Source organism: Diospyros lotus, chromosome 3 (assembly GCF_014633365.1).
Source record: "Diospyros lotus cultivar Yz01 chromosome 3, ASM1463336v1, whole genome shotgun sequence".
Classification (NCBI taxonomy): Eukaryota; Viridiplantae; Streptophyta; class Magnoliopsida; order Ericales; family Ebenaceae; genus Diospyros; species Diospyros lotus.
In genome coordinates, this window is record NC_068340.1 from 31,298,042 (window position 1) to 31,359,782 (window position 61,741).

The window sequence follows — 61,741 nt, forward strand, 5'->3', positions numbered from 1 at the left end:
GAGGCATTTTAAATTTCCTTGGCAGAGGCTTATTCATAATAGCTGACGTGAATGGGATGCTTTTTCTATACCGATCATCAAGTGTGGGCAACAACTTTTTTTGTTTAAAGACCTTTTTGATCACCTTTTCCATGTTTAGTGTTTCACGATCACTAACTGTTGATGGTTCCTCAACTTCGTTAATCTTCTGTACTAGGCCTCTGGGAGGAGGTTGTTCTTCATTTGTTGACGCATTTTCGACATTTTCCAAGTACTTTCCCTTTCAAGAGTTTCTTTGAGCACTCTTTATCCTCCACGTAATTGGGAAAAAGAAGGATTTCGAGTATGAGTTGTTCTTCATCTGGTGTAGTCTTTGAACTTTTTTCTTGTTCTTCCATGGGGTGGCTCTGACTGACTGTAAACTTCTTGAGAGTTGATGGTAGAACTGTTTGTAGGGTTATATTTTTTAGTAGATTAGTGACTTCTCGTAATGCCTATATGCCTTCCTTGTGTTGGCATTGTAAAGCTTCATATTCTGCTTGTGGCACCATAGAGAAGGTACGCCCCGAGGGATTGAGGAATTCTACATGACGAGGATTTTATTGGTTCTGGAAGTAGAGTTATGGTTGACAATGGGAGTGAAATCCTAAATGATTTGGAGGAAGCATCCCATATTGGCCATAGGGATAAACCCCCAGTGGTGGTACTGGTGGGTAAAAACCATCCTGACTAGCCATTAGCAGAACTTTTAGCCAAGCCTGAGGATAAATACTTGGCTGATTTTGAAGAGGAGTCCTAAGCCGTTCCTAGGAAGGAATCGTCTGATGCTCTGGGGGAAGAGCCGTCTGATCCCCCGAGAAGGGAGCCATTTGGTGCTCCAGGGAAGGAGCTGTCTGACGCCCCTAGGGAGGAGTCGTTTGATGTCCTGTGGGAGGAGTCATTTAAGGCCTTGGGGAAGGAGTTGTCTGGTGTTCCGGGGAAGGAGCCGTCTGACACCCCAAGGAAGGAGCCATCTGGTGTCTCGGGGAAGGAGCCGTCTGATGCTTCAGGGGAGGAGCCATTTAACGTCTCTGAGGAAGAGCCATCTAGTGCTCCGAGGGAGTAGCCGTTTAGTGTCTCAGGGAAGGAGCTGTCTGTCGCCCATGAGGAGGAGCCGTTTGATGCCCCTGTGACTCTTGTGATTGCACTTCTATTCTGTCTTGTCTTTGTTGTTGATTGGTGGCACTTTTGGTTTGGGCCATCGTAGATAGATTGATTAGTTTTTTGTACGATTTCCCATAGACGGAACCAATTGTTATTGCCAAGATACAATAATGAATTTAGTTGCTAGGAAACGTTGTAGTCAAGCCATTTGAGTCTGCAAGGAAAAAAATAGTTAGAGAGTATGGGAGGGTCTTCACGCAAACACTTTGATGCGTAATTAAACACTGAGAGTGATAAAATCCTGAGACCAGTATTTGAACCAGTTTTAGAGACATACCTTTTTTGGAATGAGTGTTTGCTTATTTATAGAGGAATATGGAGTAATCTATAGTGTCCCATGATTAAGATTCTTGTACATAATACTTATCTTAATTATCCCTAATTCGGCTGGAACTAGAATTGTTGTGGATAATATCTATTTTTTATAGATAATGTTTATCTTGCCATTTTTGGGATGAAATTTCTTGTATATAATCTCTATTCTTTTCTTAAAAAGATTTTCAATGTCAGAGTTATCAAGTTTACACATTGTGTGAGACTCTGTATTCAAGGAAATACTTCGGTGGCCTCGGGTCGTGGTCTTGGCTGCAGTTCTTTGGGAGCCGTTTGGGCTGCAAGGATTTCGCGCGCCGTGTTCTCGTTCCATTCATTTGGGTTGATTTAATATTTCTGGATAATATATTTGTTTCCCTGTTAAACATTTCCAATTTCTTGTCAAGTTCTGCCTCTGTGTGCCTAAATGTGTTGCCAAATTGGCTTACACTAAGATTTTATGGGATTTGCGTTGGATTCTTTATGATTCAGAAGAATGAGCATGGCTGGCCTATTTGACATGGCATCTAGTGGCCATTAAGGTGGTGGAAAGTCAAAACCCACCATCTAAAAATTGACACCCCTTTAATGGCCAAGAGCAATACTTTTACAAAATCCAATATTCTAGTTGCTATCTTCTCACTAGCAAATATCATGCATAATCTATATGGCCTTAATGTGACAGGGTGATTTATACGGTGGCCATGGCTAGTTTCTGGATTTAAACCTTGTCCCTGATTCAATCATAATATTTTAAAGCACTTTTCTCACCAATCACCATTTGACATGCAGGCTCTAATAAACCTCAAATGCATGAGAATTGAATCCACAGTTCTTGTTGGAGTATTTGAATATGATTTTGGTCGCATTCCCATTTCTTATTGTGGCTGTCCTTTGGTGATAAATCAGTTCAGGCGCAGGCAACAGAGTACTTGAAAAAGAAAACAGTGGGATTGAGCACAGATTTTCTGGCATGTAAAGAAGCACCATGCTTAGCAAGCACTTTGTTTAGAGATGGAACTAAGAAGCGAAATACACGGAAGCTGCAAGAGTACCAAAACATCAAACCAATTTTAACCGAACCACGTGCCAAACAATATTGTTGAGTTCATAGCCTCTCTTCCTCTCTTTCTTGAGCTTTCCGTTACTTGCTAATGAAACTACTGTCAGTCTATTCAATGTGTTGTTATTCTGGATATTTCTCCTCATTCAGTGTGGGAAGGAGTTTCTTGAAGTTTCACGCAGTTCATCAATATTATGCATTTCGAAGTTCATGACTACCCCATGAATGAATTTTGGAGTGTGCTGTGATAATTTTTCTTTTTTGGTGGGTAAGGATTCCGTGTTAAGCAGGTGTTATCATGCACTTTAAATTAATTCATTTCATTTCATTTTTTTTTTTTTTTTTGGGGGGGGGGGGTGTGGGGTAAGAAATTCATTTCTTTTCATAGTGATTTTTTGGAAGAATTTTCTATAAATTATCAACTTGTACATTCAAATGCTCTTGGTTGACCGATCTAATTAATGAATATCTGAACTTACTCATAGATGTTTTCCTGGTAGGCAAAGAAAAGTTGTTATGCAGGGATTGCCATGGACCGGCTTAGGGCACTTTGTTTGGTTTTCACTTGCCTAGCCTGATTTCATATTTCCAGGTTAGTTTAACATCACTGTTCCATCGGGCATTGTCGGTCTACCTAGCTTGGCTTCAATACCTGGAATGCAGCTTTAACTTGAATCTTATCTTACAGGCTTAAATTATATATCCAAGCTTGCTTCTTGTTTACTACTGCAGATGCTCCAAGTACTGCATGCAACATGAGTCTTAGGGAATCTGTAATTAATTCTATAGGTTAAAAAACGAAGTTTGCAGCAAGAAAATCAGCCAGGTCTCTGTCCATGCAATCACGTGGCCATGGCATGTGCTGTTAAGGCCATGACTAACCTAATTTTCTTCTGGCGCGTGAATGCTACTGGAGACCTGCATTTCGGATAGAAACGCTGCATCGGAAATCCAACGCTGCTCTGTTCGAGCAACTGGACCGCAGGTAAGTTGTCCCTTCCAACTCCCTAGCTAGTGCAGAGCTTCTCATCGTCAAATATTGCTTCTTCTTCTTCTTCTTCTTCTTCTTCTTCTTCTTCTACTCCGCATTGTTTTTAGGAATTGAAAACCATGCATATCTCAAGAATCGAATCTTCCATATCACCAAGCTCATTTAATGTTCGCATTGGGGGTAGCGTGTTTTTAATTTCCCCAAGGCAGTGAAAGATGTCTGTTCTTCTCTTCCTTCGGTAGCTTACAAAAAAAAGCACACATTATACAAAGTTTTACAAGGTTCTTATCTTATTATAGTCTGCACTCCTTTTTCTTTTTTCCTAGATTTGGGTGTTGGAAACTAGAAATGAGGGGTCCCCTCATTAATATGAAGTACTGAGATAAAGGCTTATAGTTTACGGGACAAGACAAATGCACATAAAAATATATGTCCATTGTTGCCATGACAACTAGGGAAAGGGAGCTGTTTTCCTCGGAATAGAGGATTAGAAGCTTGGAATCATGTGGATAGCATTAAATGCAAAGGGAGTGAGAATCGGCCTTAGGGTTTCCAACTCTTATAATTATAAGCTGCTTGAGTGATTCAGAAACCTTTTGATACGTAAGAATGCAGGCTTCTTTTATATATATATATATATATATATATTTTATGATTATATAGATATATCCTATTAATTTTTATAATTATGATCTGTTCTGTTAGATAATTTCTTTTTAATATATCCTATTAATAAGGGTAAAGTTAATAATTATTTTTAAGATAATGGTTAAGTAATAATAAGACAAAGTTCATTATTTTATTTGTAATAATTAAATAATTTTATTAATTGATGATAAATATATAGTGTTTTGTATCTTATTTTTAACTAATAAAAGTGTTTGAATATTAAAAATAAGATGTAATAAATACATCTTATCTAAAAATAAAGAACTGTTTACTGTTATTTATCTATCGCCAATGCCAATGGTTAGCATTACTCTATTAATAATTATATTATTTTATATAAAATTTTTGTAGAAATTTCTGCTTACATTAATTATCTAAAAAATTATATCTGGTGGCAAACAAATACATTGGCGAATTGAATACTAATGACCCGGAGAACATTTAAATTTGTTGATATTTTTCACGCGTTTGCTTTTAGTGTTGTGTTTAATTTTTATTTTATTTTAAAATATCTTTGATGATATTATTTTTAAATTTTAAAAACAAAAATAAACATGCTTGACAAAATTTATTTATTTATTTTATACGATGACTAAGTATATGTAATATTGCACTTAATAGTTATGGAAATGAACTAATTAAAAAAAAAATTGACCTCATTATTTTCCTTTATTTTTTTTTTCCTTTCTGTCTTTTTATAGTTGGGTTGCCAAATCCAAAACTTTTGCTTCCATAATATTCAAATATGGACTTAGCAAAAAGAACCTTGAATTTGGGACCTCAAATTCTGAATTTGCTGTGTGCAAGTGCATCAACGGGCAAATTTTATGTTGGAAAAACTTGAACACATAATTTTGGTATGCTCAGTTTTATTTTAAAATTAATTAATTCTTATAGAAACAAAACAAACAAATAAATAAGATTTTCCACAATATATTAAGAACAAAAATATAAAGTTGAAAAACCAAAGTGAATCAACGGACCTTAAGTTAATTAAGCTCACAAGACAAGAAGCTTGATCAATAATTTATTTTTACTTTATATTTAGAATAAATTTTTTTATGAAAATAAAAAGAAAAAATGACACCATTTACATGTACTTATATATCTATATATGACAGAATATTTTTCCCCCCACATAGACTAGACTTTTTGAGGTGATTTTCAAAGTACCAAGTAGTATTAAAAGTCATACACGGGGGAACACATGAGTATATTTTTAAGTCAAGTTAATTTTGAATATAGATATATTATCTTTGGCAATACCTAAATAATTGAGAGAATATCAATGCCAAAAACTTCTCTTGACAAAATTGAACTTGTCTTACCTTTTGAACTGGCATTGATAAATGAAGATTCTAGATTTTACTCTTGAATTAATTAATTAATGAAGGACTTGGAAAAAGTTAAAATTAAAGAAGAGAAATTAATAAGAGACGGTTCTTTAAATTTAGGTGATATATATATATGTCAATATTGCATAATATTAGTTCATTAAATATTATTAATTATTAAATTTACTAAAACACTCTTAAAGTTCACTAAACCCCATAAAGTTTGAGAAACCATTGAGTTCTACCCGCCGTGTCCAAAACTTAATCCAAAATTATGTCTTGTTAAAAGTCTTCCTTCCTTGATTCCTAATCAAACCTTACATGGAAAAGTTTTTGGTATCAGCAACTTTTTGTTTGCTTGTGATTTCGAAAATATTTTTTTGTTCTTGGTTTTTCAAATTATGAATGTCATATATTCACAATAAAAATATTGACTACTGTATGATTCGAATTCAAGCAAAACCGGTTTATATAAAATTCTGTACGGAGAAGCTATATATCGTTTTCCTTTCCCTTCCCTTCCCTTCATGTATATGTAGTAATTTCTAGTTCAGTCAAGCCCGTTGATGGCCATTAATTGAAAGGGGCTATATTAAATCTTCCCGCAACATGGCAGGCGTTGAATAACTTAGGTATTATCTCGATAGTAGCCCTGCATTTTGGTTGTTTAGCTATATATATATATATATATATCAGGGTGTGACCATTGATGGCGGGACGAGAGAGATTAATGAATGTATGTATCAATTCATGTTTCCACGTGAATGTTTGTTCATGTTTGCCAACTAACTATGAACAAACATTCACGTCGAACCCACCCATCTCTCTCTCTCGGTCCGGGTTAGGGGTCACCTTTTCCACACATAGCAAATTACAAAGTCTTCAAATCAAAGCCCCCCCTACTTAATTACCTAGCTAGCTAGTTCCCCTCCCTGGCTTATGATTCTTCTCTTGCTTCATTTCTTTCTCTTGATATACTATATATTATTATTATATTCATTTGTGATAAATGTTATTGAATTTCGGTTCGCCACAGGCCAGGCCAGGCCAGCTCCTCGTCCCTTCTTGTCGTATTAATGTCAAAAATTATTCAAAATCTCAGTACCAGCGTCAAAAATCATACAAAAAGGAGAATACACATGGACACAGGAGTCAGAGATCGGAACGTGCAAGTCCTATTAAAAAATTCTAAAACAAACGACGCCGTGGCTGCTCCCACCCCACTCTCATTCTCGCCCGCCCAACCTCAACACTGCTGTCTATGCTTCGGCAAACGGAATGGCTTGATCGGCTTAGTGGATTTTTTTTTGAAAAAAAAAAAATTATTTGAACTTATTACCTGAAAATTAGAATTTAAAATTTAAAATTTGAAATTTGAAATTTGAAATCCAATATGTGAATACTAAAATAAATATTTGTTTTTAGGTCTAATTGGTATTGAGTTATACAAAGATATTTAATTGAATTTGGTTAAAATGTTAAATGATTAAAAATAACATATAACTAGTTAAAATTAAAATTTTGTATTATTTATTTTAAAAAAGGTAAAATTGGAATAATTAAGTTGGGAATTTTGATGAGGTTAAAAAGATTAAGAGTATTATCAATCACTCATCAGACTGTGTATTACGCATTCAACTCACCCAATGTGACTATATATGAACTTAATTTTTAATGTCAAATGGTGTTTAAATTCACTTTAGATTTAGCCTAAAAAATAAATAAAATTATTTCAAATCACTCCATCCAATCCAAGCACAAACTTAAAAATTTGGTGTGCGTTATTTTGAATATTGTATATCTTGATTCAAAAAGCATTTCCGTCTTTCGGTCACTCATATTAACAACACTACCTTAATAGCACTATTTTGGATTTATCTGTTTCAGAACCATTATAAATAGTCCTTCCATGATCATTGTCTTGCAAGCACTTCAGCATTTTGCCTCTTTAATTACTTCCAAGATCAGACCCAAGTTCCCCTCTCCCCACCAAAAATGGGCGGAACCTCGCCGTGCGCCTCCTGCAAGTTGCTGCGCCGCCGCTGCGCCAAGGACTGCATCTTTGCCCCTTTCTTCCCTCCCGACGATCCTCAGAAGTTCGCCATCGTTCACAAGGTATTCGGAGCCAGCAATGTCAGCAAGATGCTCCAGGTATACGCAATAATAATAGAAAAACATAAGAACCCCATATCTATATGCATTCTTTTCTTGTATGTATGTATGTGTGTGTGTGTGTGTGTGTGTATATATATGATAAAATACAGTTAAGTTGCATTAATGGAATGCTCCTTCTTATCTTCATACATGTTTATTGCCAAAAACTGAGTGCATTAGTGCTTCAAAGAATCTGGAAATTACTGTATTCCATTCTCTTGCCACAATTTCCTGATCTCTGTTGCTTAATAATACAAAGGCTTTAAGCTATATTTAGGATCACATATAAAGTTTGCAGCTTGTTATATAAATTGATATTGTATATTGTTACAGGAGCTGCCGGTTCATCAAAGAGCAGATGCAGTAAGCAGTCTGGTTTACGAGGCAAATTCCAGAATGAGAGACCCGGTATATGGATGCGTTGGGGCGATTTCGTACCTTCAGAATCAAGTGTCGGAGCTTCAAATGCAGCTGGCGGTGGCCCAGGCGGAGATATTATGCATCCAGATGCAGCAAGAGCCGCCAAGCTTGCCACCGCAGATAGGGGGCGGAGGCTGCCCAGATGGTCAGGGAACGCTTCTTCTTCCATCCAGTGATCATAACTTCATTAATAACATTAATCCACAGCAGCTGAGCTTCGCTTCTTCTAGCACTAGTGTAATCCAAGACCCTCTCAAGAGAGAATCTCTGTGGACGTGACTTGATTGCTAGCTGTAGAAAATCCCATTCCTATTCATCGTCAATGGTTTTATCAAGGGTCTTAATTCACTCTTTCACGATCTCATTGCAGACGTCTTTACTGTGTTTGTATCCATCTGTTTGAGGGAGATCAGTGCATGTTGGATGGATAAAAAAAATTGATGGTTTCGGCACACTTAATTAAATATTAATCTGGTTTGTAAGAAGATTAGTTAATCTCATGTCGGCTTGTAATTGAGTTCAGTTGATCCTTGTATATTTTACAGGGACTTTCTTTTTAGAAAAATCTAGGGAAGTATTTTAAAGGTGATCACATCAAATTGCTTGCTTACAACACTAACAAAATGGTACAAGCCCTTCAAATTTTTAACAAGTAGATTCTTAAAATTACTATGAGAGAGAGAGAGAGAGTTGAAGAATTAAGGGAAGAGTTAATGGGTGCGGTCAACCAGCCATGTGGGACGTGTAGAGTGAGAGTAAAGCAGGGTTAAGCTTAGCTTATCTTCATTCCATCTAGAGATGGAGCAGAGAGAGAGAGAGAGAGAAAGTTGAAGAATTAAGGGAAGAGTTAATTGATGAGGTCAACCTGCCATGTGGGACGTGTAGAGTGAGAGTAAAGCAGGGTTAAGCTTAGCTTATCTTCATTCCATCTAGAGATCATGGAGCAGCCGACATGTCTATCTTTGATGAGTACTATACTGTTAAAAGTGTTTTAAGAGCCCGTTTTGGCTTAGCCTAAATTTAAGAGTTTATTGCTAATAAATTGTTAAGCATTTAGATAAAGAATTTATTTTGGTAGATTATAAATTACTTCAAAATATGGCAGAGGATAATCGTTTATCAAATAGGTTGTTAGAAAAACTTGTAAGTTAAAAGCTTAAAGCAATGAGAACTTGTAGGTTCTTCATGATTTAGTAAACAGATTAATAAACCCTTAAGTTCCTGAAGAGCTTGAAAGCTCCCATTGCTTATATAAAGAGATTAAGTAATATATCCAATCTATATATATATTATAACAAAACAGCCGTCAAAATTTTTCCCGCCCATTTTCAGTTACTATTTTAATATTTTATTATATTTTTTAATTTTTTTTGTTTACCCGAAATAGAATTTTTATAGGTCATTAATTAAGTCTAGATTAGTGAAAAACATGTAGTTCTTGAAACACGTAAATGATTTTTTTATGGTTGAATAGAGTTTGAAAAATGTGTAAGCATGCTAATAGATGAAGAGACAAGATCTAATCTATATTATTAATTTTTAAATATTAATATAAAATATTAATTGAAATAAATTACAAAAAAATGAAACTTTTTTAAATCGGGAGAAATCTTGAGATATCAGGTAATACCGTCGAATACCAACTGTCAAGTAAATTTTTTATTTTATTTTTATTTTATATATAGTTTAATTAATTTAAAATTATTTTTTTATAATTTTAAATGTTATAATTTTATATATAACTTAAATGTTATAATTTTATTTTTTAACTTTATTTTTTTTATTACTTCCTTAAAAATGTGACATGTCTTAAATGTGATAATTAATTGCTAAAGGGAATATGTAAAATCATGTATGGATAATCAATTTTAAAATTTTGATTATTATTATTTATATAATTAATTGATTATTTAAATTATCTTTATTTTATATATAGTTTAACTATTTTAAATTTATTTTTTTATAATTTTAAATGTTATAATTTTATATATAACTTAAATGTTATAATTTTACTTTTAAATTTTATTTTTTTATAGTTTAATTTGTTCTTTTCTTAAAAATGTGACATGTCTTAAATGTGGTAATTGATTGCTAGGAAAAATATGTAAAGTCATGTATGTATAATTAATTTTGAAAATTTGATTATTATCATTTATATAATTAATTAATTATTTAAATTATATTTATTTTATGTAGTTTAATTAATTTAAATTTATTTTCTTATAATTTTAAATGTTATAATTTTATATATAACTTAAATATTATAATTTTATTTTTTAACTTTATTTTTTTGTTGCTTTCTTAAAAATTTGATTTATCTTAAATGTGATAATTGATTGTCAGGAGAAATATGTAAAGTCATATATGGATAATCAATTTTGAAAATTTGATTATTATCATTTATATAATTAATTGATTATTTAAATTATTCTTATTTTATATATAGTTTAATTATTTTAAATTTATTTTTTTATATTTTTAAATGTTATAATTTTATATATAACTTAAATGTTATAATTTTATTTTTTAACTTTATTTTTATTTGTTGTTTTCTTAAAAATGTGACATGTCTTAAATGTGGTAATTGATTGCTAGGAAAAATATGTAAAGTCATGTATGTATAATTAATTTTGAAAATTTGATTACTATCATTTATATAATTAATTATTTATTTAAATTATCTTTATTTTATGTAGTTTAATTAATTTAAATTTATTTTCTTATAATTTTAAATGTTATATTTTATATATAACTTAAATATTATAATTTTATTTTTTAACTTTATTTTTTTGTTGCTTTCTTAAAAATTTGATCTGTCTTAAATGTGATAATTGATTGTCAGGAAAAATATGTAAAGTCATATATGGATAATCAATTTTGAAAATTTGATTATTATTATTTTTATAATTAATTGATTATTTAAATTTATTTTTTATATTTTAAAATATTATAATTTTATATATAATTTAAATATTATAATTTTACTTTTTAACTTTTTTTTTATTATTTTCTTAAAATTTCACCTGTCTTAAATGTGGTAATTGATTGTTAAACATGTAAAATCATGGATAATCAATTTTGAAAATTTGATTATTACCATTTATATAATTAATTGATTATTTAAATTATCTTTATTTTATATATAATTTAATTAATTTAAATTTATTTTCATATAATTTTAAATATTATAATTTTAAATATAACTTAAAGGTTATAATCTTATTTTTTAACTTTTTTTTTACTTCTTTAATAATTTGACCTATCTTCAATGTGGTAATTAATTATTAGGAGAAATATATAAAGTTGAATAACCAATTTTAAAAATTTGATTATTATTATTTATATAATTAATTGATTATTTAAATTATCTTTATTTTACATACAATTTAATTAATTTAATTTTTTTTTATAATTTTAAATGTCATAATTTTATTTTTCAACTTAATTGATTATTGTCATTTATTTAATTCTCCTTTTTTCCATTGGTCTACTCCGAAGATGTTCTATATGTTGGACTTGGAGAAATTAAATACAAATTAAATTTGTGTTTTGAAAATTATGTTAAGTAAGATTCAGATTGTGTGGCAAAGCGTGGGAAAAAAAGAGAAACTTAATGGTGACATGTGATTTGATAAATTGAGAGAAATTGAAGAATTTGAAGAAAGAAAAATTAATAGAATAAAACAAATATCTCTCTCTCTTCTTCCTCTTCATTCCCGTTCAACACTTTCATTTCCTCTCTTCTCCTTTCTCAATTCTTCTTCTTAAATTTTCTCTTCTTCTTTACTTTTATTTAGTAAATTTTAACCATATTTTTTTATCCAGTTTAGTCTTCTGGTGTAACATAGCACCACTATTCTATGAAGTGAGTGATATGAATACAACTAGAAAAAATTAGGCATTAAAGGTTCGTGTGGCACGCACATATGAGACAAATACATGTGAAAATTAAAAAAAAAAATGTCTACAATTGAATGCATATTTTAGAATAAAGAGGTTAGTTATCTTTTATTTATTTTTTTTTCCTGTTATCGTGTAATTTTTGTATTTTTTTACGCATTGCTTATTGTATTACATGTTAATTTAGGTTTATTTTCTATATGGTTTCGGGATAGAGTTATGTACTTTTTATTATTTGTCTACCCTTGAATGTATATAAGGAAATCTTTCAAAATTTATAATCATTTTGTTGTATTCTCATGATTGTAACATGATTATTTTATTTATTTTTTACTTATTTATTGTGGTTTTCATTTATTGTAATTACTAAATTATACAACTTTCGCTTTAACGATTTGTTTTTTTTTTTTACGATATCTATGCATCGCATGGGTAATCCAGTAGTTAAGTAAATAATACGTATATCTATAAAAACTCTCCCGGATGGGATATATTGAAACATTAATTATCCAACTAGCTAGCAACTGCATGTGGGTTAGGGCAATATCTTAACATAAACCATTTCTTAATTTTTATGATATATGTAAAGATACTGGGGGAAAGGAGAAAAATTAATATCCAATCAGTATAGGTGGCTTGAATAGATATTATGTATGTAAACACATAAATGTGAGCCTATTGAACTTTTATTTCTTGGTAATTATTTATTGAGAAGAAGATACTATATATATATATATATATACATGACTGACACTCATAAAATCTTTTGTTTTTGTGAGGATAAATATATTCTATTTCTATCACCTGTATAATTAATTAATATACCATAATAACACATGAATCTAATTAGAAAAAAGGTTGGAAAATGTTATATATCTTTGATATAAATTATAAAAAATATAATTATATATATAGGTAAAGATGATTGATGAACAATAATTAAGGTTGCGTTGACTTTATTTTTTAATTTTTAATTTTAAAATTTGAATTTATTTTTAATTTTCTATTTTGATAGTCATTTTTTGAAATTTAAAAATGCGTTCTCTTTATCATTTTAAAAAACTATTTCTCAAAACAGAAAATTAGAAAACGCGTTCTCTTTAAAATTTTGAAAATAAATTTTTAATGATATTTTATTCAATAAATTTGATTATTTAGTAAATTAAAAATATTTAATGTTAATATATTATTAAAAAATATATACATTTTAAAATTAATAAATTTTATAATATTTTTTCCCATTACAATAATAAAATATAAATAAATAAATAAATAAATAAATGTGTTTTGAGTTTAAAATTTTTTTTGGATGAAAAGACTCAAAATAATTTTTTGTTGTTTTGAGTTTTCTTTATAATTTTTTTTTTTGTTTTCAAAAATTCAATTTTAAAAACAGCAAAAAAAACATATTTTTATTATTTTAAAAAATTTAAAATTAAAAATAACGTAAAAACAACAAATAGAACGCAACCTAAATGTTTAATAATATTATATGTTATGAATTTTTATTTTATTTATTGTTGTTAAAATTAGTATTACGAGAATCGGATTGAATTGACGGCCAGTCTGATTGGTTGAATTGGGAATTAAGCAAGAAATTAATTAGTCTAGTTCATGCAAAAACTTGTTCGTTAGAAAATTTGTCCGAATTTGTATTTAAAAATCGTGGTTCAACCGATGAACCGGTTATTTATTGATATATGGATATTGTTTGTTTAATTTTTTATTTATAATTTAAATATTCAATCATACATTTTATTTTATTTTCATTATAAATTTGTATTAATATTATTTCATACTTTTTAATGTTACTTAAAATACTTTTAAAATCTATTAATCTTTTTGTGAAAACTTTTATTTTTTTAAAATTTTCATATCATAATTTTAATTAACATATATTTATTTTATAAAAAATAAAGTCGAGTTCTATCTTGTGAATTTAGAATATATTTTAAATTTAATATCGCAATCCAATTATAAGAACACTGGATGAATAATTTTATCGTAATAATTTGATTTATAATTAAATTTATTATAATATTTTAATACTAAAATATCACAATTTTTTAAACTCAAATTTTTGAATGAGCGTCCAAAATTATGTCTTCTTCCTCATGCTCTTTTTATTCTTCATATCTCTCTCTTCTTTCATATCTCTTGTCTCATTCTTTCTCTCTACTCGTTCTCGCTGATGCAGCCACCATCCACAATTGTTGAAGTCGTCGCCATCAACACTTATAATCACCATTCCAATTGCCACCGACACTTCCATCTCCTTCTTTTTCTATTTTTTTATCTGAACCTTTATCTCCTTTGACGTCTCCATCGTTTGCCATCGACACCTTTATCCCCTTTTTCTTTGGGTCTTCTGTTAAACTAATATATATATATATATAAATATATAATATATTTGAATATAATTAAATATACATATTTTTTAAATAAAAATATAGATTAAACAAGAATAAAAATAAATAATATATTTTGAGTTAAAATATATTTTTATGTTATTATTTATTTTTTTATTTATATTACTTGTATAAATGTGAAATATAATATTATGATTTTGTTTAATTTCATATACAATTTTTGATCTTTTAATTAAAATAATATAAATAAATAATAAATAAATATATATATAATTATTTATACATAAGATAATTACAAAATACATAAAATTTTATGTTTTGTATAAATAATAAAGAAAAGAAATATAATTGTATTGTGATGGATATAAGAATATATTTTTTTATTAAAAAATATTATAATATTATGATTTATGGTTTGATTTGCATTTTATAACTTAAAAAATAAAATAAAATTACAAAATATTTTTTTAAAAATAACAAGCCAAACTATACTCTTAAAAATTTGAACATGTTATAAGCCAATTTTTTTAAAAGTAACAAAATAGGTGAGAGGACTAAGGGAGACCTTGGAAGATAAAGAAAAAGCTGCTCTCAAAGGAATACCATGAATTTTACTAAAAAAATAAAATCAAAATATAACTATTGAAAAAAAGCCAAATGTCTATCAGAGCTGCATCAAACAAATTTAGTTTTCCTTGTCCACTATTCTTCACTTATTCAAAATAATTGGCCTCTTTTAAAACTCTCCCATTTGCTCAAACAGATTTAAATAATTTATAATCTCAAATTTAAATAATAAATAATTAAAAAAAACACAATTTATAATCTCAAATTTAAGCCTTCAACTCTCAAAGGGATCGGACCAAAAAGGGAAAAAAAGAGAGCAGAAAATACAAAAGTCCATGTAAACCATTGTTGAGTTGTTTTTCAACTTGTTAGAATACTAAGAGGCTGTTTGGCTTAGCAGTTTGACCGCATATAAGCTATTATGTAGTTGATAAGCTGTATAGCATTTGATGGTTAGGTGTTTGGAATCAATAATAAGCGTAAAAACTACCTCACGTATACGCTGTTGTAATAGCGTTTAACAAAAGTTGATACCCCTTAGCTTTGCACCAACTTGCCAAAAAACGCTATTGGGTTTATTAAGAAAAATATCAAAATGCCCTCAAATATTTTTCATATTTACACGAGGATCCTTCTTCTCCCCAGAGTTCTCTTCTCCCATCATCTTCTTCGAAAGTCTGCTCTGCCATAACCGTTGCCGTAGCCATCGCCCTTCCATACTGCCGTTGTCGTCGCCTTTGTCTAGCTGGGCTGCCACAAGCAGCCTCGTTCCAGATCTGGGTCGCGCCATCACCTATCGCTTCCTTTTTCTTTAGATCCACCACCGCAAGACACCGGGCTTTCTCTCCAGATCCAACATCGCCGTTGTCATCGTTGGTGGGTCTCTTCCTTGTCGCGCCATCGCCGTCTTTGCTTCCGTTGCCGCCTCCTTCTGCTTCCAGTTCCTTGGATTCTAGTTTCAAGTTCAAGTATGGCTTTGAAGAAATGTTTGATGCCTTTGTAATTATTAATTTTATTTAATTTTATAATTTTATTTTTATGCACTAAACCTAAATTAATAAATATAAAGTATTGTATTATTATTTTTTTAATAATTATGTATAATTTATCAACTTGTAATTGTAAGTATTTTATTAATTAGAAATTAATTTATAATTTTTTGATCAAAAATAGTTTTTTTATGCTTTTTAATTATATTATTTAGCATTATGTATATTTTAGTCTTTTTGTCAAGTTCTGACAGTTTATCAGCTTTTATAACCAAATACATAACTATTAACAAATAGCTTAAAAGCACACTTATCCAAACTCGTTATCAACTTAAACACTATACAACTTTTATATTAACCACTACAAGAAAAATGACATTTAGCGACGGATAAATCCGTCGCTAAAACATCAAATTTCGTCGCTAAAAAATTTAGCGATGGATTTAGCGACAGGCATCTTCCCGTGGCTAAAAGTGGCATCGCTAAATTTTAGCGATGGACTTTGTGACAGGTCAAATTAGTGACGGAATCAGCGACAAAAATTTTCGTCGCTGATTAAAAAAATAAAAAAAATTTAAAATTATTAAAAAAACTTTAAATTAGCGACGGAAAAATTTCCGTCGCTAATCAACAATGGAAACAGTTCAGTCGCTAACCTTTATTTAAAAAAAAAAAAAATTTAATCTATGGGCGAACACATGTGCGCGCCTCGACATGCCAAGTGGCGCCGCCTTAAGCCACCACGTGTACACTGGAATTAATCCCCTAGCGCAACCTCTTTTTCCCCTTCCTTGGTTTTGATCCTAGGTCCCTCACGTGGGCGTGCGCGCTTGACCGTCCGAACTGCAAGCCATCTCATTATATAAACTGCACATATTAATTATATACTAAATTTAGCTGCAACCGTTTTAATTTTATTTTAAATCTTTTAAATTCATAAATTAATACTTTAAAAAATAAATATTATAAATTTTTAAGTCAACTAATGTACCACTTAAATGTTATAATTAATTAATCCCTTAAATATTTAAATTTTATTTGATTAAAAATCAGTTTAATACATTTTTGTTCTTATAAATTTTACAATATTATATCAATTTACATATTTTAGTTTGTAAATAAAATACATAAAATATGCATTTAATACTAATTTTTTTTTAATTTTTATTTAAATTTTATAATTATTTAGCAACGAGGTACTCCGGTTGCGAATAAAATTTAATTTTTAATTATATATTTAATTTAATTTTAATTTTTTACTAATTATTTAATTTTTTATTATTTAGCGATAGAATATTTCGTCACTAAATAATATTAATTTAATTAAATAATAAATTAAAATTTAGCGACGGGACAATCCTCGTCGTTAAAAAATGAAAAATAAAAAAAAGAAAATGCAAAATTTAGCGACGGGGCAACCCGTCGCTAAAAAATAAAAATAAAAAAATAAAAAATGCAAAATTTAGCGACGGGGCACACTCGTCGCTAAAAAATAAAAAATAAAAAAAATAAAATATAAAATTTAGTGACAGGGCAATCCCAGTTGCTAAAAAATAAAAATAAAAAATAAAAAAATACAAAAATTAAGCGATGGGGCAACACCTGTCGCTAAAAAGTTAAAAAATAATTTAAAAATGTTAAAATTTAGCGACAGGACAACCCTGTCGCTAAAAAATAAAAATTGCAAAAATTTAGGAACGGGGCAACGCCCATCGCTAAAAAATAGAATTAAAATAAATAAAAAATACAAAATTTAGCGATGGGGTCACACCGGTCGTTAAAAAATAAAAAATAAAAAAAATAAAAATACAAAATTTAGCGACAGGCAACCCCGTTGCTAAGAAAACAAAAATAAAAAAATAAAAAATCCAAAATTTGGTGACGGGGCAACTTCGGTCGCTAAAAAATAAAAAATAAATTAAATAAAAATTCAAAATTTAGCGACGGGTCACCCCATCGCTAAAAAATAAAAATAAAATAATTTTTTTAATTATTTAGCGATGGAATATTCCGTCGCTAAATTTAAAAAAAAATAAAAAATTTGGCGACGGAATATTCCGTTGCAAATCCGAATTTTCGTCTCTATTTAGCGACGGAATTTTTCCGTCGCTAAATCCGTAGCTAAATTATGGATTTTTTGTAGTGACCACCAACTAACTTAAAAGCTCTAATAAAAAATGCTAAGCCAGAGAGTCTCTAAATCTTCTTTGCTCCTTAGACCATCTCCAACCCAATCCCAAATTTGGGGTAAATCCCTCTCCAACCCACCCCCAAATCCTACCCCAAATTTGGGGTTATGAATAGTATTACCCCAAATTTAGGATTGCATTATTCCTTGACCCCAAATTTGGGGTAATATATTTATTCCTATTTTGTCCCCTCATTTTAATTATAACAAAATTTAATTTCTTTTGTATCACACATTTATATAATTTTACATTTTTATTTACTTATTATTAGTATTAATAATATTTAAATAATATTAATAAATTATAATCAATTAATGAATAATAATTAATAAATTTTTTCATGTTCAATATAATGTTTAATTAATTAAGATAGTAAATGTAATGTTTTTATTTTTTAATATTATTGATAATTAAATTTTTTTAGTTAATTATGTAATATTTAGGTAATAATTTAAATTGATATATAATAAATAAGTAAATAATTTACATTATAAAAAAATATTTAGAATAAGAAAACAAAGAAAAAAAATAAACTATTCCTTTACCCAAAAATTTGGGATTAAGAATTGGAGAGGAATTAGTTCTTACCCTAAATTTGGGGTGAAGGGTTAGAAATGCACTTAGTCAAATGTTCAAATAATAGTGAGAAAAGCATATATAAAATGCAAAAATGACCCAAAATAGAAAGAGAATCTTGTGGAGGACCGACAAATAGTCGGAGGTGGAGAAGATGCTTGTCGGAGGTGGATGCGACGCACCAAAGAGGTAAGGGCGACGCTCACTAGAGGTGGAAGCTTCACGCGATGAAGAGATAGAGAGGCTTTGCACACTAGAGGTGGAGGCTTCTCGTAGTGGAGAGAGAGGCTTCGCACGCTAAAGTGAAGGCTTCTTACAATGGAGAGAGAGAGAGAGATATTAGAGAGTAAGGAAGAAGGTGTGGGGCGAGCTTTGCTAATATTGCTAAGGGTAATTTTGTAATTGTGTTAGTGATATATGTGTAATTTTAAGTTAGGTTTTCAATGAAATTATCACCCAAATTAGCTGCGTAGCATTAGCCGGACATATTTATGGCATTGGTAGATATTTGGAGCCAGTGGATTTGGAATTTGGTTAGATATGCTTATCTATCTGTTGATACAACCTTTGTAATAGGGGTGTTCAAAAAAATCGGTACATCACGAAAACTGGCCAAACCAAACCAAACCAAACCAAACTGAACCGGTCGATTTTTTTTTTTTTTTGCTGTTCAAAACGGTTTGCTGGTTATACAAATCGCACGATTTGCGGTTTGTATGGTTGGCGGTTTGGTTTAACCCTAAACCCTAAAACCAAACCGCCCAAGAAAAATTCTATTATTATAAAAATCACCCCAACAACCCCTACAACCCTTATTATTATAAAAATTCTATAATAATATATAACAAGTTTATAATAATATATAATTATTCTTTTTAATATTTTTATACTATATAATATGTTGTTATTAGTTATTTTCAAACCGTGGTAAATCGCATCAAATCAGACCGCAAATGCGGTCTGGTTTGGTGCGGTTTGGCCGCACCAAAATCAGACCGCGGTCTGGTTTGATTAAAAAACCGCACTAGCGATTTGGCTTATTGAAAATAGTTCAGATCGGCTAAACCATACCATGAACACCCCTACTTTGTAACATAAGTCAGTTGTCGCCATTCCACTTGCAGCATAAATGCTTTTCAGGCACTCCATCTCCAACCTAACCCTGGAAGCTTCAAGCCTATGCCACTATGATACAACTTAATTAATTTATTATTTTAATTTTATATTATTTTTTTTACTTAAAAGTGTGTTATATAAATTTTACATAATTTAAATCTTTTTTTTAGGAATGGAGCGAAGTATATTAAATCAAATATTTAAAAAAATATATATTATAAAATAATAAAATAATTAATAATTAATTAAAAAAATTGACAATAGCAATTGAAGAGATGAGTCAGTCGCAATTGAAGAATTAGAATTGAAGGAGTTGTCTTTTCGAATAAGGCTCAAGGCGGTGATGATGTTTCGATCAGGTATAATCTTTATAGATTTCAGTATGTGATTGAAGCATTAACCCACATTATCATTTACTGACAGCCCAATTAAAAAGATAGGCCATAAGCCCATTTACCATCTCTTTAGAGGGGAAATGGGCCTAAGCCTCTTTGCTCAATGGAAAAAACCTAGCCTATTTGTTATGTGAGCTCATTACTTTGTGCAAGCCCATTTCTTCTAATGGCCCGTTTGTCTTGAGAGGCCCATTTGTAATGCTCTCTGTTGCTCTCATTTAAATACCTATCTTTCTTATTATTTGGAGACAAGACTCTCTCTCATCCCCAAAACATGGCTGAATGCTTTCCCTCTTTTGCTCTTTGCTGTCGGCCAACCCTTCGCCATTTTAGGCTTTATGCGTTATGTTGTTTTCCATTTGGTGTGGCTGTGTTTTTTCTTTCTCTATTAGGGATGACAATTGCAATCAAAATCGTGGGGAACCGAACCAAAATCGAATCGGTCAATGTGGTTAAAGACTGTTTGACTGGATAATGATTTGGTTTGGAAAAAAATCGAACAATGTTTCAATAGGTATGGTTTGGTTATGGTTTTTACTAAATTCAAACAAAAACCCGAATCAAAACAGAACCGAATGTGTGGGTAACCGAACCAAATTGAACTGAATATACATATATATATGATATTTATTTAATATATTATATATACACATAATATATATATATTGACTAATGTATTTTTTTATAAGTATTTTAACTAATGCATTACAAATATATAAAATATTTAACATTTATAAAGTAATTAACAAATAAAAATAAAACCTAATATTAAATTATTTTATTTTTATCAATCAAATAATTATATCTAAGAAGTTTAAAGTTAATTTATAATTTTATGTAAGAAAAAGGTAACTTTATTAGAGTTTGTCTTTGTTTGCTGTGGAGTTATCAAATTTTCTTATGAATGATATTTGTAAGAGTTTGTCTTTGTTTGTTGTTACTATAGATCAAACTAAAAAAATTATGATTAAAACTGAAACTGAACCAAAACTGAATGGTTTGATTATGGTTTTTTAATTTTTAAAATCAATGGGTAATGATTTGGTTTTAGTAGTTTAAGTTTGGTTTGATTATGGTTTTGACAAAAATCGAAACTAAACCGAATCATTGCCAACCCTATTCCTTATATATTTTCGACTTGGCCGAATCTATTGGGGGCAATGAAAACAAATCTCTCTCGGTTAGCTTTCTCCTACTCACCATATTTGTGATACTTTCTTGCTCCTTTTTGTGGACTCTACTTGGTGTAGAGCAGATCTGTTTTCTTGGTGAGAAATGGGAGTTTTGTTTGGCCAAAAGAGGGGCATTTTTTAGGTAGTTCGTGGTTGGTTTTTGTTGGGACTTTGGTGACCTTATTATTGGAGTTACCTAAGTGATGATTTGTTGCTCAAATATGAACTTTGAATACGATTATTGAGAATGTGAGGGAGTCTTCTTCGTGTACTTTGTGTATATATTATATTCTATTTTATTGAATTTTTACACTAACTCGATCATTATTTTTGTAGGTCATCCGCTCACAAAGTAATTGAAAAGGAAGTCAGGCTTGATTTATATATAAAATATTATAAGGGGATGAATTCAAGCATGGAAAGAAATCAAATTGATTTGGTGTATTAAAGGCATGCCATGCCAGGTAGACGCACAGCAGTAGCCGCATGGCAGATCTGTTCCAGAAATAGAAACAGATCTGCCGTGACCCAGATCTATTATAGATTTGGGCAGCGAGTTTCCTTCCTTCTTCTTTTGAGCCCTGTTTTTCATTAATTGTTTAGAATTTCAATTATGCAACAACTTTGCAATATTTTTAGAGATATATTATTTATTATAAGTGACTAATTAATTATTAGGGTTTCTAAAGGATTATATGAATTGAAACTTTATTAGTTTACTTAATTTTTGTCTGTGATTAATACTTCAATTATGTTTATTTTGTTCTAAACTTAATGTTTGTAATTGCTTGATTGCTAATTATATGATTTGAGATTTCTTAAAATATTAGACATAGATAAGTAAGGAATAAATTATTGAACAAAATAACATGTATTAATTAAAAAAGCATTCACTTGATTACATGTGCAATCTTTGATTATATTTTTGATAAATATTTTCATGTTATGAGTATTCTTTAGTTCCAACTCATATAGAAATATAATGAGTTAAGTTAGTTGAATAAATTTGTTAGACCTAGATATAGGCTAATAAATAAGTCAAAGTGCTTGATTGACATAGTTGATAATCTAATCAACCAAGAAGTAATTCGATAAAGTGAATTTGTTAGGTGAATTTAGAAAACCTTAGGTCTTAATCAATTGAATTTTAATTCTTAAGTGATTGTTAGTTGTTTAATTTATTTTCTTTCTAGTTGTACAATTTAAGGATTAATTTATTTGAATAATCAATTGTTCAAATATAGTTTGTTGTGACTAATTTTAGAAATTAAAAGGTTTAGTTATCAATTTTCGTGGGAACGATCTTTACTCGTCATTTTACTTGTTTTGATTGTGTATACTTGGGTGTTATTCATGGGTTACATAAAAATCACGAACAAGTTTTTAGCGTCATTGTTAGGGATTGTGCTTAGTATTTTTTTAATATTAATACCAATTACAATTAATTATAATTTGAACCTTATTTTTATTTTGTTTTATTACTTGTGTAAGGATGTAGGTTAGTGCATGCATATAAGATCCTAGGACATTGATCTGATTCTGCTTATTGGGAAATTGAGCAAAACTATTTCTTGATTAAGAAAAGTAAGTTGACGTGAGTCTAGCAATTTAAATCAAGCTAAATTATCAAGTGAAGACAAAAAGAAATTAATCGCTCGATGTGGGATGTTATAAGTGGTATCAAAGCCGATTCTTGGTGAGGAGGGTCCGATGAGGGCGGGGAGTGGCGTTGGGGCTTGAGGACTTGTACAAGGAGCGACTTCTAGGATGATAGCCCCAAAAAGAGAGAAGATCTGAAGCCAGTTGGAAGGTCGCATGATGAGGACGTCATATGCTCAAAGGGGAGAGAATATAATACCCTAAGAGTCTAGAGAATGATAGTATATATCAAGGATAAATAAGGAAGGAAACAATACCAGTTGGATACCTTTTGAGCTGAATGTAGGTAAAGAATTCTCGGGTTAACCGTGCTTAAGCTGGGAAAGCTCAAGGATGAGTGACTCCCTGGGAAATTTGCATAAGCCCATCAGGGTAAGTTGTTCCGATTTTTTCTATCGCTCGATGTGAGATGTTACACAAATAATGGTCATTTAGGATTCCATAACAATCCAATGCAAGACAGAGCTAAATTAGTTGATGAGTTTTTGAATAAATTCATGTAGTAGACTGCAAATCTTTTCTAGAATTAATTTGCACAAATTCAGATTGTAATTAAGAATAAGTTAAGGAATTGTAATTAAGAATATAGAGAACCAATTGGGGCAATTAGCAAATTTCATGAATTTTTGACCAGAAGGTGTCTCACCGAGCAATATTGAGCAAAATCCGAAACGAGAGGGTGAAGAGCAGTGCAAAACGATTTCAAGCCTCCAAGCTCATGAGTTGACCAGCTTATATGCTTAGCAGTTGGATCTTAAGGAAACAAGTTAACAACTCATGCAAGGCCAGTCAAATTTTAAACAATTTGTGGATATAGATGATGAATTGAATGAGCAAAGTGTGACTTCAGTTGATCAAAATAAGGTTAAGTCCAATGCATATGGAAAAAATTCAAGAAGGCAAAAAAAGAAGAAGGAGGGGAAATATTCAACCGAATATGATCCCAAATCTGGATACCCATATCTTCCATTTCCTCAATGCTTACAAAAACAAAAGCAACATTTTTCTAAATTTCTTGAGGTGTTTAAAACATTGAACATTAATATTCCTTTTGTAGATGCATTGGAGCAGATGCTAAATTACGCTAAGTTCATGAAGGACATATTCTCAAGGAAGAGGCGACTTAAAGACTATGAGATGGTTGCTTTAACTGAGGAATGCAGTGTTATTTTTCAAAAGAAACTTCCTCCAAAGCTCAAGGACCAGGGAGTTTTACGATCCCTTGTACTATTGATAATCAATATTTAGGTCGAGCTTTGTGTGACTTAGGAGCTAGTATTAATTTGATGTCTTTTTATATTTTTAAGAGATTAGGATTAGGAGAGGCTAAACCTACAACTATATTCTTACAACAAGCTTATAGGTCAATTAAGTATCCATACAGAGTCATTGAAGATGATTTGGTTAAAGTTGAAAAACTGATTTTGCTTGCTGATTTTGTTGTTCTAGATATGGAGAAGGACAAGTGTAACACCCCGCCTCACCGGGCGTGTCACTATAAGGGTATTTTTGAGAATCTTTTTTTTTTTTAATAACATCATCACGCGCGGTGTTTCATGAATAACTTTCACATGCACACACAGAATCCCGAAAACCCCAGTCTTGCCTGTTTAACTTAACAAGATCAATAATCTTAATCGATTAAACGAGACATATCATAACGCAGCGGATACATTAACATCAAACACCGTGATTCTTACATAGTATTTCCATAACAAAATTCGTAATACAGATAACCCAGATGATAACAACGTTATCGTACAACTATTCATACACAAGCTGAAATACATATTTAAAACACAAAAGGTTACAACGTCTATCAATCTAAGCACCATTGACCTTCAACCGGCCATGTCCTTGCCCTTGCAGCAGTCCCTGGCTGGAACATTGAACGTTCCAGGGGCATAACCCAAGTTAGATGACAAAACATCTAAGTGACGGCACGAATCAGTTTACAAAATGCATGAAAGACATACGAGCATGGCATACACAGACAAAACAACACACGCAAACACGTTTATCTTGAAAAATCTCTCTGACATACTCAATCTCCCGTGGAAAACACATTCCACACACTGTTGGGGTTGACCTTGCCACAACATACTTAATCTCTCGAGTGCCCTACTGTGTCACTCGTTCACCAGGATTAACCTTGTCCCATTCTCAAGAAGACCCTATCCCGTCCCATACGGACCCAATAATGACATGAAAATCAATACCCCGATGATATGAAAATCACATGCCATGCACCGACTCTTTTGCAAGTAAAAACAGTTGATGCAATATACCACATGATCAATATGCAAATGATGCCATATATATATGAATAAAACGCATAAGCATAGCATCCCGAGTTTTGGTCTTGAGTGCCCTACCGTGTCACTCGTTCACCTGAACTCACTACAATTACACCAAGACATATCCAAAACAAAGGTAAAACTAGAGTCAGACCACTGACCTGAATGTATTTGGATTGCCTCGATCCTCATGCAATGCCTCAATTTGCCTGCCAAATCACAATCACTTGAACTTACAGTCAATCTCAAGCCACAACATTTCCTAAGCACCATATTTAATTAAGGAAGCATTAAAATCCATTTTCCTTAATTTTTCCACAATTTCCTCTATTTTCTCTCAATTTTTACTTCGATCATTCCAAAATAATTATTTCCTCAACCATATTTCAAACTATTTCAATACAGAAAATTCTAAAATAATTAAATAAAAATTCTAGAATCAAAATTACCAAAAACCCCTTGCTCACGCGCCCTCACGCGCTTGGCGCATGGATGCAAGTAAAGGTTGGCGCGTGATTGCACGCGCCACCATCTTCTTCCTCGAACTAGTTGCCGGTGATTGCTCCGATGATCCCGAAACTGGTACCCCCTTAAAGCCCTTGAAGAATCGATCCTGATGGTGCAATTTTCAGGCCGAAACAACACTGAAAAATGCCTCGAAAGGCGAGTTGCAGGTCGGTGGTGGCGGACCACTTCCGACCCTCGACCGAGCTTCAAACGGCCTTCAAACCTACTCCAAAATGCTTCAAAATGAACCCAAAATGATCCTTGATTACTCGCGACCAAAAGCCCTCTATCAAAGCTCCAAAAATCATCCAGAAACTCAGTCGATTTGTAGCCAAAATTATCGAAACCCTCCGCCCCTTTTATACCCGAAATTCGACCGTCTTCCGGCCAATCACCGGCCATGGCTTGGTCCCCAAGCCTCCTAGCGCCGGACACCACCTCCCCTAGGTCACCCTTGGCCGTCCCATTGCAGGATTCGGCCTCCATGTGCAAGGATTTGCTGCGACTGAATTCTCCTTCACTGTGTTCACATTGCAGCTTTTAGTTTATTACACTTCCACCCTCTGATTTCACCAAATCTCATTTTGGCCCCTTCCTTGATACCCCTGATCTTTCCTACACTATCACTAAGGCCCACAAGTCTTGTACTCTTCATTTGATCATTGAAACTTTCAAAAAAATTACCATTTTAACCTCCCTCGGGCAAATTTAAAAAATTGCACTTAGGCCCGATTGATCGTTCTGACCTTAAGTCCATTCAATTCAACCCAAAATCACTTAAGGGTTGTTCTACATATAAAATACTAGTCCTTGACGTGCTCTGTTGACCTTCTGGACGTCTCCTATGTCGATTCGATTTTCTCAGCCCTGTTGACAGCTGTACCGAAAACTGTTCCCGATCCAATTTCTTTCATCACTAAAAATCATAATTCGAATCACTTGTCAATACTATACCATTTTCTTTGGCTATCTAGGGTCCGGGGTACTCCCTTTGACTAATTCGGTCGTCCAAAGCTGAGTTAGTGTACCCTAAAGTCTCATTTTTCTACAAATTCCAATTATACCCTTCATTAAATACCATTTATATCCTCATACCATTCTCGGGTATTACAACAAGAATATTTCCATATTTTTGGAAGACCCTTCTTAGCTACAAACAGAACTTTGATTGATGTTCAAAAAAATTAACTTATCATGAGAGTTCAAGACCAAGAAGTCACATTTAATGTCTTTAAAGCTATGAAATTTCCTAATGATGCTAATGATTGTTTTAAGTTGGATATTTTGGACACTTTGATGTTTGCTTCTCCTATTTCTAAAGAAGATGATCCATTCCAAATTGCCTTGACAAATTTTGAGGCTTTTGATGATGAAATTGAGAAGTGTTGAAGGTTCCTTGATGCTATACAAAAAATCCATGTCAAGAAGGCAAAAATTGATCATTTGCCATGTAAAAATTCAAAATTTTCTAATTTCTCCAATGAGAAATGTATGAATGTAATTGAAGCTATTCCTAATTTAGAATTGAAACTGTTGCCTTCTCATCTCAAGTATGTCTTTTTAGATGAATCTTTTGAAGGGATCACTAGTATGACAATATAGGAAAAAATACAATTTTTATCGTGTATCAGATACACGCAACAGAATATAATATACACGCCATACATAACTTAGATATTTAAACAACACATATATTTAATAATTGAATATATAAATAAATGCATACCTATTGTCTGATGTAAGCTTAGGGTATAAAAACAATTTGTATTGAGACCGTATCTACCTCACACTGTGGTGATCTTAATTTGCCCATACCTAGTATGCCGAATGATATCGTTCCAGTCACATTTTTCCATGCAAGATACAGAGGTTATGTGTATCACTAGTGCTCACGTCTCAAAATTATACGTGTGATTTTCACACGTATAATTTATGGCAGTAGAATATTTTCAGAGGAAGAAGAAAGAAAAAGAAGAAAAGAAGAAGTTGCGTAGGAAGAGCACAAAAGAAAGGCAAAGGCCCTGCAGGGCCTCTGTTAAATCAATTCCTCTTTTTTTTTTTTCCCCTCAATTTAAATTGAAATTAAAATCCATCGTCTCTTACTATGCATTTTTGACAGGGGGCCAAAGGCCAACTTTTGACCAACAACTTCTAGAGACATTTAGGCACACGGTGTCAATACTAAATGTAACACTATATGGTGTGTGACTTTCCAGGTTCACTACTCGCTAGTAATTAGATAACACCAAAATTCTTTTCGATATTGGTTAACCTTTTGATCTATCATCAAAACTTCTCCAAATCTCAACGATGTTTATAGAGTTCCTGAATAGCGCCTAATAGCGGTTTAGGACAATATAGGTGGCAGTGAAATCTCACTTCAAGTGAACCTATTATAGTTGACAATTACCGTGTGCTATAATAATTTCATCACTTAACGTTCTGATTAAGCGAAAGTCATTGAGTGACAAACTCAGTAACTATGTGTCAAATCTTATTAATGTGACTATATGACACCTCAAGAAACATTTTTCCTGACTTTCAATCTGTCCATGCTAGGAACTGTCTCGTTACAATAGTAGATCACACAGGATGTTCACCCCATCAAATAACGACGAGTGTGACTGATCATATTCCCAACACTTGTCTCCATATATCAGCAATACGAAACCATATATAGATAAATGTTCCCACCTTTCAATTGGATTGTTCGACTCATTAGGAAATTTCGTACACCAAGACACAAAACAACTATGCTAGTTCAAGTCTAAAGATCAACACACTATCACAACTTGATGACACGATTATTATCCACCAAGCCATGTAGCCAGTCATCAGCGTCACATTCGATTAATCGTTCCCCAGCAACCACTTATAGGTGTACTACTGACATCTCATGTCATATGACGCATGACACACCACCCTCCCATCAGTATGCTCATACCGAACAAGGTAGTAACTCTTATGCTAGTCTATACTTGATTAATTGAAGTCCCTATCCAAATAATCTAATGACTCAAAATAATTTAAGAAGTCCTATTACCAGAAAATCATGTCACACAGTTTTAACACCTTGAGAATAAAATTCTCACACAAAAGATCTAAGTACTCATTTATATAATTGATTGGAGAAAATATGAAAGAAAAAATTTTATTTTTTTATATTTATAAAAATATACAATGAATGTATAAAACAATCCCACTATATGTTATCCAAATTTAGTATAAGGACACATAATACTAACAATCTTTCACTTGCACTAATCCTAATTTATATCACTTGTACATCTAGTACTCTACCATCTAAGTGATTTTGGGTGGACTGACTCGATACTCTACATTTGGAGGATTATATGATGGGTAACCTAACGGTGAAATCAAATTTCGTCAATTGCTATATTTTGTCTAGTCTTTGTTTTTGTAGATAATATTTAAAAAAAATAATACTTATAAAATTTAATTTTATTCCACTCCCTATGATCAGATCAATGTAATCTAACAATTTGTGGGTTATATAAAATCACGAAGACAGTACACTTGCCAATGGCAAGTCAATTATAAGGTCACACCTCAACGTTAAAACACTTCTTCCTTTCATACCCACTACCGCTGGCGCTCTCTCTCTACACACACATAGTTCTCCCCGTAATAATAAATATTCATGTGTGTATAATACATACGCATGCATGCATATACATATATGAACATTAATTGAAAGAAATCTTGAAGACTGAGAAGAGATAGATAGAAGAAAGAGCATGCAAGGGAAAATAGTGGGATATGCTTCTTTGAACAAGGAAGAACAAGAGATGCCTGAATTCTCCTACCCCGGCAGCAGTACTGAATTTGGAGATGATTTGGAGGACTTTTGGAGCGTCCAGGGCGAAGAGAAATTAGCAGAGATGAGTTACGATAAGCCCATCATGAGTTGGAGTGGCCAAATCCACAGCTGGGAATTCACAGATTGGGAAGATGATCAGTTCTCAGTCGACGGAGAAGAAGAAGAAGGCTGAGAGCTCATCCGTACTGAGCACAAAGGTACTACAAACTGCAGAAGCGCGTTTTTGCAATAAGGTAGCGTCGACATAATTAAGATAGAGAGCCATGGGCTTTGGGTGGAAGATAAGGAGTGCGATGCATTATTAGAGATGGAGAAGAAGAAAGCGTGCTTGAATTTGAGTCTGAATTATCAAGAGGTTTTGAATGCTTGGTGCGACCGTGGCCCTCTCTGGGCAGATGATCATCAATTCTCTCTCTCACTCTCGCTCTCGCTCGTCCACCCAAATTATAATCCTGCCTCTGTTAGTGCTCCAAACTGCTAAGCTAGCTCTCTCTCTCTCTCGTTCACTTAATTTTGTTTATTCCATTCCCATTGATGTTTGATTAGTTCAACAGACTGTGTGTATGTGAGCACCCAATTGAAGTGAATATATATTTGATGGTCTCATCAATCGTACGTAATTAATATTATACATTACGGGGCTTCTTGCTTTTGGCTGAAATTAATTAAGGAATATTGTAAAATTATAATGCTGTGCAGATGGGGGCAATATTGGAGGAAGAGAGGAGAAGGAGGGAAGCAAGTGTGCAGAGATACAATGAGAAGAGACAGACTAGGTTGTTCTCGAAGAAGATACGATATCAAGTTCGCAAACTCAATGCAGATAACAGACCCAGGTTCAAGGTTTATCATTATCATTATCATTATTATACTCTGATATGATATGGTAAATTGGTAATGGAGTTGAATTGTTTCTTGGTATGTTGCAGGGTCGTTTTGTGAAGAGAAGTTATCCTCCTAAGAAGATACCAAAATGAATGAAGAGCAAAACTATCCATCTGTCCACCAAAATATCTTACTCTCAAATCTCTCCCCTCTTTTTTTTTCTTCTTTTCTTCCCAAAATATGTGCTCTTTTTTGTCTCTGTCTGTGAGGAGAGGAGGTCCTCTCCTGACATCTCTGTCTTCTCTTCCCTTTGCAACAACATTTATTGCTTTCATAAAAAAAATGCATGATATTTGTTTTAATTTTACATCCTTTATTATAATAAGTCTTTTTTATTTTTATCATTCACTAAAACTCACAATATATGTACCAAGCAAACTGTCGGCAATGGATATATATGAATAAACGTGATTCTAAGGACTCAAATAAGAAATAGTAAATTATTTTGAGTAGAGATATTTTAGGTGAGGGTTGGGGGCCCTTTAGATTGGGCCTTTTTGGTGCAGTGGTGGTCCTCTGAGAAGGGCATTAGAGCATTTGCTGCTATCGCTGCTGCCAATGCCAAGAATTATCAGATGGGACATGGGCTTGCAGCTTTTTTTGGTGGAGTGGAGCCCATTACCCGATCTTTTTTTCACCAGTTTTTTTATTTTTATTTTATTCTTATACAAATTACTTTGTGCTAAGGCTTTTAAAACTAAAACTATCATTATTCTCTACCATAAAATGATTAGTCCATCATCTACAATCAGGATAATACAAACCCAAACCCCCCATTGCCTTCCCTACATGACTGATTCGTTTTTTCTTCATGGTCTACAGCTGGCATTGGGGCTGGAAGCTTTGAGAACCAAGATGAGTTTGTCAATTCAACTTAGATTTGGGCTAAGATTGGCATAGGAGGGAGTAGAGGGGTCTTACAGAGAATTGTTGGCTGCTGGTTGAGTGGAAGGAGGGAGTAGTCGAGAGAGGCCTGGTTAGTGGTTACCGGGATGCAATTGCATATCTCTTTTACGATTAAAAATAAAATACACTAAACCTAAGGCTTTAAGAAGCAGAACATCAATCATATATTTATATTATATTGTAACATTAACATGAGATGAGATTGTTTCTCTTATAATTATTATTATTATTATTATTATTATTATTATTATTGGATGAAATGAAATTGATGTTCCTCTCAGTAGGTGGCCCATACAGAAGTCAGAAGTCAGAACCAGAAATTCCCTTAAGAAAAGCATCTATATTAGCGTCAACCGAGCCGCCGCTGGAAGTAGCTCGCCGGCAAATCTCGCCCACTTCTTTCGCTCTTCTCCTCATTTCTCTCCCTTCCTCGCTCTCCACATCCATAAACCTCTTCACTGTTCCGGCGATCTCTTCCCTTGTCACCAGCTCCGACTCAGCCCCCATTCCTCTCCTCCTCACCTTCCACCCAATCTTCCACTCTTCCACGATCATCTTGGAGTTCGGAACTTGATCCCAGAAAATGGGGTATGTCAGGAACGGAAGGCCCGCAAAAACGCCCTCCTTGGTGGAGTTCCAGCCGCAGTGCGACCAGAAGCCGCCGATCGAACTGTGGCATAAAACCTTTAGCTGGTCGCACCACCGGACCACCAGCCCCTGCCCTCCGCACCTATCTCGAATTCTGGAAGCATTGGCCTCCCCCGGCGCCACCCAGAAGAATCTGACGCCGCTGTCCGCCACCCCGGCGATGATTTCGTCCATCTGAACTTTGGGAACAGACATGAAGCTTCCCTGCGAAATGTAGAGGATAGAGGCTTTTGGCTGAGAGTTGAGCCACTGCACATTGGCAGGGTCGTTTTCGTTGTCTCGGAGGCTAAAGTAAGGAATTGCGGGGCCAATGGAGTGAAACGGGAAAGGAATTGCGGCCTTAAGAGCGTCGATGGTGTGGGATTCGATCTCGTAGATGGAAGCGAAGAGGAGAAACTGTGCTTTTCGCACCCGTGATATTCCTTCCACAGATAGATGGAGGCTTTTGAATCCGTCGCTCTTGAAGAATGTCGGAAGATCTGCGAGGCGGGTTGGCGGAAGTCCAGGTATGTAGTTTACCACCTCGTTTCCTCGCTCTGTAACATGCAAAAAATATTAATGAATTTGACAGACAGAAACAAAAAAAAAAAAAATCAAATTAACGAAATTTAAATGTTTTACATAATTTCTGTATATGAAATGTCACTTGATTAAGGTTACAATAATATTGTATTTATATTCGGATTAATCCAGCTTCTTCTTCTTCTTCTATTGGGTTGGACGGTAGTACGTAAAGCTTGGATTTTATTTTCTTGCGCAGTAATTAAGTGTTCGATAAAAAAAAAAAAAAAAATGCTCGGATCAAAGCAGTCCTAAAGATTCTTTCGAGCGTCTCACAGGAGACGCATAAAATTGAAAATTAAGGAGAATCATAAAGTATTTTGTCACGGTGGAACCTGATAAATCAGCGGGGAAATGCCCATTTTGCGCGAGGAGATCGAAGTGATAAAACACAGAAAAAACCAAGGCCGAGGTAGTAACAAACGAAGCCAGCGGAATGTTTCTCCGATTGCCGACGTCGACCACCCAACCCATGAAAGCGTCGTAGACGATGACGCTGGCCCTGGGTGGCCCAAGCCTGTCCAGTAGCCGCTCGAAGGGCTCTTCCAGCTTGGTCATAGCGGCAGCCACGAAACCGGGAAGGTCGGCGGCGCGATCCATCTCCGAGGGGATGACATTGGGTATGGTGGCAAACCGGAAATTAGGCGGCAATGGCTCTGAGGCGAGGAAGCCCAGCCACTCCTCCGTGACGACGAAGCTGATGGAGATTTGGTGTTGGTGGTTCCTGGAAGCTAACAACTTACAGAAGTTCATCATGGGGTTGATATGGCCTCTGCCGGGATAAGGCATGGCCACAACGTGGCATCCGGCGGTTTGCCGCCTCTGTGCCGCCGGCTCGGCCTCCATGAAACGGAGAAACCGGCAGAGTATGTTACAGGGAAGGAAGTTACTGGGTCACTAGCGTGCTATGATATATATATATATATATGTTGATGTTGTCGAAGTTGAAGAGCCCGATAGGAACGAAATTGGTGAATAGTGCAAATAATGGCAGACAGACGTACCAACCAAGGAAATAAACCCAAAATTTTAGGGACGCGTGACTGACGCTCGTGCCTCGTGCTTCTTTAATATTTGGGGTTGCGAAATTGAATTTGGCTCCCGATTAGAAGAGAAATGTTGGGCGTCATGCCTGATGACAGTCATGACGCCAGTGCGCCTCTCAATGTCACATCCAATGGTGTGACATGACGCCTAGCTAGCATTACTCCGATTAGAATTAGGGAAATTCTATCGCGAACCCGAAAAATTACTCTTCATAACCCACGTCTTATCAAAATTTCTAATAATTTTAAAATACCTATTTTATCCCCCCCCACAGCCCACAGCCAACCTTCTTCTCCGATCACCTCTCATCACCGACCATCATCTCGCATCTCTCTTTCCCTCCTACATCATATACACACACAAACACATACATATATATATATATATATATACAGAGCATGGCCGCAGCCATAACAGTCGTGGCCATGCAACTAGCAAGCTCACACACACACCCATATATATATATTCACACACAGCAACTCAGCACACACACACACACATATATATATACACATACTCACACACACAAAAGCATGGCCGCGGCCATGGTAGCCGCGGCCATAAAAACCTCCGCACCTCGCGGTGCGGAGGTTTTCAGCAACCCCGCACCGTGAGGTGCGGGGATTTCAGCAATCTCCGCACCTCGCGGTGCGGGAGTTTGCAACCCCCCCGCACCGCGAGGTGCGGGGATTTTAACAATTCCCACACCTCGCGGTGCGGGAGTTTCAGCAACCCCCGCACCGCGAGGTGTGGGGATTTCAACAATTCCCGCACCTCGCGGTGCGGGAGTTTCAGCAACCCCCGCACCGCGAGGTGCGGGGATTGTTGAAATCCCCGACTGCTAGCAGTTGGGAAAGTCAAGTTTCCCCGACTGCCAACAGTTGGGAAAGCTAGGTTTTCCCGACTGCCAGCAGTCGGGAAGACTTTTTATATTTTTTTATTTTTATTTTAATTAAAATTTTTATTATAATAAAATAAAATTAAAAAATAATACAAATAAATAATTTTTAAATTTCTACATTTTAAGTAATTATAATTTAACTAATTTTAAATTTTAAATCATAGTGTTGAATTTTTAATACTTAAAAGAATTTAAAATTAATTAATTTATCTTATTAAATTACTTGAAGATACACATATCTAAAAATTTTATCATCATTTAAAATATATTTTTTTTATAATTACATATATTTAAAAAGAATATATTTTAAATGATGATAGGATTTTTAAATTTATCTTATTGAATTAGGTAAAGATATATATATATTTAAATTTATCTTATTAAATTTTTTTAAGTATTAAAAATTCAACACTTAATTACAATGATTTAAAATTTAAAATTAGTTAATTTATAATTACTTAAAATACAGATATTTAGAATTTATTTATTTATATTATTTTTTATTTTATTTTATTATAATAAACAAATTTAATTTAAATAAAATAAAATAAATTTAATTAAAATAAAACAAATTTAATCAAGCCTTCCCAGCAGTCGGGGAAGGCTTGATTCCCCGCATCGCGAGGTGCGGAGATTTTATAAATCCCCGCACCTCACGGTGCGGGAGTTGCTGAAACCCCCGCACCGCGAGGTGCGGGGATTTCAAAAACTCCCGCACCTCGTGGTGCAGGGATTGCAGAAACCCCCGCACCGCGAGGTGCGAGGGTTTCCATGGTCGCAGCTGTCATGGCTGCGGCCATGGAACTTGTATATATATAAGTGTGTGTGAGTGTGTATAGATATATTTGTATAGGTGTGTGAGTGTATATGTGTGTGTGTGCTGGGTTGCATGGTCGCGGCTGCCATGGCCGCGGCTATGCTGTGTGTATATGTATATATATATAAGTGTGTGTGAGTGTGTATTTATATATTTAGGTGATGGCTGGGGATGAGAGGTGATCGGAGAAGAGAGTTTGCTATGGGTTGTGGGGGTAAAAGAGGTGTATTAAAATTATTGAAAATTTTGATGGGACGTGGGTTTTAAAGAGTAAATTTTCGGGTTGTGAATAGAATTTCCCTTAGAATTATAATGAGTTACAATCGTGTGGGTAAAGGTATTGTGTCCTTCTGTTCCGTATGACGTCATAAAGCTTGAAAATTCAAGTGCTCTTTCAGTCTTCAACAGCTTTGTTTAAATAAATAGCATGCATCAATTTTTCTTCATTGTTTAAATAATCCACCGTTAAGTATATATTAACTGTTACATAAAAGGAAATAAAAAATATCTATTGTAAAATAAATAATTGAGGGTTTTCTTTATAAATAATTCTATTGTAATTATAAAAAAATAATAAAAAAGAGAGGGGAAATCCATCGGCCTACCACTACCATGGCTTTGTTCTGTGAAAGAAAGAGTGACTTTGACTTGCCATGCTCTCCACCACTGCCCTTTTCCACAATGGGGCCATCTTTGTCTCTTTGAGGGATCAAGCACGACAAAATTGAATTAATGGGTTTAATTTTAGAGAGACATCAAACCCTTGGGATGAGCCCTCCCTTAGTCCCACACTTAGTGTTTTAATTTTTAAAGATATATATCTTATTAAATTAGTTGAATGAATAATTAATTTAAAGATATATGTATTTTTTTTAAAAAAATTTATTTATTTATATTTATATTTTATTTTATTATAATAAAAAAATTAATTAAAATTAAAAAAAAACTTCTCAAAAGCCAACTTTCAGGAAACAGTGGGTCCTCTGAAAGCTGAATTTATTTAAAGATATATCTATCTTTTTAAAAATAATTTATTAAATAAATTCAACTAATTTATTTTTAAAAAGAATTAACTAATTTAATTTATTTAAAGATGGATGTATCTTTTTAAAAGAATTAACTAATTTATTTATTAAATAAATCTAACTAATAAGATATATGTATCTTTTTAAAAAGAATTTATTTATTTGTATTATTTATTTTATTTTATTATAATAAAAAATAATTAAAATAAAAAAAAAACTTCCCCGAAAGTTGGCTTTCGAGAAACCTAGCATGCCCCAATCTCCAGCTTTCGGGGAACCCAGCGTTCCCTGACTCCCAGCTTTCGGGGAACGCTGGTTCCCTGAAAGTCAACTTTCAAGGAATGCTGGCGTTTTTGACCCCCAACTTTCGAGGAATACTGACATTCTCGACCCCCAGCTTTCGGGGAATGCTGGGTTCCCCGAAAGCTGGAGGTCGGGAAACGCTGGGTTCCTTGAAAGCTAGTTTTTTTTTTAATTATTTTTTATTATAATAAAATAAAATAAACAATATAAACAAATAAATTCTTTTTAAATGAATTTATTTAATAAATAAATTAGTTAATTCTTTGAAAAAGATACATCCATCTTTAAATAAATTAAATTAGTTAATTTTTTTAAAATAAATTAGTTAAATTTATTTAATAAATTATTTTTAAAAAGATACATATATCTTTAAATAAATTCAATTAATTTTTAAAAATATATATCTTATTAAATTAGTTGATTAAATAACTAATTTTAAATATATGTATTTTAAGTAATTTAATAAAATAAAATAACTAATTTTAAATATATGTATTTTTAAGTAATTTAATAAAATAAAATAACTAATTTTAAATTTTTTTTTACTATCAAATTGTTTCCCAAATCAAATTGTTTCCCAAAAGCCAGCTTTCGGGGAACCCAAATGTTCCCCGAAAGTTGACTTTTGAGGAATTTTTTTTAATTAATTTTTTATTATAATAAAATAAAATAAAAAAATATAAATAAATAAATTTTTTTTAAAAAGATACATATATCTTATTAGTTGAATTTATTTAATAAATTAATTAATTAATTCTTTAAAAAAATACATCTATCTTTAAATAAATTAAATTAGTTAATTCTTTTTAAAAATAAATTAGTTGAATTTATTTAATAAATTATTTTTAAAAAGATACATATATCTTTAAATAAATTCAACTAATTTTTAAAGATATATATCTTATTAAATTAGTTGATTGAATAACTAATTTTAAGTATATGTATCTTTAAGTATTTTAATAAGATAAATTAACTAATTTTAAATTTTTTTGAGTATCAAAAATTTAACTCACGATAATTTAAAATTTAAAATTAGTTAAAAAATTTATAATTATTTAAAATACAGATATTTAAAAATAATTTATTTATTTATATTTTTTAATTTTATTTTATTATAATAAATTATTTGTGTGTGTTTGTATATATATATATATGTGTGTGTGCTCGTTAGGAGAGAGAGATGGAGAGATGGGTGTGAGAGAGAGAAAAATAAGTATAATGAGAGAGAAAGAGAGATGGAGTGGCTGTGTAGAGTAAAAAGAGAAAGAAGATGATATGGTGGGGTGACAGAAGAGTAAAATAAGAATTTTGAAAAATAATAAAAAAATTTGGCGAGGAAAGGCTGCGAAGAGTAAAACGCGAAGAGTAAAACCATCACTATAAATGGGAAATTCTATTAGCACCGAGCTTTTTACTCTTCACAACCATAATTAAAATAAATTTAATAATTACTCTTCACACCCATAATTATTATTTGTTGCAACCACCTATATTCCAAAATTACCCTCATATATCCATACATTGCGCCGTCCCCTTCTCTATCGCAACTTGGCGCCGTCGCCTTTCCTACAGCTGCGTCTCTCTGTTGTGTGCTTGGTGAGGTAATTTTTACTTACATTTTTGGGTTAGAAGATTTTAACTTGGGAGATGTTGGATGGGCGAAGGTGATGGCCACCTGAGTTCGAATGTGGTGGCGGCGGCCTTCAAACCTTGGGTTCGGATCGGTCACCACCATCGAAGGGAGGCAATGGGAGGTAGCCTGCATCTTCGAACTGGGTTCAGAGGCGCCCAACGCCTTCGAAACCTGGGTTTCGGAGGCGCCCAGCACTTCCGAACTCTAGGTTTCGGAAGCGGCCCGTGCCTCCGAAACTTGGGTTTCGGAAGCGCCCAGCACCTCCGAACTCTAAGTTTCGGAAACGGCCCGTGCCTCCGAAACCTGGGTTTCGGAGGCACCCAACACCTCCGAACTCTAGGTTTCGGAAACGGCCCGTGCCTTCGAAACCTGGGTTTCGGAGGCACCCAACACCTCCGAACTCTAGGTTTCGGAAACAGCCCGTGCCTCCGAAACCTGGATTTCGGAGACACCCAGCACCTCCGAACTCTAGAGTTCGGAGGGTTGGGCCACTGGATTATATAAATCCATCCAAACACAATATTAAAATAATTCAACCAGCAACTTTAACCTCAACTTCAAAACTTCAAGTGGCAACAACCAATACACAAGTCCAGTTTCCGTCACTCTCATGGCTACCACCACATTCATTAATTTTAGTTTCACTGCATACAATCAATTACATATAAATTTTAGATTTTTAATTATTTTTATTTATAATTTTGTTTTCTTTCGAAGATAATCATATCTCATGTTAAGTTTTCTGTGGTCTTTTTATTTTTAGTTTTTATAAATTTTCTCCATTTCATCCATTTGTTTAGTAAGTATATTAGTTTTTTTTTATACCTCACTCTCTTAAGTAATGAAAGAAAATTAATATATTTACAAAAAGCTTATTCATAAAAATGATGATTGAGTGATGTCACACAGGCATGAACTTGAATAGCAAGAGACATTAATCAGATAAAAACTATATATAAAGTTTTAAATTTATATGATTTTTTATCATACTTAAATTATAATAAATAAATGCTATCAAAAGAGTCTTTACTTAAAAGAGATCTCGATCAATATTAATATATATGTAAATATATAAATATGTAGTTGAACTAATAAGATGGGTACACAAGATCAACTGCTTAATTGAGCTTACAATGTCCATACATTATTTGAATATTTGAGTCTAAGGTCAAGGAGTTTAGATTCATTCTTGACTAAGTAATTACTTGTGAAAAATTGTCAAGAATGGCATCACATAAGATAATGGTGGAAAAATATTTATTTTCCTTAAAGGTTATCAGGAATTCTAGTGGGAGAGTGCAATAGAAGTGATGTGGCAGTAGGAATGGTGTGTAGGAGAACCACTTGTAGAAGTTGTAAGTGATGATGTCTGTGTGTGTATTTGTATAATATATAAAATTAAAAAAAAAAAAAAATGATATCTGTGTGTAGGGTTCGGAGGCGGCTGCCCCCCTCCGAAAGCTGGCTTTCGGAGGGGACCTCGCCCCTCTGAAAGCTGGCTTTCGGAGGCGAGGGCCGCCTCCGAAAGCTAGCTTTCGCGGGGGGGGGGGGGGGCACGCGCCTCCGAAAGCCAGCTTTCGGAGGGGGGCAGCCGCCTCCGAACCCTAGCTTTCGGAGGCAGCTACCCGCCTCCGAAACCTAGGTTTCGGAGGGTTGGGCCGCTCCCGAAACCTAGTTTCGGGAGCAGCCCAACTTTCATTTTTTTAAATTTTTTTTATTTTATATATTATTTTTTATAAAAATATTTAAAAAAACTTAATTTTTTAATTAAATTGTCTTAATTAATATTTTTTTATACTTAATTTTTATTTTATTTTTTATACAAATATTTGAAAAAACTAATTTTTTTAATTAAATAGTGATAATTAAATAGCATTCGGGGAGGCCATAATTCCCCGAATGCCAGCATTCGGGGAAGGCTGCCTTCCTCGAAGGCTGAAATTCGGAGAAGGCTAGCCCTCCCGAATTCTAACTTTCGCAGAGGCAAGTAACATTCCTTACAACCTTCCCCTAAAGGCATTCTTCCTTACATTATCTCTATATTTATTTATAAATACTCTTACATTTCAATACAACTCATATTACATTTTTATAAACACAAACACATATTTTAAAACAAATATTTACAGATTACTTACCCGTGTCTGTGCGTTATATTCTTTTTCTAAATAGCTATCCTGTTCTTCCTCAAACTCATCCCAGTTCTCCGTCAATAGTTTAATGTAGTAATCCATAATCGATCATAAAATGTATGAATCGCTGATGAGAGAAGATAGATTTGTATAAGTGTGAGCTGAAAGTGAGTCTCTAAGAGAAAGAGATACAAATAGGAGAAAATATTTGATTGGGATATGAGCCACTGTGAAGAAAGAAAATTTTTCCGGCGAAAGACATATGTCAGGTGGTGGTGGTTGAGTATTATAGATAAGGGTAAAATTGAATTTTTATTTAAAGATATTTTAGGTATATTAAAAAATAGTTGCAATGAGAAAAAGTTGGCGGCAAATAGAATTTTCCCCTTGCTTTCCGTCCGATTGAGGGGGCAAATTGACAAATTTGCCCCCCAATTGGATGCAGGTGATGTGCACCTGCGTTAAAGCAGGTGCACAAAATCGCACTCCAATTTAAGGGGCATTCATCTACGCAACCATTAAAATTAGGAAAACGACAAAATATCTTTAATCATAATTCATAAAATATGACAAATATCATTAAAAATATTATAATTAAATAAACAAGTAGTATTACCGTAGCCTCTCACTTACTCGACCTCTATTTTGGTCCTCCTATTATTGTGCATTGTCCTTCCACGCAGCGAAGGCGTTAAAATGGAGACCCAGCAGCCGGCGGCACAGAGGGAGCAAACCACCCCATTCCACGTGGTGGCGATGCCTTATCCCGGCAGAGGCCACGTCAACCCAATGATCAATCTCTGCAAATCGCTAGTTTCCAGGTACCACCGAATCTTCATCACCTTCGTCGTCACGGAGGAATGGCTCGGCTTCCTCGCCCCCGAGACTAGTTTGCCAGCTAATTTCCGGTTCGCCACCATACCCAACGTCATCCCCTCGGAGATAGGCCGCGCCGCCGACTTTCCCGGCTTCGTGGTTGCCACTCTGACTAAGCTGGAAGAGCCTTTCGAGCGGCTACTGGATCAGCTTGAGCCGCCGAGGCCTAGCGTCATCGTCTACGACACCTACCTGAGTTGGATGGTCGGCGTAGGCAACCGGAGGAGTATTCCGGTGGCTTCGTTTTTTACTATGCCGGCATCCGTTTTCTCGGTGATCTATCACTACGATCTCCTGGTGCAAAATGGGCACTTCCCCGCGGATTTATCAGGTTCGCCTGTGAGAAAATACCTTTTTTTTTTGCCATGGAATCTTTACATGAAAAAGGAAAACTTTAATTTATCGTGCATTCCTTCTTATTTCTTAATTCTCGGAATGTCGCTGAGACCCTCAAAGAAAAGAGTTGTCGCGAAACATTTGCATTTTAATGTCAAGAACTTTCAACTTCATAGAATTCTAGGACCGATTTGTCGTAAGCATTTTATCGAACACTTAAGGAGCAACAAAATAGAAGCCAAGCTTATACCTTCCAAATGGACTTAAAACGCCAGAAATTAATAATCTGTCACGGTATGAGCAAATAAAACCAGTAGAAATAGAAGCTGTATTTGAAAAAGGATCCGAATGTAGTGACAAAGTTTTATGTATATAAATTCTGTATAGAATATTGATTTCGTTAATTTAATGTTCTTGCTTGTCTGTGCGTCAATTTGGTTTCAACATGTTACAGAGCGTGGAAACGAGGTGGTCGACTACATACCTGGACTTCCGTCAACCCGCTTAGCAGATCTTCCAACATTCTTCCACGGCGACGGACGGAAGGTCCTCCATTTAGCGGTGGAAGCTATGTCACGGGTGCGAAAGGCGCAGTTTCTCCTCTTCGCTTCCACGTACGAGATCGAATCCCACACCATCGACGCTCTTAAGGCAGCAATCCCCGTCCCCATTCACCCCATCGGCCCGGCGATTCCTTACTTTAGCCTTACAGAGAGCGAAATCAGCCATGGCAATGTGCAGTGGCTTAACTCTCAGCCCAGAGCCTCTGTCCTTTACATTTCGCAGGGAAGCTTCCTCTCTGTTTCCAAAGCTCAGATGGACGAAATCATCGCGGGGATCGCCGGCAGCCGCGTCAGGTTCTTCTGGGTGGCGCGAGGAGAGGCCGACGCTTCGAGAATCCGAGATGTGTGCGGAGAGAAGGGGGTGGTGGTGCGGTGGTGCGACCAGCTGAAGGTGCTGTGCCACAGCTCGATCGGGGGCTTCTGGTCGCACTGCGGCTGGAACTCCACCAAGGAAGGCGTTTTCGCCGGCGTTCCGTTCCTCACATACCCAATTTTCTGGGATCAAGTTCCGAACTCCAAGACAATCGTGGAAGAGTGGAAGATTGGGTGGAAGGTGAGGAGAGGAATGGGGGCTGAATCGGAGCTGGTGACGGGGGAAGAGATTGCTGGAACGGTGAAGAGGTTCATGGATCTTGACAGCGACGAGGGGAAAGAAATGAGGAGAAGAGCGAGAGAACTGGGGGAGATTTGCCGGCGAGCGACTTCCAAAGGCGGCTCGGTTGACGCCAATATTGATGCTTTTCTTCAGGGAATTTCTGGCAATCCTTGAACGGATTAGTGATTTAGCCTTTCATCTTTCGGTTTATTATTGAAGTTTGCAAATGACTTAGGGCTATTAGCACCCAAAAAAACAAAAATTTTAGGGACGCGTGACTGACGCTCGTGCCTCGTGCTCGTGCTCGTGCTCGTGCTCTTTTAATATTTGGGGTTGTGAAATTGAATTTGGCTCCCGATTAGAATTAGAATTAGAATTAGAATTAGAATTGTGTGGGTGAAAGCATTGAGTCCTTCTATTCCGTATGACGTGATAAAGCTTATAAATTTAAGTGCTCTTTCAGTCTTAACAGCTTTGTTTAAATAGTATGCATCAATTGTTTTTTTTTTTTTTTTTGTATTTTTATAAAATGCTATTAATTTTTCTTCATTGTTTAAATTGTCCACCGTTAAGTGTATATTAACTGTTATATAAAAAGAAATAAAAAAATATATTTGTAAGATAAATAATTGAGGGTTTTCTTTATAAATAATTCTATTGTAATTATATAAAAAATAAAAAGAAATAAAAAAAGAGAGGGGAAATCCATCGGCGTACCAGGGCTTTTTCTGTGAAAGAAAGAGTGACTTTGACTTACCATCGTCTCCACCGCTGCCCTTTTCCACAATGGGCTCGTCTTTGTGTCTTTGAGGAATCAAGCACAACAAAATTGAATTAATGGGTTTAATTTTAGAGAGATATCAAACCCTTAAATCTTAGTTTGATCATCCTCCATTTTGAAGAGCTTAGGTTGGTAGTATGGTGATGAGGGGTGGGAGAATAGAAGAAAGGGTAAAATGATTAAATTTCATACTTTATTAATTATAAGAAAAATTTATGTCATTTTAAAAAATATTTGATTAAGGTAATGTTTGTAAACTAAATTATAGATCAAAAAAGATAAGATATGAAAAACATTTTGAACAAAAGTACTTTTTATTGTATTTGTTAAATTTTCTAAAATGAAATCATATGATTTTTTATTTTAAACTTTAAAGATAAATTTATTCTTTTTATTTTTGAATAATTTATCTTAAATTTTACAGATAAGTTATTTTAATATAATATTACCTTCCTCATTTTAACAAATATTACTTAAATAAATCAATGAAAAATTTACCCCAAATCCATACACAAATACTCGTATAATTATCTTTTTACTAATACAAAAGGCTCTTACATTCTAACTAGTGCTATTTAGATATTAGTAAAACCTATCAAAATAAATGTTAATTAACATTATTTGATTGTCTCCATGACATGATAAAAAGAAAATCCAGGTCCATTTACCTCAAAAAGAAAAGAAAAATCTGCTGAGACTTAGGTGTGAATACAATTAAGGATAATGCTATTTGTATAGATAGGATTTTTTAAGGGGGGTTAAAAGACAATTTTGCCCCAAACTCTCCTCTCTCAATGACCATTTTGCCCTTTCCCCTTTCAGCAACCTCTCATCTCTCTCCTCTTTCTCTCATCGCTGCTACCTCGCATCATCACCACTGCAACCAACCATTCGTTGCCGTTCTTCGCCTCTGTCACCTCGCCTCCTCACCGCTACATCCTCTACCAAGTGGCTCGCCTCTTGCCATTGTATCGGGGCTAGTTGCTGGAAGATGTAGCGACAAGGTTGTAGCGGCAAGTGGAGGCAAGGCAATTAAGATGAAGTACGGTAGTGGGTGGTCGGTTGCAACGACAAGAGAATGGGAGAGAAATGGGGGAGAGAGAGAAAATAGTAAACAAAAATCGCGATATATCACAATATTTTAATGTCAAAATATCACGATATATCACCTAGTATACTCACCTGTCAAATTCTCCACTCTACAAATAGAATGGGCATTCGCTTATGCAACCATTAAAATTAGGAAAACGACAAAAAGTTTTTAATCATAAAATATAACAAATATTATTAAAAATATTATAATTAAATAAACAAATAGTATTATCGTATTATAAAGCCTCAGATAATGTTACATGGCCAATTTGGCCGACAATTTAGTTGACAATTTTAGTGCAATTACAAATCTACCCTTATTAAAATCTTTAAGATGCACACCCATTCTCTCTCTCTCTCTCTCCCCATTTTCTCTCTCTTTCTCTCTTTCAAACCCATCGCCCAAAAAGCATCGTCTGTCAGTCCCCTCGCCTTGCCACCGGCACAAGCATCGTTGGCCGTCGCCCCCCCAACCACAAGCACCGGCCGTCGTCACCCTCACTCACCCCGCCACTGCTGTCGCACCCCCCACAGTCACGAGCACAGATCGCCCAACCACCACCGCCCGAAGGTTTCCCCCTTGCCATTTGTCCCCACCCACCGCCGTTCATTGTTGCTATAATAAAAGAACGTATAGAAATACTTATATGGATGTTGAAGAATGAAACTAGCCAATGGATGGCTTCTTTCCTTTTTGATTTTTGTGTAGTCAATCACTATATAAGAAATCTATTTTGACATCAAGCCCATACTGCTTGTTGCTAGAACTTGACTGTTAGCTAGAGAAGCGGACGTCTTAAGTTGCTAACTCTTTTTTCCAGTTTTATCAAACTATTGGTTCATTTGCATCATGACACGGGAAATTAAGACTACGTTTTCTTTGCTATTTTTAAGTCATTTTTAGTTTTTGATTTTCTAAAATAATGAAAACGCGTTCTCTTTACTGTTTTTAAAAATGCATTTTTGAAAAAAAAGAATTGTAAAGAAAACTCAAAATAACAAAAAGTTGTTTTGAGTGTTTTCATCCAAAATAAATTCTAAATTCAAAACACATTTATTTATTTATTTATTCATGTTTTATTATTGTAATGGGAAAAAATATTACAAAATTCATTAACTTTAAAATTATTGACGTTCAATTTCAGCCGACCCCGATTCATCTTGGGTCGCGGTGAGTAAGTCCAAAATGTCAAGAAGAAGAAAACAAAGATCTCGGACGTGAATCGACACCAGAATTTTTTACGTGGTTCGGCCAGAACGATGTCTACTCCACGACCGCACTCTGATTATTCCTTCAGAATGGCGGTATCTGATTATTCTTTCTCTCTCTTTTGTTCCCCTGACCCCTTATTTGTACCGAATGGTCTTTACAATTTAGATAATATATAGAAATATAAAGACTGCATAATTGGGTACAAACTGCCCTTATCGTTTACATAAAATTGGGAGTGTGATCCCCATTACGAGGAACATGGGCAGTGACAGGTAAAGTAACTCGACCCTATCTTTGACTTCTTAGCAGTTTTGCCACTTATGCAAGCTGGAGGTTTTGGGCTAGCGACCCGGGTGGTTCAGTGAATTGAAGGACATTGCCGAGAGCTCGTTAGCCGATCAATGGGAGCTTCTCAAGAGCTAGCCAGATGCTCGCTTTATGAGTTTCGGATCCCGATGGTGGCTGGGCTTTCTTTGGCGAGGTCGTCTGGGCCTTCTCGGCTTTGGGTGATTGGGCTGGTCCATCGGGCCGAGTCTGGCCCATGTGGAGTGATACAGGAAATACACATAACAAAAATGTATATATTTTTTTAATAATATATTAACATTAAATATTTCTAATCTACTAAATAATTTAATTTATTAAATAAAATATCATTAAAAATTTATTTTCAAAATTTCAAAGAGAGCACGTTTTTTAATTTTCTGTTTTGAGAAATAGTTTTCAAAATGACAAAGAGAATGCGTTTTTAATTTTCTAAAAATAGACTATCAAAACAGAAAACTGAAAATAAATTCAAAATTCAAAATTCAAAATTAAAAAGTAAAAAAAAAGCAGTCTAAGTGTTTATGCGCGGAAGTTGATTAAGCAACTTGGTGGTTTTTATTTTCTTTGTATTTTTTTTTAACTAGCACTTAGATTTATTAACTGGAATGGAGTGTGAAATGTTACATGTTTCTCCTTTTGAAGATGAATGAAAATGGATAGAATTGAAAGGTATTATACAAGAACTGACTATTAATAGTTTTTAATAAAAAGATAAGATGAGGGTCAACAGTAAATTTGAACTCCTAAAAAAATTATTGAGGCACACAAAAAATTAATTTCTTCATTTATTTCCATTTCATCCCTTCTTCAATTTAGCGAGGCAAAAAACAGGGCTTGGAAGAGAACTATATTACTATATTGTCTCTCCCATACATGTTCTGAGGTACTCCAATCCAGACAAAACAAGTCGCCATATGATCATCATCTCTCAAAACAATTGTTAATTTACAAGGCATATGAGAAATATTTGATTTACAAAAGCCCAGAAAACCTTATATTTTTGTCAGAAGCCATTACTTAGTAGCTCCAGAAGCAAAAAACCTTAACCTTTTGTTAGAAGCCACTATTCAGTAGCTTCAGCTTGACATATTTTCCTTTTCTTTAGCAGTCATTTCTCTGCTAACATCTTCAATTTCTACTCTTTTTTGGCTTTTGCATTGTCCTCAAATCCATCCTCCATCATTTTCATTGTTGCCACACGTTTGGCCTTGTAAACCTGTACAGCACACCGAGAAAGAAAGGGCTATATCTCAAACTTGAATGTTGCTAAGGCGGAGGCATTGGCGGTGGCTTTAACAACTGTGGACAATGGAGATGGTGGTCGTTGCTGGCGATTGTTGGAGAACGCGACGCGATGGAAGAGGTGATAGGGATCCAGCGACTGCTGGACAAGGCGACGCGACGACGGAGGCAAGATGGATCCAGCGATTGCTAGAGATGCGACAGCGAAGGTGAGGTGAAGAGAGGGGGAATGAGAGAGAGAAAGAGAGAGGGGGGAATACGTGGGTCTCCCAATTTGGGCGGATATTCAAATTAATTGAACATTAGGCCTTTAATTTATTGCGACAATTTGATTAAAATATTGCGATTAGATGATATTGTCAACCAAGTTGTCGGCCAAATTGGCCGTGTAGCATTATCCTTAGGATAATGCTATTTGTACAGAAATAGTTTTACAAGTGACTTTACAGAATGGATTTCTCATGATAAATTGAGGATTTATTGCGAGAAATTCGCGACTTCTATCCTCTCCTCTCATCTTATTTCTCTTTGTCTATCCCTTCAGTCGCTGTCTTTGCCTCGCCGCTACATTGCGCCCGTTGCTCGACGCTCGCCAATGCCCTCGCCTGGCAGATGGCTGACGGCTCGCCTCTTGCCTGACCGAGAGGTGAGGTAGCGGTCGGCCAGGCGAGAATCGAGAGGCAAACGGCGATCGTCGGCCAGGCGATGCAGCGGTGGTTGTCGACGGGCGGTGCTGAAGGGAAAAGAAAATAGAGAGAGATGAGAGGATGAAGGAGAGAGATGATAAAAAGGGATAAAATGATCATTGAGATAAGAGAGATAGTAACAGAATAATCTTTTTATAAATCTATTTACAAATGAGCTTTTGTATAAATAGCATGATCCTTATCCTAAAGCCTCTCACTCACCCTTTATTTTGGTCCTCCTATTATTGTGCATTGTCCGTGGCGTTAAAATGGAGATCCAGTAGCCAGCGGCACAGAAGGATCAAACCACCCCATTCCACGTCGTGGCGATGCCTTATCTCGGCAGAGGCCACATCAACCCAATGATCAATCTCTGTAAATCGCTAGTTTCCAAGTACCACTGAATCTTCATCACATTCGTCCCAAGTACCACTGAATCTTCATCACATTCGTCGTCACGGGGGAGTGGCTCGGCTTCCTCGCCCCCAAGACTAGTTTGCCAGCTAATTTTCGGTTCGCCGCCATACCGAACGTCATCCCCTCGGAGATAAGCCGCACCGCCGATTTTCCCAGCTTCGTGGTTGCCACTTTGACTAAGCTAGAAGAGCCTTTCGAGCGGCTACTGGATCAGCTTGAGCTGCCGAGGCCTAGCGTTATTGTCTACGACACTTACCTGAGTTGGATGGTCGGCGTAGGTGACCGGAGGAGTATTCTGGTGCCTTCGTTTTTTACTATGCCAGCATTCGTTTTCTCTGTGATCTATCACTTCGATCTCCTGGTGCAAAATGGGCACTTCCTCGCGGATTTATCAGGTTCGCCTGTAAGAAAATACTTTTTTTTTTTTTTTTAATTTTTGCCATGGAATCTTTACATGAAAAAAGAAAACTTTAATTTATCGCGCATCCTTCTTATTTCTTAATTCTCCGAATGTTGCTGAGACCCTCAAAGAAAAGAGTTGTCGAGAAACATTTGCATTTTAATGCCAGGAACTTGTAGCTTCATAGAGTTCTAGGACCGATTTGTCGTAAGAATTTTGTCGATCGCTTATTGGAGAAGTCTGAACTTCGACGAAGTTCGATCGAATTTCAGATTAGACTTTTATCTTCTCTTTCACCTTCTCATTTTCTCTCTTTTTTCCAGCAGCACCACTACATATTTTGTTGTGTGTGTATATATATGTTATTGTATGTATATATATATATGTTGTGTGTTAACTAATTTATGCAAAATAGAGAGAAGATGATGAGATAAAGTGGCGTTGGGTGGCGATTAGGCATGGCGAGAAACAATCTTGGCAAAGGAAAGAGGAGGCGGCTATGGCAAATCAGAGAAAATAGAGCATTTTTAAAAAAAAATAAAAAATAAAAAATAAAAAATAAAAAATAAATTAAATCCCAAGTGACACGCCACTTGGGTAAAGCCACACGCCGGTCAAAATTAATTTCATCATTGGCTAAAATTGTAATTAATTTCAAAAATTGGGTTAATTTCATCCTTGGCTAAAATTGTAATTAATTTTAAAAATTGAATTCTTCTTGTCAAAATTAAAAACATTGAATAAAATTATCAAAACCAAAGATCTTTTAACTTTTTTATGCTAATAGCCCAATAATTTATTCAATCTACGTTGCTCCCCATATTTTGAGTTTATGAATGAGTTGTTACGTGATGTTGTGACATGAACATTCATTTTCATCCCTTTGGAGAAGATTTGTAGCCTCATCATATAAATTCTGCAATTGAAACCAAACTTGATCATATTTAACTTGAATGGGATTGAGTCAGTTTAGTTATAGCTCTTGATTATATACCTAATTAGGATTAGGTTGAATTTAAGTTCTTGCATAAAATGTCCGAGTCGACTCACCCACAAACACACTACCTAAACTCAGACCTCCAAATTATAATTTTAACAGTATCTACGTTCAGAAGATTCATTAATTATTTTATTGAAAAATCTGTTAAAATGAAATTGTTCGTACAAAATTGCGCATTGCATTTCTGAATTAATATACTTATGTTGAATTTTGTTTTGTTATATATTTCAATTTAATGCGGACCTAGCTAGTATACCTTACCTAGGAGGTATTTATGTATCTGTCCGGCCCATGCCACGGGCACCTAACTTCCGACATTTAGTACTGGAAATTTATATACAGCTTTCCTCTCCACACCATTTCCAAAGCTTAACCGGACGAGATCATCACAATCGCAGGGGACAGAGACGCAGCCATTAAACAGCTTTCAGCGTTGCTAGAGCTGGGTACCGGGTTGGCCAACAAAATTTGGGTCCATCCCAGGCCCATACCCAACATTGCCTTGAAATTTCTGATGACACTGCTGCAATTGCATGCCACTGCTGCTTCGGATATGTTGTCCACATCCTATGATTAATGGGTGTTTATAGAAGGAAGGGTAAAACTACTGATTAGTTAGTTTGGGTTATTGGTTGGTTGATATGGAGGAGGAGGCAAGGCAGTCGAAGAGCAAACCCAGTCGCCAGTTACAAATCACCTCCCTAATGCTAATTTTCAGACTCCAGTAATTGGGTTTTTTTTTTTTTATTATTTGCATTTGGGTTTTCAGATTCCAAGATTTTCATCTCTCTTACAACTTCTGTTCAGCTGCAAATTCTAAGACAAACTAAACCCACTTAACGCTGAAAATTAATTGAGCCGACCAACAAATGGATTATGGATCAATTCCAAGCCAAATTTGAACAGTGCTAAGACTTACACATCTCATATTATCATTTTTACTCTCTAACAACCCCCCCCCCCCCGCCCCTCCTCTCCAACCTCTTCGCCATGGACCCCAGCCACCAGGATGCCTTCGATCTTTACATTTTGCCGTGAGCAGTGGCCACAAAAGACCTAGGATAACGTGCAGAAACAAAGATTGGGCAGAAATTAAATTCAATGGTTCGCCCAGGACCCCAGAAGTCAAGTCGGGCCAATGGGCTTTTTTGTTACGGGTTAAAAGTTGTAATTTTTAATTTTTAATTTTAAAAAAATAAAAATATTGTGTTTATTTAAATTTATAGAATTCTAACTTATAACTTTTACTAATTTTTAGAAGGGGTAGAAGTTGACTTTTTCAAAGTTAGGGTACCCCAACTTCTATAACTTTTGATTAAACAATTGTATTTTTGTGATAATTTTATCTTTATTTTTAACAAAAAATTACTTTTTTGTCCACGCAATCAAGGGTCTCTCTTTTCCATCACCATCTTCATTTTCAAATCTCTTCTTCTCTCTCGCCATCTCCTTTTCTCTTTGTACATTAATTAATTTTTTTATAACACTTGAAATTTATACATATACACTAATTAATTTTTAAATTATCATTCTATAACTATTAAGAGTATTATGGATAATTATACAAAAATAAGTTATTTTACAGTTTATGGTATCAAACACCATAACTGTTTAACTATAACTTCTGATAAGTTGTAAAAATTAAGTCCACAACTTATTCTAAACTTACGTAAAAATTGTTATATTGTTTTCAAACCAGCGGCTCATCAAGCACCAGTGGTCTAGTGGTAGAATAGTACCCTGCCACGGTACAGACCCGGGTTCGATTCCCGGCTGGTGCATTTATTTGTTAGACCCTTTTCGTTTCAGTTCTCTGTCATTTTCGGTTACTGTTGGGAAATGAATTTCCTTTCATTTCTACGTTATATTTTTATCAGAACTGAAATAAGAAAACCCAAAAGAATTATCCCGAAGAATGAACGAAGATTCCTTCAAATAAATAAGGGATGACAAATAACCCAAAAATATGAATCAAAATAGACAAGAAACCCCACTTGAATATGTTTATTAATTAGGGTCACATACTCCTAGTACAAAGACATTTAAAGTTGTTCTAAGATATAAATTAAGTGGTTAGATCACGATAAATTAGAATTTGTATTAATAGATTGGGGATTCAATTTCTTATTTTACGTATTGAGGTAAAACTTTCACCTATGATTTATCTCTTCTGTTAAAATTGAGGACATGAGCAATAGGGGACCAAGTAAAGACGATAATCCCAAGACACTTAAAGTCAATCAGTTGTTAATAAATTTTTTTTTTTTTGTCTGTGTGTATATATGGGTGCTTTTGACCTTGACGACTTGTCTAGATATGTCGTTAATCCCCTCTAATTTTAGTATTTGAGGGTCTTTTAATTGAGAATCTTGAACATTAATAATTGTTAAGATGATTGTCCTTACGTAGTTTTTGGTGCTTGTGTCTTCAATTATGATTAGAGAGGTAAATTACAGGTGTAAAATTTTTTCTCATTATGCAGGACGAGGATAGAGCTCATGATCCACCGAATTAATATTGATATATTGTTTGTTCAACCGCTCAATTTATATATTAGGAATATTAATAATTGTTTGTTGTAATATTTGTTGGTAATTGTATGTTCGGAGTAGGTGTTGTCTCGCCATCAAGTCAAGATACAATTAATTATTATTGATGATATTTCAACGTCAAAATTGTGACTTAAAAAAGGTACGTGGTTAATCAAAATTAAACTCAGAGGAAAACGTACATGGTGGTGGTATCGCAATCCCAGTAGATGTTTGGACCACCATTAATTAAATACTACCAGAGATAGTGAGAGGCTGTCCTTAAATCGAAACACTAGTTACCTAACTAAAATTAAATCATAATTAATTAATATTAATGGCAGGGAACCAGAGGATTGATGTTGCCGACTAGAAAACGAGATTATGAACTGATTATGATTGCTGTGAGGAATATTGAGCTCTTAAAGGAAGACCAACTAACAAGTGATGTTGGGAAGGTGAAGGACAGCCAATGGAAACATGATTTAGTGGCCTTTAAGTCGAATTAAGGATATATTAATTATTCTTCTTTTCATATTTCTTTCCCATGTCTAGAAAATATTAAATTAATATCAAAACACACCATTTATGATCAGATGATTTTTGAGTAAAATTTTCTTCCTATTAATTAATTTACGTGCTGACAAAATTACTATATATATGTATATATAGAATCAGGCACTTTATTATGTGTGTCATGCACTTTATTATGTGTCACGAATGACTTAAAATGTTTTTGAATTATAAAAATCTTACTAGCAAATTATAATTATATATATTCTAGAGTGTTACATACATAAATGTTTAGGAAAGTTGCATTTTTTTAAGGCAAAGAGGATCATCGTGTACCCAAGTATATGTGTATATGATATTTTGTGCAAAAAAAACATTATTATAAATAGGTAAATGACAACGTTATATATATATATATAATAAACAAAAAAAAGTACATATTTTTCCGGGTACAAATTTGTGTGCTACTCTGTTAATTAATTTTAAACAAAAAACCCATTTTTAATTCTTATTATTTTCAAAATTTCCACATAAGTACGATCCAGTTTTCTTATAATATTCTCGTGCCTAAGCAGTTTTTTTTTTTTTTTTTTTTGATATCATTGTGAAGATATTGTCATTATTGTTTGAATATGAAGTGGATGAAATCAACAATGAAAGTGCAAAATAAATAAATAGAAATTTATGAATAAATTGGTCCCATGAAAAATTTGAAATGCAATGGTAGAGAAAATCAACAATTTCTTTTTTCGACCACAAACCATTGCCGACGCTTAGCATTTTGGATTGGATATGCACATGATTGAAAGCTGAAAAAAATGCATATATTATCCTGGGGCTAGCATCTCTGCACATTCTAATAACCCTCCTAGCTAGCCCGTCCGTCAGGTCTCACCAAAACCAATAATATTAAGAAAGTCAAGGTTCCAAAAAAGCGGCAAGATTAATGAAGAAAAAGAAAGAAGAAAATAGTTTACTTTGTCTAACAGGAAGCTTAACATCCGACCACATGACAGTATTTCGAGAGCGATCGAGCTAGAAGCTAACGTAGTCGGCAGCGTGCTAACGAAGAAAACAATGCCATGTTTGTGCATAAAAGATGCACCCCGCTGTAGGCATCGATCCATAAGTACTACAATACTTATAAAGAATATATTATTATACAATGAATATTCACATAAAAAAATAAAACAAAAATTAATGAAATGAAAACCCCTCCCTCCACAAAGACAAAAGCCCCATTTTACTCGGTCTAAGCTCCTCCACACTTCCCTTCCTCCTTATAAATACCCTCCCCTTATTCCCTTTCTTCCTCACCATGCGAGCTAGCTACTACCCATTTAGTTCGGAATTGTTTTGGATCCCCCTGTGTTTCTTCTCATGCTTTCTTTCCTAAGTACTGGAGGATCTGTAAAGCTCAGGAGGGATAGCGCCATAGGCAATGGCGGGGCCTGGCCAGTGGCGCTATCTATCCTGAGTTTCACAGCTTCTTCTTACTATATCTCTGGTGGAGTTTCAGCCTCTTCAATGATTTTTTTCATCGGGTATTGGGTTTAACTACTGGTTATATGTGGGGTATGTTTGTTTCTAATTTTCTCGTTTCAGTATCTCTTGTTCTTGTTCTCGGTTTGATTGCACAGCAGTAGAATCGTCCCTAATAACCTGTTTGATACGATCTCAGTTTTCAACAAAATCATTACTGTCATATCAAACAAACACACACACACACACATATAGATGTATCATATGATCTAATTTTTTCTGCTCTTGTTTTGTTGGAGTTCTCAGTAAGAGAAGAAGAGACCAAATTCTCTTTTCCAGGCCAAATCCAGGGTTTGGTTAGATTTGGGGATGACGGTACGGGCTCCATTTATATGATTCTGTGTTTTCTTTATATGTATATATATATTTCTTATTTATTGATTGATTTACAAACGAAATCACTTGATTTTCCTGTCTAGCTAGCTAGCAATAATCAGTAATCAAGGGTTACTCATATTAATTAGTTCTACTATGATAGTGATGCTGCTGCACATTTGATACGACTTTTCTTAATCAAAATGATGATGTATAGCCTAGTACGTACTCTCTTAGCTTTTGTTTCTGACAAAATCGAAGCATATATATTATTTATGGTTGTTCTCTATTCGATTTTCTGGTTCATTTTCTCAGTCGTCCCAGTGGAAAATCTTCGGGCTGTACTCTTGATTCGGGGCTAGATCTCGAGTACTTTATATATCTTACATATCATACATGCATCATATGCTTAAAATCTCAAAATTCAACCAAAATCGAACAGGTTCAGGGCATTTTGGCACCATTCTTTCTCCTTTTCCTTTTTATTTTTCGATGTGGAAATCTATCCGACTCGTGAAATTAAAGCAGCGTGTACGATCTGGTATTCTTCATCTTCTACGGAATCGGATTTGCTTTGTTCATGTCATGCATGATGCACTTTCTCGTCTTCTTATTTTCATTTTAAATCTGGATTTCTTTTCTCTTTTATTTCCGCTCAGATTCCATCTCTTTCTTCATGCACGATGCTAACTTTCTCCATTTTTGGATTCTTTAATTTCTTTTCTTCCAAGCTTATCAACTTGCTGTTTATCACTGTATATCCACCAACCAAAAAGACAAAAAAAGAAAAAGAAAAATAAAGAAAACCCTTGTTTGGGCCGAATGGTAAGCTGGGTTGTCATCATCATGTATTAATTTATTTTATTTATTTTTGGTAAATTTAATTGTAGGTGGTGGGAGAAGGTGGTACATTAATGGCTGCTCAGTCTGAAGGCCGTAGTGTTTTCCAGAAGCAAGCCAGGAGAGAGAGAGTTTTAGGGTTTTTATGCCGGAGACTTAAATTTTTTTGCAGGCTTTTCAATAATGAGAGAGAATTAATAACTGTGGATGTTGACTCCTTCCTTAAGTTCGTCTTCGTCACGTCGTCTTCTCCAATTTTTTACTACTCTTTTTCTAAACTTCATTATTATCCCTCTATTATTCAAAGTAGACTAAATATATGTATATATATTAAGCTTCTGTTTTATTATAAAGCCGATTACATAACTATAAATTTATTCAATTGTTAATTATGACTAATCTTTTACTAAATTTTCTTGATCTTACTTAAAAATATCTTCTAAGTTAGGGGGGGGGGGGGGGGGGGGGGGGGGTTTCTATTAGTGTGGCTGTCTTCTTCTCCTGGTGATATTATCTGTATTCATGCCCATCTCCAGGTCTTCATAAATTTATATCTATCCATCCCTAGTTGTATCATTCCCTCATGCACATCATCGATCCATCCATTAAGAAATTAAAAAAGGTTTCGTCTTGATACGAAAATTTAATTTATATATATAATTAATTAATTAATATTAGCTACAATAACAAAGATATACATACTATATATTATTACAACACACATATATAGATTTGATGAACCTAGCTCCTTTTCCAAAATGCAACTTGCATGGTCTCTGGTTGGCCCGATTGACCCGCCACGTGTACGGAGGGGATGCAATTTAGTAGTTGTTGCTAGGATTGAGAGTTCTGATATTACTTTAGGGCACAACGTGTGTCTTCTCTTGCGGGGACAAAGAAACCAGCTTTCATGTAGCCGATGTCCATCCTCGTGATATTAATATTCTTCCTGTTTATATTAAATAAGTATATTATAATTAATATCTATATATATATATATATATATAGAAAATTAATGTTCATGTTGTGATCAGGATGGTGGCCGCTGTTCTTCAATAGGAACACCCACCAAACATCTCTGGCCATACGTGGAAATTCCAGTCTACAGCCTCAAGATGTTAGATTTATTATTTTTGTTTTTGTCTTTTTGGGCTCAGTTCAAGATGATGTTAGATTCGATCTTGACTAGTCCATGCGCAGAGGTGGTACTTCAAGTTTGATCCAGGCCGCTGCTTCTTGTATATATATAGTTGCTTTCTCCAGAAATTAAACCACATGATCACTGTCGCACCAACGAAAACGAATTAACGTTTCCTGATCGATCAGTGCTTCTTCTTCATCCAAATCTCTTTATGATCTGAGCAGTAGTTGTTTCAATGGTTTGATATTCCAGTTTAGTGAAACTAATCCAGTTTCAAATGTGCGTGCGTACGTGCGTGTGTGTATATAAATATATATATAGTTCTTTTTCTAGGAGTTTTTTCTGGCTTTTTATATATGTGTAATCTAAGCTCCATCATTATCTTAGTGGAACACTGAAGTCCTAATTGTCCATCGATGGCAACTTTTTTTCTTTTTAAATTTCAGGCTTGAAATTATACTTGTCAACATCATTTTTAGCAAGCTATTTTGATTTAGCAAAGAAGTCTTAAAGAGATCAACAATTCATATATATATATATATATATTTAGATTTAACACTGCTAAATCATTTGTCTCCTTACGGAAATTAAGGTTCACCACTTTATTACAACTACGTACACTACTGTTGCGCAGAAATAAAGGGTAATGTGCCACGTACCTTAACATTTTTACATGATATCATTTAACTAGCTAGGTATATACAAGAGGCAATGACCAAAGGATAATTAAGAATCAACTTTATAAGAATATATAGTCCTAAACAATATTTGGAGTGTAATTACAATCTAAAATGTGAGCCTATTCATTCAGAATCTAACACTTATTACAATTTGAACAGGGAATGATCATCGTGAGGTCTCGGAGTTATATTATATAAACCCTATCTCATAACTTTTATTAAGTTTCAGGCAGTTCTTTGTTTGTTACAGCAAGTAAAAGTTAACCACAATACCAAAAGAAGACCAAAAATCTCTCTATATTAATTATTGGTTTAGGTCAATATTATATATATATATATTATTTAAAATATTGTACGTCATGGGTGGATTCATAGAGCACATAATAAAGTTTGAATTAACAGTGCATTGAAACAAGGCATCATCAAAATGGCTCGACTCCAATGGGGCAGTAGGCTGTCAATGTATCCATCTTACCAGCTGGACGTTCATTAAAAGAGGCAAGAAAATTGGTGGCAGAGCCAAATGCCCAGCAATTGGTACGTACGTTCATGCGTAACGTTCAATTAACACGGCGACGGCAGCGGCCCGGAATGAGTTTCGCTGGGAGATTAATTAATTAATTAATTAATTATTATCATGTGCATATTTATATGCTTCGTTGTGATGCTAATCAATTATAATACATATTTTTCGTATCTTTCTTGGCAACCGAACAAGATATATATGTTGACCGTTCAAATGGGTTTGACTGTCATTTAATTATATCTGCAAGCGTCGCAAGGCTAGCTAGGGATTAAAGTAAATATTTTTTTAATTTCGAGAAACCTTAATTATATATATGGGGATTTATGAGAAGTTTAATTTCACGAGAGAATTAGAAAACTTATTGGATTAGTTATTTAAAAAATGGATTTTCTTGGTTTTAGTGATTGTATATATATAGATGATGTAGTAGTCAACTAATTATTGGATAAACTCTTGAATTATTTGGGAGTGACTTAAAGTTATTTGGATTTAATTAAGACTATTCTAATTAGTTTTGCTACAAAGAAAAATTATATATGGAGTGAAAAAGTATAGTTTGTAAGTTATGATGAGAATATGGATATTTTGGAAATAAACGAGTTAAATTTTTTGTTTTATTATTTATGTATCTAGCTAATTACATGTATATGATCGATCCCAACAATTTTGCACACTTCATTTCAAGTCATCAAGTAGAAAGGTCACGCTTGGATTTGAGTAGAGGCACAGCAAAGCCAATGAATTAATGGTGTTCTGAATTCACACAAGCCGTGCATGCATGCATGTGCCTGCCTGCCTGCCTGCCTGCCGTGGACTATATTAATTTGTAAACTTGAATAGGTAGTAATAATATATGCTGGGGGCATAATGGAAGACGGATGCATCAATTTAAGCCTGCAAGAGCAGAAATTAAACTGCTGGTTAGAGAAGATGATGATGAAGTTTGATGCAAGCCAAGGGCACGCTTCTTAATTTCTTGAGCCAAATTGCTTCAATTAACCTATTATATATTTTAATATTTAATAAAATATAATTTTAATAAAATTATTTTTTATATATATATTTAAATCTCCTAATAAATATTTGATGTGTCTTATGGTGGAAAACATATTTTAACTATTATAGTATTATTATGTATATCAAAATAAATTAAGGAATGTTAGGCTGCGTTCTCTTTACTGTTTTCAAGTCATTTTAAGTTTTCAATTTTTTAAAATAATGAAAACGCGTTTTCTTTACTGTTTTTAAAAATATATTTTTGAAAACAAAAAAAAAAAAAATTGTAAAGAAAACTCAAAACAACCAAAAGTTGTTTTGAGTGTTTTCAACCAAAACAAACTTAAAACTCAAAACATATTTATTTATTTATTTATTTATATTTTATTATTGTAATAGAAAAAATATTATAAAATTCATTAACTTTAAAACGTATATATTTTTTAATAATATATTAACATTAAATATTTTTAATTTATTGAATAATCAAATTTATTGAATAAAATATAATTAAAAACTTATTTTCAAAATTTCAAAGAGCACGTTTTCTAATTTTCTGTTTTGAGGAATAGTTTTTCAAAATGACAAAAAGAACGCTTTTTCAATTTTCTAAAAACAAACTACCAAAACAGAAAACTGAAAATGAATTCAAAACTCAAAATTGAAAATTGAAAAGTAAAGACAACGCAGCCTTATTTTTTTAAGTCTGAAAGATTAGTGCATTATAAAAAGATATATAAGAAAATATTTTCATTTTGAAAAATTATCTCCTGATATTTTGATAGCTAATATTCATTGTTGTTAAAATGATTTTTAATGAATTTTTTAAAAAATAAAAGGTATGTATTTTAGGGGTAGTAAAATCGCTAAATTTTGAGTTTATATTAAAACCAAAATTTTATTTTCTTATTGTTATGAAATTTGATTTTTTAGATATTTTTATTGAATCCAAATGGAGGTACTTTCTTATTTACATTTATGTATTACTTAAACTAAATAAATGTAAATATGTTATAATATACACATGCTATGAATTGTATCATCAAACAAATCTAATTTTTTTGAAAATCTGGATTGAGAGTCCACTCCTGACGAGGGACAGTCGACTGTGGGTTATATAGAGTCGAGGTAGCCGAGAGAGAGCTATGCAGAGTGTACCTGACAGCATTGGTGTATTTCGAAAAGTCGAGTCTAGTAGTGGAGAAGTTGACTCTTATATAACTAGAGTCGACTTCCACTTAAAATGAAAGTCCTATTTTAGGAAAGTCGACTCCTCAAATCTAACGGTCGAATTTTTCTAACTGTTACAAATTCGTTGGAAGCTTATGTATACAGGGGCAGATCTATGTGTGAGTTGCCCTGGGCTTCAGCCCAGGGCAGCCCACAACAAAAACTAAATTTATAGAGTAATTTTTTGAATTATTTAGTATTAGCCCAACCTAAAGTGACTCCAGCCCACCCCAGCCAACCTTTCTCTTCTCCTTTCTCTCACTCACGGCTCACCCTCGTCGCCTCTCGCTCTCTGCCTCCTCTTCTCTTGCTCATCCCCTCGCGCTTGCCCTCGTTCTCTGCCTATCTTGCTCTTGCTCGCCCTCCGGCTCTCGCTGCATTTCTCTCGCTCTCGCTCGCCCTCCGGCTCTCGTTGCCTTTCTCTTTCTCTCGCCCTCATTTTCTGCCTCTCTTGCTCTCGCTCGCCCTCCGGCTCTCGCTGCCTTTCTCTTTCTCTCGCTCTCGCTCTCGCTCCCACTTGCTGCCTCTCGCCCTCGCTCTCTGCCTCTCTTGCTCTCGCTCGCCCTTTGGCTCTCGCTGCCTTTCTCTCGTTCTCGCTCTCTGCATGACTGCCTCTCTCAGTCTCTCTTGGCCTTGCTTGCCCTCACCCCCACGCTCGCTCAGCCAGTCGGCCTCGCCCTCTTGCTTGCTACCCTGGTCCCTGCCTTTGATTCAGCCATTCAAGTCTTCGTTTTACCCTTCCCCAAACATCCAGATTTGCTTCATTCGAGCCCAGGTATGTTTTCTCTTCTTTCAGTTCTTTGATTCTCTCGATTGACAACTAAATCTCGATAGTTTTTCTATTTTTTGCCCATATTTTTTTTTACTTGTTTATGCTTGATTTGTTGTTGAAATCGCTGCCTTTTTTCAGCAAGTTTTAAGTAAGTGATTTTGTTGTTTATGCTTGATTTGTTGTGTCTGCCTGACTATTCAACTACTGCATTTAGCTAGAAACTTAGGAATTGGTGTGGCTGGAAGTCTAGAATTTGTTATTGTGAATCTGTTATTAAATATTTGAACTAACAATAATAGATGTAGACTCTGTTGTAGGTGAATTTTCTTGTTTCAAAATCTCGTTAAGCACAAGTTTAATGAAAATTTATTGTACTGACTTTTTGGTTACGTAAAAATTTTATTACATTAACTTTTTAAATTTCAACCCCCCCAACCTAAATTCCTAAATCCGCCATTGTATGTATATATATCAAGAAGAGTTTTTTTGGAGAAAGTTAATGCTCTGTCAAGTCCTATATCTTTAAAGCACACCCGAACTCTCAAGTAACCATTTCAAGCAATCCAAGGC

At 34.1% G+C, this 61,741-nt stretch overlaps 4 protein-coding genes and 1 non-coding gene across 5 annotated transcripts; 4 read left to right on the top strand and 1 right to left on the bottom strand.

Moving 5' to 3' along the window:
• Positions 1-7,508: 7,508 nt before the first annotated feature.
• Positions 7,509-8,555, top strand: LOC127797754 (LOB domain-containing protein 12-like). Its single transcript, XM_052330891.1, has 2 exons — positions 7,509-7,702; positions 8,039-8,555. The coding sequence occupies exons 1-2, from the start codon at positions 7,547-7,549 to the stop codon at positions 8,402-8,404; spliced, it is 522 nt and encodes a 173-aa protein (XP_052186851.1). The 5' UTR covers positions 7,509-7,546; the 3' UTR covers positions 8,405-8,555.
• Positions 8,556-30,007: 21,452 nt separating this feature from the next.
• LOC127796936 (zinc finger protein CONSTANS-LIKE 6-like) lies at positions 30,008-30,679 on the top strand. The gene is made up of 3 exons (XM_052329337.1): positions 30,008-30,162; positions 30,402-30,545; positions 30,632-30,679. Exons 1-3 carry the CDS (start codon positions 30,010-30,012, stop codon positions 30,677-30,679), a joined length of 345 nt encoding a protein of 114 aa, XP_052185297.1. The 5' UTR covers positions 30,008-30,009.
• Positions 30,680-31,716: 1,037 nt separating this feature from the next.
• On the bottom strand, positions 31,717-33,728 carry LOC127796240 (UDP-glycosyltransferase 87A1-like). The gene is made up of 2 exons (XM_052328286.1): positions 33,038-33,728; positions 31,717-32,677 (listed from the first exon to the last, which is right to left on the bottom strand). Exons 1-2 carry the CDS (start codon positions 33,546-33,548, stop codon positions 31,794-31,796), a joined length of 1,395 nt encoding a protein of 464 aa, XP_052184246.1. The 5' UTR covers positions 33,549-33,728; the 3' UTR covers positions 31,717-31,793.
• Positions 33,729-41,177: 7,449 nt separating this feature from the next.
• LOC127798325 (UDP-glycosyltransferase 87A1-like) lies at positions 41,178-43,399 on the top strand. The gene is made up of 2 exons (XM_052331823.1): positions 41,178-41,767; positions 42,227-43,399. The coding sequence occupies exons 1-2, from the start codon at positions 41,257-41,259 to the stop codon at positions 43,102-43,104; spliced, it is 1,389 nt and encodes a 462-aa protein (XP_052187783.1). The 5' UTR covers positions 41,178-41,256; the 3' UTR covers positions 43,105-43,399.
• Positions 43,400-51,798: 8,399 nt separating this feature from the next.
• TRNAG-GCC (transfer RNA glycine (anticodon GCC)) lies at positions 51,799-51,869 on the top strand. Its single transcript has one exon. It is a non-coding gene; the product is annotated as a tRNA-Gly (tRNA).
• Positions 51,870-61,741: the final 9,872 nt, after the last annotated feature.

Coding starts and splice junctions, on each gene's coding strand:
- LOC127797754 (XM_052330891.1), top strand. CDS start 7,547: ATGGGCGGAACCTCGCCGTGCGCCTCCTGCAAGTTGCTGCGCCGCCGC. Junction 7,703..8,038: donor ATGTCAGCAAGATGCTCCAG/GTATACGCAATA, acceptor ATATTGTTACAG/GAGCTGCCGGTTCATCAAAG.
- LOC127798325 (XM_052331823.1), top strand. CDS start 41,257: ATGGAGACCCAGCAGCCGGCGGCACAGAGGGAGCAAACCACCCCATTC. Junction 41,768..42,226: donor CTTCCCCGCGGATTTATCAG/GTTCGCCTGTGA, acceptor AACATGTTACAG/AGCGTGGAAACGAGGTGGTC.
- LOC127796240 (XM_052328286.1), bottom strand. CDS start 33,548: ATGGAGGCCGAGCCGGCGGCACAGAGGCGGCAAACCGCCGGATGCCAC. Junction 32,678..33,037: donor TTTCCCCGCTGATTTATCAG/GTTCCACCGTGA, acceptor TGCATGTTACAG/AGCGAGGAAACGAGGTGGTA.
- LOC127796936 (XM_052329337.1), top strand. CDS start 30,010: ATGGAGAAGAAGAAAGCGTGCTTGAATTTGAGTCTGAATTATCAAGAG. Junction 30,163..30,401: donor CAAATTATAATCCTGCCTCT/GTTAGTGCTCCA, acceptor AATGCTGTGCAG/ATGGGGGCAATATTGGAGGA. Junction 30,546..30,631: donor ATAACAGACCCAGGTTCAAG/GTTTATCATTAT, acceptor GGTATGTTGCAG/GGTCGTTTTGTGAAGAGAAG.